The following is a 72,089-nucleotide window of genomic DNA, read 5'->3' on the forward strand; positions in this document are numbered from 1 at the left end:
CATTCTACACTGTCCGAAATGGTACTTGAAGCATACATTGCATTGTGGTGGTCTGGGTCGGAAGTCACCCCTCTGGTTAGAGAAATTTTATCTGCCCCGTACTATGGTCGGTTTTGGGTGGGCTGGTACCTCTTGTTTTCATAGTGGGTCCTATTCTCATCCCACTTTCTCTTCTCTCGAGAATAATGTGGTGGAGGCAGTGCCAGTGTAGTATTCTCCGTCACCCTCTCCTTGGGCATAGCTGCCTCAACATCTAGCGCGAGAGCCAACGCCTCCGCATATGTAAGCCTCCCACGACTGGCTAATGCCATCTTTATCTCATGCCTTAGACCTTCACGGAACTTATCGGCCCTGTTCAGGTGCATACTGGGTCATATTCCGTCACCGACATGCGTCCTTGGGTTAAGTTGCAAAACTCAGCCGCCTTTCCCTTTCGGTAACTTTTTTGGGATATACTTCTTGTATAACTCCGCCTTAATGACCTCCCATGTCATTGTATCCACTTGCTCAGTGGTCATGGTCCTTTGCTTGTCTCACCAAAAGTCGGCCGAATCCGTGAGTTGGTAGGTTACACAAATCAAACGCTTTTCCTTGGTGCACCTGAAGAATTTGAAGATGCTCCCCAATGCGCGTATCTAAGTCTTGGCCTTTATTGGCTCTCCTATCCCATCGAAGATAGGAAGATTTTGGTTTAGCAAAACTATTCAATATGTCATGCTGGCTTAGGTGGAGGAGATGATGGTGATGGTGCTTGCACGCGTTTCTCATTTCGATTGTTTCCCATATTAGTTGATTCATTCGTATATCTTATTCTATCAGGGTCTCGTACTTTCATTCCAATACTATCGTATAGTGATGATCTTAAATACACTGACTCACAACTTTCTGTTGTTATCCATATATCCCTCGATCAACCACTTACATGAATTTCTGAGCCGCAAAACGTGATCATTTGATGTGCACGGCTTCTCTCAGCTTTTGTTTCTCAAGACCTAATGTCTGGTGTGGTATACCGTTCGATTCTTTGGCTGCTTGCTACAACTTTGGCATTCCATAGCATTTCATCCAACGTATATTAATATTTAAAAAAATAGTAACTCAGTCAATTCATCGTCCATGGAGTCACATTTCATAAATCATACAGTTCATGGACATTTGTATCACAATCACAAAATTCGCAGTTCAAACATGTAATAACAAGTCTCCGCCTCAAGCATGCGATTCATATTCACACTTCGATATTTATCACATTCAACACTTTCAATCACATACTCCCATAGTGTCTCACGTCTCCAATGACCACAACATTTTTTAAAAGCCATAGCATTTACTTTAAATTTCCAATAGGCCCAAAATTGCCTTTTTCCCAATGAACCAATTTTTTGTTCCATTGAATTTCTAAAATTTCAGTAATTCATTTCAAAAGTCGCCAAAATATTCTTACCTCTTCTTTCGTGGTTGGGCGTGACGAGTTGTGGTGTTGAGCCTTCGACGTTTAACACTTTAGCAAATTAGTACAAGGATAGATTTTGACTCAAAAAGACTCTTGGGTCCAGAGCGAAAAGAAACTGAGGCTCTGATACCAAACTGTCACGACCGCCCTTTAGGGTTAATAAATACGGGCGATCGTGATATAAAGGATTTAATAAACGGACGAAGAGAACTAGGGTTTCAATAAAGAGTTTGACCAATAATTAATATTTCATAACAAAGGGCCAAGAGGTTGACGTTATCCAAATAATTAGGTTCAAAGCTAAATGAATGATGAGTAAAAACAATGTCTCACCGGAAGCGTTCAAGAGAAAGAGTGACGTCATGTGTGGAGATACAACGACACTCGTAGTTCACAACTAACCAAACAATGCTTCAAGGTTTAAATTGCTCAACACCACCAATTGCTCGTCGCCGCTCAACCTGCACATAGGGAAAACACATGCAGGGCTGAGTTCTATAAAATATACTCAGTGGGCTCATGCCGAAGCATTTTCAATAAAAATATTATTTATCATGCCATACATAAGTAACCATCGGGGTTTAGCTTTAGAAAGGTCCGAGGCACTCAAAATCATTTCCCATTGTAAAAGTCGACTGATCAGTCATTTTCCCATAGACGTTAGTCATATATGCCAATACATGACTTGGAATGTGGCCACAAACCAAGCCACTAGACCGGCCAGCCCGTACGCTAGCACACGATCTACCATAGGTGTACACTAATCCAAGTAGGGCTTGCGGCCCTACGAGGACCCGAATTCGATTTATATAATAATGGCATAAAGCCACATCAGATAGGCACGTTAAAAATCAAATCACGGCATGATAAATACAGTTTCATTCCCATCGATAAAATATTTAGGACGTTGTCCGTATTTAAAAGAAAGCCCACCTCGACTGCTTAATTCACAAGCACTTTCTTCCCCTTGGTATCACGGTTCACTTGCGATGATTCACCTTTAACATTTAGGTAATACATAAATCAACACACTTTTCCAATAAATAAATAAAAAAGCATGCATCCTAATTAAAGCTATTTATCTCGGTTTTCGATTATTCGGCGGCCGCTTGCGCCCATAATTCCCATGTTGACTCCTCGTACTTTCCACCACGATGTCAAATAAATTCCCAAAATTTATTTAAGCGCATAACTTGAATTATCGCGACTATTTTCCCTTTGTTAAGAAAATTATTTATATATTCCGGACTTGAGATAAATTATTCATACTTCAAACTTAATTCGGGATTTAATTAAATAATTTCATCACGATTAATTATCGGCCCAAAGATTTATTTAAAGGCCCCAAAGCTTAATTATTTATCCACCTTATATCTCTAATTTATTTAAGAAGCCCCAAATAAAATTAGAGAGAGCCTAACTAACAAAACATCAATTTTTTTTATTAATGAGGCCCAATTTCTTTTAAAATCAAAAGCCCAACCTATTCTCCTCCCTCCTTCACGCCTCACTCTTTCTCTCTCTCTCTAATTCTCTCTCTCGACAAAATTTAAGAAGTTTCCCCCAGATTCCCGTCAGCTTCTCCAATTCCGCCAGCCACCGCCGTCGTTCCTCCGTCGCACGCCGTCTCTAATATTTCTTCGACTCTATCTCAGATTACAACAATCCATTTGATTTTATTTTTCCAAACGCCCGATTCCCTTATTTGTCATGTCTCGCCGGCGGTCAGCCTGTTCGTCGCCTCCGATTTAGACAGCAGCGGACCCAGCCACGCGTCGCCATCGCTGCTGGTCGTCGTCCGTCGCTGCTGGTGTCGGCTTCTCTGCCGGTTCCGTCGCTCCGAAGCAACTGCACAGAGCCGTCGGCTCCTCCGCTGCGCGTTTCTGCTAGAAGGCCGCCATCTGTTTTCCGGCAGTCCCGACTACACTCGCACAATCCCAAAACAACTCCGATTCAACCCGACACAGCCCCGCAGGTAAGTTCTTAAATTTGATTTCGGTTCTTTAAAAGGTCGATCATTTATTCAGTTTTCTTCGATTAAGAGATGATTTACAGATTAATAGACGGTAGTGTGGGATGTAGGGATGCAGCAGTATGAAATCGGATTTGGGTGGAAAGAGGTGTATACCTTTGAACATATTTTGAATTATTGACTTGGTGACCAAGTCAACAGGTAGAGGATTTAATTTGATTTGTTTAATTCGCAGTCATTTGTATCTTATTAAATTATACATCCCACAATTTATTTATCACGGACTGGATTTTTATATTATTTATTCAATTTATTCGATCCAACTTGCGGATTGAGTCCAATATATATTCCTCACGAAAAGGAATTATTTTAATTCACATTGTGATTTACTTCACAAATTTCTAGCTCTCATAACAAATTATCAATTACTCAAAAACATTTAATTTTACTCCACATCAATTATTCAAAGCAGCCACGTCACATATTCAACAAAGTTGACCTAGTCAAAAAAATATAACTCAAAATTAGGTCACGAAAAGTATCCAACAACAATTCTACTCGACAATTAATTCACGGACTTCTCAATATTAATAGCATTAAATGCAAGTACTTTAGGGTTCGAAAATTAGGGTTCAAAAAGTGGGGCATTACATCCTACCAACCTTAAAAGAAATTTCGTCCCGAAATTTGTTACCCTAAAGTAAAGAGTTCTGGGTACAATTCCATTATCTTATCCTCATTCTCCCACGTGGCTTCTTTATGCCCATGATTTCTCAAAGTACTTTCACACAAGCAACATGTTTATTTCTCACATTCTGGATCTTTCGGTCCAAAATTGATTGTGGCCTCTCCTCGTAGCTCAAGTCTGGATTCAAGGCGACTTCTTCGTAATGGATCACGTGCTTAGGGTTGAACATGTATTTTCGTAACTGCGATACATAGAAAACGTTGTGCACATTTCCAAGGTTTGGTGGTAGCGCCAATCGATATACAACGGGGCCCACTCCTTCAAGAATTTCGTAAGGTCCAATAAATCGCGGCTTCAATTTGCCCTTGACGCCAAATCGTGTTATCCCTTTTGACGGGGATACTTTCAGGAAAACTTTGTCGCCAGTTTGGAATTGTAAGTCGGTTCGTCGGACATCCGCGTATGATTTTTGTCTGTCTTGAGCTTCTTTTATCCTTTCATGAATTTGCCGCACGATCCCCACCATTTCTTCAACTGCATCAGGTCCAAGTATTATTCTCTCGCCAACTTCGTCCTAATAGAGCGGCGATCTACACTTTCTTCCGTATAATGCCTCATACGGCGCCATATTTATCGCTGCCTGAAAACTGTTGTTGTAGGCAAACTCAATCAGTGGTAGTCCTGCCTCCCAACTTCCTCCTCGGTCGAGTACCACGACTCCCAACATATCCTCGAGAGTTTGGATCGTTCTTGTGAACTGTCCATCGGTTTGCGGGTGAAACGCGGTGCTGAAGTTCAATGTGGTTCCAAGCTCTTTCTGTAGACTCATCCAAAATCTTGAGGTGAAATTTTAGGTCACGATCGGACGTGATAGTCACTGGGACTCCATGCAATCAGACTATCTCCCTTATGTAAATTTGAACTAGCTTGTTGGATCCATAGCTTATAAGAATCGATATGAAAATGCGCACTCTTGGTGAGTCGATATGTAGTTACCCAAACGGCGGTGTTCCCTCTTAGTGTCCTTGGCAAACCTGTCACGAAATTCATGGCGATGTGCTCCCATTTCCACTCAGGAATCTCTAGTGGTTGTGACTTCCCATACGGTCGTTGATGTAGGGTCTTCACTTGCTGGCAGACTAAACATCTCTCGACGAATGACGCTATGTTCCTCTTCATACCATTCCACCAAAAGGACTTCTTTAGATCTTGGTACATTTTCGTACTTCCTGGGTGAGCGGTGTAAGGAGTCTCATGCGCTTCACTCATAACCTCATTTTTTTAGCCCCGCATTATCCGGCATGCATAGTCTTCCTTCGAAAGTAAGGACATTGTCACCTTCTTCACTAAAATTCCTAGGTTCGCCAGTTCGCACTTCTACACGAATTTCCTCCAATTTTGCATCCATCTGTTGTGCTTCAATAATCCTCGACCTTAGATCAGGTTCAACAGCTAGGGTGTCGATTCGTGCATCCACTGTTTCAGGTGCCCTCACCACTTACAAACGCATCTTGCTGAACTCGCGAATCAGGCTTTCCTCTTTGGTTAGAAAAATGGCCAGTTGGGAATGGTCCTTCCGGCTCAGTGCATCTGCCACTACATTTGCATTGCCGGGGTGATAATTGATGCCACAATCGTAGTCCTTCACCAACTCAATCCATCTTCGTTGCTGCATGTTCAAATCTTTCTACTCGAAGAAATACTTCAGGCTTTTGTGATCCGTAGAGATCTCACATCGGACTCCGTAGAGATGATGTCTCTAAATATTTAAGGCGTGTACTACCGCTGCTAGCTCCAAGTCGTGGGTTGGATAGTTCAACTCGTGTGGCTTCAATTGTCGTGACGCGTAAGCAATCACCTTGTTGTTTTGCATCAATACGCATCCAAGTCCCACCTTCGAAGCATCAGTGTATACCACGTAGTTCACTCCAGGCTCTGGCACGGCTAGAATCGTTGCACTAGTTAACTTCTCCTTCAAGAGTTGAGAACTTGCTTCACACTCAGGGGTCCAATTGACTTTTACCCCATTCTTGAGTTGTTGGGTCATAGGTCTCGCTATCTTGGAGAATCCCTCTATAACCTTCGGTAGTATCCTGCCAAGCCTAGGAAACTTCGAATCTCGTTTGGTGTTGAAGGTGCTTTCCATTGCTGTACCGCCTCGACCTTGGCGGGGTCCACTCGAATTCCTTCTGCCGATACAATGTGACCAAGGAAGTTCACTTCCTTAAGTCAACACTCACACTTGCTGAATTTGGCATATAGTTTCTCACTCCTCAACGGTTCCAAAGTGATTCGCAGGTGTTCCTCGTGTTCCTTCTCATCCTTCGAGTAGACGAGTACATCATCTATGAAGACCAAAACGAATTTATCCAAAAAATGGATGAAATACTCGATTCATCAAATCCATGAATACAGCAGGTGCATTCGTCAATCCAAACGGCATTACCACCTCATAGTGACCATACCTTGTGCGAAAAGCAGTCTTCGGTATGTCCTCTCTTCGGATTCTCAATTGATGGTATCCGGACCTTAAGTCCATCTTTGAGAACACACCGGCTCCTCGAAGTTGATCGAATAGGTCATCTACCCTCGGCAGTGGATACTCGTTTTTTAGAGTCATCTTGTTCAACTCTCTATAATCGATACACATCCTCATCGTCCCATCCTTCTTCTTCACAAAAAGCATAGGCGCGCCCCACGGTGAAACACTGGGTCTAATGAAACCTAAGTCCATTAGCTCTTGAAGTTGTATCTTGAGTTCCTCTAACTCTTTAGGCGTCATTCGATATGGAGCCTTAGACACCCCCTGGCTCTAGGTCGATCGTGAACTCCAATTGTCGATCTGGCGGTGGACCAGACAAAGCTTCAGGAAAGACGTCTGGAAATTCTCGTACCACAGCGACATCCTCCACTTTCCTTTCTTCCTTCTCATCTCCTTATAGATAGACCAGATAGGCAGGACGCCCTTTCCTCAACATCGTAGCGGCTTGAAGTGCGAAGATGATAGATGTTTTTGTTCATCGTGATCCCATGGTACACGATTGGTTCCTTTCCAGGGGCTTGTAATGTTATTTGCCTCTCCTTACATCGGATCGCAGCAAAATTCGCAGCCAACCAATCCATTCCCAAGATTACATCGACATCCTTCATGGCCATAACTCGTAAGTTGTGCGCGACTAGCCTAAGTTCTCCCATGGAAATTTCTACGTTCGAGCATGTCCGTGAAATCTCTATTAACCCTCTCACTGGTGAGGTCACCATCATCTTATGTTCAGATTTATAAGCAGGCAAATTTAATGTGTCCACACATAGTTCTGATATGAATGAATGCGACGCGCCCGTATCAAATAACACAACGATTGATGTATCTAGTAGTTCGCCCATACCTGCCAAGTTTCCGCTCTCGTGACTCCCTTGTTCAGTCTTGGGTTGTCTATAACTCAGCGCATATGCTCTAGCCTGGGAGGGAAGTCTCGGACGGTGAGGTTGTTGTTGTCGCGGAGGTTGATCATGATTCATCCTTGGTTTCGCCGGTGGTGCTCTCGACTACTAACGGAATCCTTGATTGTTCTGCCTTGACCCCATCCCCACATTCTTGATCGGACACTATCTAGGGAAGTGGCCATTTCCCCCACAGTTAAAGCACTTGGTAGTGTTCTGCATTCTACACTGTCCGAAATGGTACTTGAAGCATACATTGCATTGTGGTGGTCTGGGTCGGAAGTCACCCCTCTGGTTAGAGAAATTTTATCTGCCCCGTACTATGGTCGGTTTTGGGTGGGCTGGTACCTCTTGTTTTCATAGTGGGTCCTATTCTCATCCCACTTTCTCTTCTCTCGAGAATAATGTGGTGGAGGCAGTGCCAGTGTAGTATTCTCCGTCACCCTCTCCTTGGGCATAGCTGCCTCAACATCTAGCGCGAGAGCCAACGCCTCCGCATATGTAAGCCTCCCACGACTGGCTAATGCCATCTTTATCTCATGCCTTAGACCTTCACGGAACTTATCGGCCCTGTTCAGGTGCATACTGGGTCATATTCCGTCACCGACATGCGTCCTTGGGTTAAGTTGCAAAACTCAGCCGCCTTTCCCTTTCGGTAACTTTTTTGGGATATACTTCTTGTATAACTCCGCCTTAATGACCTCCCATGTCATTGTATCCACTTGCTCAGTGGTCATGGTCCTTTGCTTGTCTCACCAAAAGTCGGCCGAATCCGTGAGTTGGTAGGTTACACAAATCAAACGCTTTTCCTTGGTGCACCTGAAGAATTTGAAGATGCTCCCCAATGCGCGTATCTAAGTCTTGGCCTTTATTGGCTCTCCTATCCCATCGAAGATAGGAAGATTTTGGTTTAGCAAAACTATTCAATATGTCATGCTGGCTTAGGTGGAGGAGATGATGGTGATGGTGCTTGCACGCGTTTCTCATTTCGATTGTTTCCCATATTAGTTGATTCATTCGTATATCTTATTCTATCAGGGTCTCGTACTTTCATTCCAATACTATCGTATAGTGATGATCTTAAATACACTGACTCACAACTTTCTGTTGTTATCCATATATCCCTCGATCAACCACTTACATGAATTTCTGAGCCGCAAAACGTGATCATTTGATGTGCACGGCTTCTCTCAGCTTTTGTTTCTCAAGACCTAATGTCTGGTGTGGTATACCGTTCGATTCTTTGGCTGCTTGCTACAACTTTGGCATTCCATAGCATTTCATCCAACGTATATTAATATTTAAAAAAATAGTAACTCAGTCAATTCATCGTCCATGGAGTCACATTTCATAAATCATACAGTTCATGGACATTTGTATCACAATCACAAAATTCGCAGTTCAAACATGTAATAACAAGTCTCCGCCTCAAGCATGCGATTCATATTCACACTTCGATATTTATCACATTCAACACTTTCAATCACATACTCCCATAGTGTCTCACGTCTCCAATGACCACAACATTTTTAAAAGCCATAGCATTTACTTTAAATTTCCAATAGGCCCAAAATTGCCTTTTTCCCAATGAACCAATTTTTTGTTCCATTGAATTTCTAAAATTTCAGTAATTCATTTCAAAAGTCGCCAAAATATTCTTACCTCTTCTTTCGTGGTTGGGCGTGACGAGTTGTGGTGTTGAGCCTTCGACGTTTAACACTTTAGCAAATTAGTACAAGGATAGATTTTGACTCAAAAAGACTCTTGGGTCCAGAGCGAAAAGAAACTGAGGCTCTGATACCAAACTGTCACGACCGCCCTTTAGGGTTAATAAATACGGGCGATCGTGATATAAAGGATTTAATAAACGGACGAAGAGAACTAGGGTTTCAATAAAGAGTTTGACCAATAATTAATATTTCATAACAAAGGGCCAAGAGGTTGACGTTATCCAAATAATTAGGTTCAAAGCTAAATGAATGATGAGTAAAAACAATGTCTCACCGGAAGCGTTCAAGAGAAAGAGTGACGTCATGTGTGGAGATACAACGACACTCGTAGTTCACAACTAACCAAACAATGCTTCAAGGTTTAAATTGCTCAACACCACCAATTGCTCGTCGCCGCTCAACCTGCACATAGGGAAAACACATGCAGGGCTGAGTTCTATAAAATATACTCAGTGGGCTCATGCCGAAGCATTTTCAATAAAAATATTATTTATCATGCCATACATAAGTAACCATCGGGGTTTAGCTTTAGAAAGGTCCGAGGCACTCAAAATCATTTCCCATTGTAAAAGTCGACTGATCAGTCATTTTCCCATAGACGTTAGTCATATATGCCAATACATGACTTGGAATGTGGCCACAAACCAAGCCACTAGACCGGCCAGCCCGTACGCTAGCACACGATCTACCATAGGTGTACACTAATCCAAGTAGGGCTTGCGGCCCTACGAGGACCCGAATTCGATTTATATAATAATGGCATAAAGCCACATCAGATAGGCACGTTAAAAATCAAATCACGGCATGATAAATACAGTTTCATTCCCATCGATAAAATATTTAGGACGTTGTCCGTATTTAAAAGAAAGCCCACCTCGACTGCTTAATTCACAAGCACTTTCTTCCCCTTGGTATCACGGTTCACTTGCGATGATTCACCTTTAACATTTAGGTAATACATAAATCAACACACTTTTCCAATAAATAAATAAAAAAGCATGCATCCTAATTAAAGCTATTTATCTCGGTTTTCGATTATTCGGCGGCCGCTTGCGCCCATAATTCCCATGTTGACTCCTCGTACTTTCCACCACGATGTCAAATAAATTCCCAAAATTTATTTAAGCGCATAACTTGAATTATCGCGACTATTTTCCCTTTGTTAAGAAAATTATGTATATATTCCGGACTTGAGATAAATTATTCATACTTCAAACTTAATTCGGGATTTAATTAAATAATTTCATCACGATTAATTATCGGCCCAAAGATTTATTTAAAGGCCCCAAAGCTTAATTATTTATCCACCTTATATCTCTAATTTATTTAAGAAGCCCCAAATAAAATTAGAGAGAGCCCAACTAACAAAACATCAATTTTTTTTTATTAATGAGGCCCAATTTCTTTTAAAATCAAAAGCCCAACCTATTCTCCTCCCTCCTTCACGCCTCACTCTTTCTCTCTCTCTCTAATTCTCTCTCTCGACAAAATTTAAGAAGTTTCCCCCAGATTCCCGTCTGCTTCTCCAATTCCGCCAGCCACCGCCGCCGTTCCTCCTTCGCACGCCGTCTCTAATATTTCTTCGACTCTATCTCAGATTACAACAATCCATTCGATTTTATTTTTCCAAACGCCCGATTCCCTTATTTGTCATGTCTCGCCGGCGGTCAGCCTGTTCGTCGCCTCCGATTTAGACAGCAGCGGACCCAGCCACGCGTCGCCGTCGCTGCTGGTCGTCGTCCGTCGCTGCTGGTGTCGGCTTCTCCGCTGGTTCCGTCGCTCCGACGCAACTGCACAGAGCCGTCGGCTCCTCCGCTGCGCGTTTCTGCTAGAAGGCCGCCATCTGTTTTCCGGCAGTCCCGACTACACTCGCACAATCCCAAAACAACTCCGATTTAACCCGACACAGCCCCGCAGGTAAGTTCTTAAATTTGATTTCGGTTCTTTAAAAGGTCGATCTTTTATTCAGTTTTCTTCGATTAAATCGATTAAGAGATGATTTACAGATTAATAGACGGTAGTGTGGGATGTAGGGATGCAGCAGTATGAAATCGGATTTGGGTGGAAGGAGGTGTATACCTTTTAACAGATTTTGAATGAGCAAACGATAACTCCCTCTCTCGAGTTTGGTTCTCGATTTCTGCCGGAAAGAGTTAAATGAGTTGGTTTTAAAACATGTAGAATAGAGGGGAAATTCTGCAAGATTACCTTGAGTTCGATTGAGTAGAAGTTGAGAAGAATTGGTCTTGTTCTTGTGAGTTCTTGCAGATTTGCAGAGAAGCGAAAAATGGGTTGGGTGAAACTTGATTTGTGAAATGTGTATTATAGAGAGGAGTCGGCTGATTGATGGTTTAGAATTGGGAGAGATTCATGGAGAGATTTGGGGAACGGTTAAGGAGAGTGGATTTCAAGTTCTCCCATTTTTTTTTCTTGGATTTATTTGAATTTGTTTGGTATTTATTTGCAGATCACGGAGGAGGAAAAAATCTCATCACGGAGGAGGAAAACCTCTACAGAAAATTTAATTAAATTTTGAATTATTGACTTGGTGATCAAGTCAACAGGTAGAGGATTTAATTTGATTTGTTTAATTCGTAGTCATTTGTATCTTATTAAATTATACATCCCAGAATTTATTTATCACGGACTGGATTTTTATATTATTTATTCAATTTATTCGATCCAACTCGCGAATTGAGTCCAATATATATTCCTCACGAAAAGGAATTATTTTAATTCACATTGTGATTTACTTCACAAATTTCTAGCTCTCATAACAAATTATCAATTACTGAAAAACATTTAATTTCACTTCACATCAATTATTCAAAGCAGCCACGTCACATATTCAACAAAGTTGACCCAGTCAAAAAAATATAACTCAAAATTAGGTCACGAAAAGTATCCAACAACAATTCTACTCGACAATTAATTCACGGACTTCTCAATATTAATAGCATTAAATGCAAGTACTTTAGGGTTCGAAAATTAGGGTTCAAAAAGTGGGGCATTAGGAGTATTTATTTTTTATGCGTTGGAAAAGTTTGCGTAGACTATACAGAGAAGCGCGAACCATTATTTATGCCAGATTGTCACTACACAACATGTCATTTAGCACTTATCACCACTAGATGCTTATGGAAAACACTTTTTTCTATATTGCTCATGTAATTCGGACCACAATTTAGTAGTGGATGAGTCTATTTAATGAGACCATAAATTGATGGGCTAGGCACAATTATTATAGAGTCAATTTACGTGGATTAGACATAGATAGATTGTGACACAAACGGAAATTTCAAGTTAAAAAATGATAGATGTAACGTACAATACCCCTAAATTTTAAGTAAAATTGAATTATGTCACGAATTAATTTTGTTATTTGTTGTATATCATTATACATCAATACAAAAGATGTGATACGGAAAATTTATGGCAAATTTTCATATGATTTCGAGCCTGAACCATTACATGGCATTATCTCCGGAAAATTTGCCACCACTTTATCATTTGTAACACTACTACTATAAATTTGTCTCCATCTTATCATTTCTATTCAATATTTGATGAGTGGTAATGAACCAAGCCTATTTTGTGAGCAGGGAAAAAATATCAGAAAAATCAAATAATTGAATATAACAAATAATAATATCCAAAACATGGATAATGATAACCAGCAAACTTTCATGACTGCATAGAGTTGAATTTGCAAGATAATGTTAGTTTTCACATTGCAATTGTATACAATTACGAGTCCCAAAAATAATCTTTGCTTGATCAAAATTTCCATATCTATGAGCAGCTTGAATCACAATTCCAAAAAAAGAGAGGAAAAAAGAAACAATTCTTGACATTCTTTTCTTACAAAGGCATCAACTAATGCTATATACAATCCATATGAATGAAAACAGAATTGACATAAAAATTGGCAAGAAACCAGCAATATGAATAACCAAAAAAAAACATATATTATCAAGATTGCTATGATCATCAATGGAACCCCCTCGAGCCTCTCGACTGATACAGCTCAAGCTTCCCTTTCGCCTCCGGCAAGAGCCTCTCGACCTCCTCGAGCTGGCACAACGCGGCCTGCTTGGACGCCCACTCGAGCACGGTCAGCACCTCCGCCCGCGCCAGCTCCTCGCTGTCGGGCACGTGCATCGCAATGTTGCACAGCAGCACAAGCGCGGAGCTCTGCACGACCTGCTCGAAGTACACGAGCTGCACGAGGTGCTTGGCACCCCCGGCCTCGATGATGGCCTTCGCGTGGTCGAGGTGGAGGTAATTCTCCGCGCAGGCGAACTTCGTGAGCGCGACGCACGCCTCCCAAGACACCTCGACCTCCCTCTCGTCGAGCAGTCTCACCAACGGGCTAATCATCCGCGTCTCGGTGGCCTTAAAAGTCCTAGCTAAGTTCCCTATCGCCTTGATGCAGGGAATCAGCAGCTCCGAATCCCCCTTCTCGAGGATCCGGAAGAGCTGATCCACGGCCGCCTTGCAGGCGGGGGAGTTTGGCTTGAAGGCCGACCTCCTTAATTCCGCGTCCCCCTCTGCAACCGCGGTGATCTCCATCAACGCCATGGCCGAGTTGTACTGCACCTCGGCCGGGCCTTTCTCTAGCAGAACCGCGAAGCAGAGTAGTGCTCGCGATTCTGTGATGCTCCGGCATATGGCAGAGTTCCCCTTTGCCAGATGCCAGAGCGCCTGCGCCGCCATCGCCTTCATCTGGGCTTTGGTGGCAGGGTCCTCCGCCTCTCGGGCGCGAGCAACGCTCGCGCCCGAGAGCGACATGCTCGGGTGGTGGAGGTGGTTGTTGTGAAGCGAATTCACCTTCCCACCTCCACCTCCGTTGCCGGAATTGGGTTTCGCGGCGGACATGACGACATTGTACATCTGATTAGGCCGTGGCATCTGAGTTTTATCATCGTCTAAGTGGTGGTGGTGATCGGCGGAAACGCCGTTGCTGGCGAGAACGATGGCGGCGGCGTGGATCGAGGTGGCTTTGCTGACGACGGTGTATTTGCTGTGCTCTTGAACGGTTTCGAAGGCGAGATGGCTGACGAGGAGGCGGATGATGTTATGCTGAGCGAAGAGGTCTTGGCATTTGGGGTAATGGGCCGCGAGCTCGGCCACGGCCCATGCGGCGACGGCCTGGGCCTTCATGGGCCCCTCTTTGAGGAGCTTGGCGAAGACAGAGCAGACGCCCGCGTGGGTCATGTGCTCGACGCTCTCAGGGTCGCGCCCGAGGAGGCCGAGCGCGCGCGCCGCGCTCTCTTGGCCTTCTTGTTTCCCCTCCTTGATCAGTTTGAGGAGGGGGCCCACGCCGCCTTCCTCGATGATGAGCTTGCCGTAGCGGTCGTTGTCGCCGGCGAGGGAGACGAGGGAGGCGGCGGCGTCGGCGCGGGCGTCGACGGAGCCGGCGCAGAGCGTGGCGATCTGCTCCCAGATGAGGCCGAGGATGGGCTCGTTGGCGGCGATGGGGGGGAGGCCGAGGTACTCGTCGGCGCGGTCGTCGGTGGAGGCGGAGACGCGGAGGAGCCAGGAGACGTCGCCGATGGAGTTTTCCAATTGAGAGGACATCTTGCGGAAGGCGGCGGCGGGGATGATGGTGAAGACGCGCTTGACGAGGCCGTTGCCGCGGCATTTTTGGACGAGGGAGAGGGCTTTGTCGAGGACTTGGACGGTCTCGTCGAGGATGCGGCGCGTGGGGCGCTCGTAGAGGTCGCTGCTGGCGCGGGCGGCCTGGCGGAGGAGGGCGGCGAGCTTCTCGGTCTTGGATTTGATCTCGGCGCACTCCTGCTTGAAGGTGGCGGCCTCGTCGGCGGCCTTGGTGACCTGGTCGGTGAGCTGGATCGGCGTCGCCAGCGTCTGCTTCACTAAATCCCCCATCGGAAAAAGATTGGATTTTTAGATTTGGGAGTGCATCAAGATTGGGAATTCGGATTTATTCGTGCGAGAAATCGGAAAAGATTTCAGTTTTTTATGTTTGGGCAAGTAGAAATGGAGACGACGGGGTTTACAAGGTCAAACGCTGCCTTCCTTGGAAAATCTAAATCAGCCCTTTTTCCCAAATTTAAAAAAAAAACGCGAAATCGACCCTTAATTTTATTTTATTTTATTTTATTTTATTTTATTTATAAAAATGAAATATGGGCTGTATTAAAATGATTTAATCATTTAATGTAATAATCGGCTGGCATTAGGAAACCCTAATTCTGACAATGCGGCCATTTTCCAGCCCAACAACCCCAAGATGATCAACTAATGCAAATTTTGGGGTTGATGTAATCAAATTTTACCCACTAAATTAAATTAGTCGTGCCAGCACATCTTAATTGTAATCCCTTTTCTCTTACATCATTTTGCTGTTTATTCTCTAAACTGACACGTCATTATACTTTTAAAATTATTTACTCCTTCTATTCATAGTAAAAGAGTTATTTTACCATTTTAGTAAAAGTCAACACATTTCTTCTCCTTTATTATTCTCACTTTCTTACTTTATTCTTTCTATTTTTTCATCTTCTTTACTTTATTATCTTTTTATTTAATATATTGTAGAAGTACATTATTTTATTAATCTTCGTGCCAAAAAGAATTGTTTTCACTACTATGAAGAAGGGAGTACTTATTAAATACCGATTTGAGGAATGTGTCAAATAATGTGATTTATTTTGGGTGATCGAGTACTGATTTGATGTATGGAAAGATGGAAAATTCAACAGATTAACAAGTTGTTCTACTTTTTATAGTTCTACAAGTTTGGGAATATTATTGTTTGTATAGTTGACTAGAATCCTAAATTTGTATAGTTGACTAGAATCCTAAATTTGATGTACTTCATCCGTCCCTTTGTAGTAGAGATGTTTCTTTTTTATACGAGATTTAAGAAAAATTATATTAAGTGAGTTAATTAAATGAATAATAAAGTAGAAAAGGAAAAGGATAGAAAGATGAAGAGAATATAAAGTAAGAGAGAGTAAAATAAGAGAGAAGAAAAGTTGTTGCTTTTTGCAGAAAAAGGAAACGACTCAGCTACAATGGGACAATCCCCAAAAAGAATACGACTCAGCTATAGAGGGACGGAGGAAGTATTTTACATTGGGTAACATTGGCACATCCCCCTTTAATTTGATATAAAACTTAAAATATTAAAGAAAATTGGATAAAAAGTTAATAAACAGTTAAAATATAATACTCTATATAATCACGTTACTTGAGGCGTTTCTTTTCAGCACGAGATTTAAAAAAGTTGTATTTTGTGAGTTAAATAAAGTAGAAGTGAGAGTAAAGTAAGAGAGGGGATAGGGGGTAAAGTAAAATAAATAATAAAGTAAGTTAGATATTTTATTTTTAGCTAAAAACATAAATGACTACCCAAAATAGAATACGACTCAAGTAACTTGGGACGGAGGGAGTAGAAGTGAAATACGTTAATAAAATGTAAAGTTAATTTATTAAAAAAATAAATAATAAAATGAAATATAATAAAGGACGTTCAAAATAAAAATTGTGACATGTAACCATGACCAATGGAGTAATTGATAGCAATTTTTAAGTGTGAAACATTTAATTTAAAAATAATACTAATAATATTTACAATGTTATCAAAGCACTCATATTTCTTTTTAAGACGTCCCATTTAAAATGTTTTTTTTAGAGTATAACATATTTATTCTTTATTATTTATTTATGATTCCTTTTACTTTATTATGTATTCATTTAACTCTTTAAACATCGTTTTCTTAAATCTCATGTTCAAAAGAAATATTTCACTTATGGCGGAACAGAGGGAATAATAAAAAAATTTGAGACCGACATAAATTTTGAGGCGAATTTAATCAAGTAAGAGAAATAAAAATAAAAAATAAAAATAATTGAAATTTCAAAAATGAAGAATGAGATTCCCTCGTTTTTATTAGAAAGATTAACTTACTAAAATTGAAGTAGATTACTTTTAAGGAACAAACCAGACTACAAAAATAAATTATTTTTTATAAATGAAAGAAGTATGATATTAGAGCATCCACAATGGGGCACCGTATAGCTCGCCTTATAGGGCGCCCTATCATCCGCCACATCAGCATTTTATCCTCCAACTCATCTCCCTGCAGTGGGATGCTCTATAGCCCGCCCTATAATTTTAACTTTTATTTTGTATTTGTTTTTTATTTTTTATGTTTGCAAATATATCAATTAGCAAGAATAAATATAAAAACACCACAAATTAAAGGCAAATCTTTTGTCAATATTTATTTTTTATATTTTATGCTTGCAAATATGGAAAATTGTCGGAATTCATTATTGAATTTAGAAAGAATTTGAGATGAGGAAGAGAGTGGAGTGAAAGGTATGAAATGAAGTATAAAAATTGGTGATATATATAGAAGAAAATATAAAAAAAAATTAAAAAAAAATGAAATTGTGTGCATCGTCCGGACCTATCCTCCTTACCCCTGCAATGGGACGGAGGATAGGCCGGAGGTGCAAAAAATGGTCATCATCCGCAGAGGATATATAGGGCGCGGAGGATGGAGATCGCATAGGACGCAGAGCTGCAGTGGAGGACGATGGTCCGCTTGGATGCTCTTAGAGGACTTGAGTCAACTGATTTAAGCAAAAGAAAATAACTATGACGTGATATTATATTTGTGAACGTTTGAATCATAATCTCCTTGTCCCATAAAATAAGTGTAAACTATTTTTTTTTATCATTTTAGCTCTTTTAATAAATATAGATTTTTTTTTATTTTTAGTAAAATTTTTCCTTTCTAATGAACGTGAGCAATCATTCTACATTAACAATATTACAATTATTCTTTTTTTACTATCTCTTTTCTATATTATAATTATGTATTAAAATTCATGTCATTTGATATTATTATTTTGATATAACAAAAGTAGTATTCCTTCTGTCCCGGTTAAAATAACACATTTCTTAGCCGTCACAGAATTTTAGAAGTTATTGAGTAATGTGTTTAATTAGAGAGAAAATGTGGATGTAGGTATTAAAATAGAAAGAGAAAGTAAGATAAATATTTCAATAAGAGTGAGAAAAAGTTGTTTATTGTATTAATAGAAGAAAGAAAGTTTCAAAAAGGTAAATGTGTTATTTTATTTGTAACAAATTAAGAAGAAAACGGGTCAATCTTAAATTAAATGGACTGGGTAGTACATAGAAATGTAAGAACCCAATTTTGAAACAGTACACGAATTTGTTGACGTGGTAATGCCATTGCCATGGGGCAAAATAGCTTGATTGGTTAGGATTTGGGACTAGAGACAAATTAGAAAAGTCTTTAGTTGGTCACCAATTCAACTCCACACTTAAATAGAGAGTGTACAGGAAAAGTTTTCATTTCCATTTCCAAGAATTGATGTTTCGCGTCATTGTTCCATATCGTATAAAAAAAATTTGAAGTTAGATACATAAGAGCATCCACGCTAAGAATCGGCCGGCCCTAGTTCAGCCATAGTCCAGCCCACAAACTCCTTCTGTCATATCATCAGCACTAAAAACTCTTCCTGCCACACTATCAGGACAAGTAACTGGATAAGTAATAGCTCAGGCATAGCCTAGCCACAATGAATAAAATTATAAAAAACAAATAATTAACAATCACACAAAATACGGAATTAAATTTACGACACAGATACGGGAAAATTCAATAATAATATTAAAATTTTAAAAAGCACATTAATTAATAAAATACACTTCATTAAAATTAAAATAACATTACAACATCCTCATTAATGAGTTTGTCCCACATCGAAAGTGGAACATAAAACATTCAAGCAGGTCTCTATAAAAGAGAAACAACCAAGAATGAGTTTGTCCCACATCGAAAGTGGAACATAAAACATTCAAGGATGTCTCTATAAAAGAGAAACAACCAAGAATGAGTTTGTCCCACATCGAAAGTGGAACATAAAACATTCAAGGATGTCTCTATAAAAGAGAAACAACCAAGAATGAGTTTGTCCCACATCGAAAGTGGAACATAAAACATTCACGGATGTCTCTATAAAAGAGAAACAACCAAGAATGAGTTTCATAAAAAAAATATTAAATAAAAAAAATTAAAATTTCCGCTCGCCGATCGGGAGCCTGCAATAGTGGCCAGCCGATCGGCGAGCGCTCGGGAATCGGCGTGCGCTCGCCGTTTTTCTCACCGATTTGGCGCTCGCCGGCTGCAATAGTTCGGCGAGCCGGTGCGCTCGACGCTATTGGAGATACTCTAAATAGTTTTTTTTTAGATAAATAGGGTGATATATGCAATTTGGTTTATGTAGGTAAGATATCGAAGAGTTGCACGCCTCTATTCACATCTTCATAAAAAGTCACTATGATGCGGCTTTGTTGTGTTTGAGTCGGATGATTTGGATATTGGCAAAATGATTTTGGACTCGGAACACAATAAAGCCGTCTCTTGATGACCTTTTATGTGTTAAATGGCTAAGAAAGAGGTTTCTGGTGTAATGCGTTGATGATTTCGTTATTTTCATTGGAGTCCTTTAAATGGGGTGAATAAATCATGTACTCACTCCGTCTCATAGTATATGTCACACTTTCCTTTATATCACATTTCTTCTTTTGGAAAAAGTTCTCTCTCACATCAATTATAAAATTATATTTTATCTACCACTTAACACACAGAATAACATTTCTTAAAATTTCATGTCATCTTCTAAGTGTGACATCTACTATGGGACGGAGGGAGTACATCGTAAGAGAATAAATCTTTCTTTTTTTTTAAAGGTTTGCTTTTTTAAAAAAATTAACTCCTATATAAGGGAGGAAATTGCAAATAACTCCTATACTATAGATAGGAGGAAATTACAACTGATCTCAAGAGGGCTCGAACTCGGCACCTCATGCAATATTGTCTAAGCTCCTTGCCGCTAGGACAAAGGCTCTGGACTAAGAGAATAAATCTTTCTATATAAAATATTATGTCAATCCCCTAATTTAGGGAATTGGTGATTTCCTCTCCTAATTGATAGTACTTTCCTTCTTTAACATTCCCCTCAAATTGAGTAGTGGGATCATCGATACTCAATTTGCTGAGAACTCCTTTGAAACTTTTTGAAGTAACTGCTTTTGCTAATTGATAAGGCCGATTTCATGCATCGGTTTAAAAGGTAAAAATTATGCTACTTGATCAGTTTCACGCAGAAAGCGAGTGTTAATTGTGCAGGAATGCCGCTTGACCAAGGGCAGCAAGGCCAAACTGATCAAGCTGCCCCAGAAGCCAGAAAAGGTCAAAAAGAGTATGGGTTGATCAAGTTGATGGTCAAGCAGTTAGCCGGGGGACCACTGCGAAACAGAAAGAGGGCACGTATATCCGATGCGCTGTAAAGCGATCCTCAATCGGTTATCAAGGACCACTACATTCTAGAAGGAGGACACGTATCGACGGATGAGACGCGCAATCCCAGCAAGGACGAATATTCGCTGCCAAAGTTGTTATCACAGCTGGAGGTTGTTGTGGAGAGCCTATAAATAGAGGGCGTAGCGCCATAGTGAGAAATTCTTTTTTTTTGTGGGTGTTCAAGCTTCTCTTTTTTCTCCGCCTGTTCCTAGTTCGAAGTTTTTCTCCAGTTCCAAAATAGCTTAGATTAGACAGTGGTAATGGTTAGCTAGAAGGAGAGCGACCGAAAGGAGCGCGACAGAGAAACCCAGATCTGTTCGGCGCCGTCTCAAGTTTCCGACCGAGGATCTCTCGGCTTTATTCGCTTTCTTATACTCTAGATCTAGTTGCCTAGTTTAATTTCGTGTTTGTTGCGTAGTTAAAGAATCGTCCTTGTTTTGTATTCCGCATCTTCACAGTTCGGTTTTGAGTTCTGAGTTAAAAATCAAAGTTACTTTGTTTCGGAATTTTCGTCTACTGTTCTAGTCTCATCTTTATCTTTAAAAATCCCAGATCCAGGGTTGAACTTTCATTATGTTGAATGGCAATGTGTTTCGTAGATTCGTAGCATCTTAGGTAGTTAAATCTTTTATTCCAGTTTGTCGCTTACTTGATCGATTCGCTATTTTCCAGCATGATGAGTCACTTGATCCAGTAGTTAGTTTACTTTCCACCTAGTTTAATCCAGTAGTTTAAAACTCTCAACTTAAAGCGTGGCAGCAGTCGAACCCTGTTCACTAAACACACACTCAACGCACCAGTTTCTCTGTGGGATCGACCCCATACTTGCCGCTTGCTGTTACAAGTAGGATGCATGCATGTTAGGGAGTTATAAATATTTTTGTGAGAGAGAGAAGCGTCTTGATCAAGTCGCAACGACATTTGCAAACTGATCCACCTGGTCGGTTATTTTTCCATATAACTTGATCTGCGAGACTGCGAAACCAATCGTATCTATCTTCTCTCTTACTCACCAAATGGCGCCGTTGTCGGGGAAGCATGGTGTTATTACAAAGATGTGTTTAATGCATAGGTGTAAATAGTTTTGTTTCTTGCTTTTAATTTGTTTTTCTTTCTTTTCATGAGAAGGTACCACCGCGGAGGACATTGGAATCATCCTCTCATTTACAGAAATACAAACGCTCAGTGGCGAGTCTAGGAAGCCGGTGTGGTAACCACTCGTTACAGAGCCGCGTTAGCAGCAGCCGCTTCATCATCAACTGCTGAGCAACTGACCAGTGAGGAGGAAGGAGAGTTATCCACGCCAGTTAAACAGGAAATACCATTACTCGAAGAAGCAGAGGCAAAGATGGCCGTCGTAGACAACGATTGGGGAATTGGCTCCCTACACGCTCATGACGAGAAGGAGCCCACTCATGCCATTACAGTTACCCCAGGAATACGGAAAATCACAGTCAAATCGGGGGTGCTCTCGGTATTGTCAAATTTCTATGGACTCTCGAAGGAATGCCCTTATGCCTTTTTAGAAGAATTTTGCAAATATTGTGACATTCAACCCCTTACCGGCCGGGCACACATCAGAAGATTATAGGCTCAAGGCGATACCCTTCGTTTTGAAGGGTGATGCAGGAATCTGGTTGAGAAGGCTGCCAGAAGGCTCAATTAGAACTTGGGCCGAGTTTCGCATGATCTTTTTAGACCGTTTCTTCCCAGCATCGAAGACAAGTGCCCTGAATAGAGAAATTACAGAGGCGAGGCAGGAATATGATGAGCCTCTGGGCCAATATTGGGACATATTTCAGGGACTACTTTAAGCGTGTCCTAATCACAAGATGGAAGAGCGGGAGGTTTATTGAACCTTCTATGGTGGATTGACGGTGGACAGCAAAAATGATCTGAACTCAGCTGCCTAAGGGGATTTCTCAAAACCCCCGTTCAGTCAAGCGAAGAGCATTCTGGAGAGGTTGATCGAAGCAAAAAGATCCTATGAGACCTCCCAAGGCCAGTACAGAAGAGGAGAGGCGCACGCAGCAGAAGCGCGAAGCAACGAGAAGTTGGAGGCTCGATTTGAGTAGATGGAGAAGAAGCTGCTAGAAGCAGTAGAGAAGTCCAAAGCGCCTCCACCGCCTGCTCCCAAGGAGAAGACGTATGTGCCACCACCACCGGAGGAGCACCATTATTATTACTGCGAGTTTCCTCCTGAAGCGGAACCGCAGACTCAATTGAACGCTGTCGGCCATTAGAACCCAAATGGCAACTGGATCCAGGGAAAGCAGAGGGATGCGCCATGGAGAGATCATCCAAATGTAAGGTGGAGTGATCAGAGCCCAAGCCAACCGCCTCAACCATCTACACAACAGATACAACCCTCCGAAGGGCAGCCCAATTGGCCCGCACAAAATCAAGAAAGACCAAACAATGGAGGAAACAGAATGAAGGGTGGTCAAGGGAACTGGTCAAGCGGTCCCCAAGGTATCTGGTCAGACGGAAGCCAACAGGAGGGGAACTGAGGATACAGACATCAATGCCCCAGTCAAGCAATTCTGGAAGACAACCGAACAATCAGGTGGTGAGCTACATTCTGCCGCATCAAAGAGGGAACCAACCATACAATCAGCCCCAGTATCAATCTGATCATTATGGGCCGTCAGACTACCCTCAGCCCAGCCACGGTAGAGGACCTTCGAATCAAAGATATAACAGGCACCCCAACGAAGGTCCAGGAGAGATTATGGCTCCGCACCATCCTAACGATGCGATGCGCGAGATCCAGGAAGCACAGAAGGAGCAGAGGGCAGCGCTGGACATGCTTACAAAGCAACTATCTCAAGCTGCCATGTCACTGGGAGAACTAAGAGAAAATGAAGGGAAGATCCCTGCCACGGTGCAGCCGACTGGGCGAGAGAACATCAGTGAAGTCTCGCTAAGGTCAGGGAAAGTATGTCAAAGCCCACCTGCGAGTTCTCCAGTGTCTACATCTGGACCGCGCTACGAAGAAGAAGGAGAGTCCAGTTCCCTCGATCAAGCCGCTAGAGGAAGAGACAAAGGAAAGGCGAAAGTAGGCGGCGAGACCTCAGGAGAAGATAAAGGCAAAGAGATTGAGAAGGTGAAGCCTTACCCCTACCGCGGAATGGTGACCAGAAAGAGAGACGCCACGATCCATGTGGCCAGTCTATTCAAGGACGTGGAAGTCAAGGTGTCACTCCTGACGGCGTTAAAGATGTCCCCTATCAGCAAATTTATCAATGACTACCTGGCGGGCAAGGTCAATGAAGAAGGAAGAGTGATTACAGAGGAGAATGTCTCTGTAGTGATCCAGCGGAGCGACCTCCCATCAAAAAAGACCGACCCAGGGATTTCCACGCTCCCGATTTCGATTGGAGATATTCAAATGGAGCACGCAATGTGCGATTTAAGGGCGTCTATCAATGTTTTGTCGTATTCCATTTATAAGAAGCTGGGAGAGGCTAAGCTTGTCGACACCGACATCATGATACAGCTAGCCGACAGATCTTGCATTCACCCCGAGGGAATTCTTGAAGACGTGATAGTGAAGGTGAACAATTTCCTATACCCAGCCGACTTCTTCGTCATAAAAATGTCAGAGCCAGCAGCGAAGAAGTCTAGTGGAGTCTTGTTGGGAAGGCCGTTCCTGTCCACAGCCAGCACTATAATCGACGTCCGCAATGGGACGATCAGTCTGGATTTCAATGGAGAGCAATTCACTTTCAACATCGATGAAGCGATGAAAAGGCCAAGGGACAGTGAGAACGTGCACTCGGTGGACATAGTCGAGCCTCTGGTGCAAGAATATTTAGAGGAAGAGTTTCTACAGAGGCAATTCACAGACTCGGCAGCAGACGAAAAGATCGGGAAGGAAGTCGCCGACTAGTACGACGCTAGTTTAATCCAGTAGTTTTAAACTCCCAACTTAAAGCGTGGCAGCAGTCGAACCCTGTTCACTAAACACACACTCAACGCACCAGTTTCTCTGTGTGATCGACCACATACTTGTCGCTTGCTGTTAAAAGTAGGATGCATGTTAGGGAGTTATAAATATTTTTGTGAGAGAGAGAAGCGTCTTGATCAAGTCGCAACGACATTTGCAAACTGATCCACCCGGTCGGTTATTTTTCCATATAACTTGATCCGCGAGACTGCGAAACCAATCGTATCTATCTTCTCTCTTACTCACCATTAATATATCCGCCAATTGATCTTCAGAGCGCACAAATGGAAACTCAACAATACCAGTCTCGATTTTTTCCTTGATAAAGTGTCGATCTACCTCCACATGCTATGTTCTGTCATGTTGACTGGGCTTTCTAAGATACTTATTGACGCTTTGTTATCAAAATATAGCTGGCATCTTCCTAGAGGAAAATCGATCTTAGTCAACAATTTTCTCAACCATAAAATCTCGGTCAGTCCACTTTTGATTCCTCTAAACTCTACTTCCGCACTTGACAATGCGACCACTTTCTCCTTCTTGCTTTTCCACGTCACCCGATTCCTGCCAACAAAAGTAAAGTAGCCCGAGGTGGGACCTTCTATCCACTGGGTTGCCTGCCCAGTTGAAATCAGTATACCCATAGATTTCTAGATTTTCATTTTTCTTGAACATTACTCCATGTCCAACCGTTCCCTTTAGACATCGGACTATTCGCATCGCAGCTTAGCATGAGGCTGGTGCATAAACTGACTTACAACTCCTACAACATAAGCAATATCAGGTCTAGTATGGGAGAGATAGATGAGTTTCTCAACTAGGCGTTGATATCGCCCACGGTCTGCCAATTCAGCTCCTTCTTTTATCTGCAACCCATGATTCAACATGATTGGTGTATCAGCCAGTTTACACTCAAGCAGTCTCGTTTCTGCTAGAATGTCCAAGATGTATTTCTTTTGTCTCAAAAATATTCGTCGTGGTGATCGAAGAACTTCAATTCCTCGAAAATACTTAAGGTCGCCCAAGGCCTTCATCTCGAACTCCTTGAAGAGATTCTCCTTCAAGCTTTTGATCTCATGCACATCATCGTTGGTAATGATCACGTCATCGACGTACACTATCAGACAAGTAATCTTTCTCCCATGCTTCTTCAAGAACAAAGTATGATCTGAGTTGCCCTGTCTATATCCATAGCTCTTCATTGCATCAGAAAATCTCCAAAACTAGACTCTTGGGGACTGCTCAAGTCCATACAGAGTCTTCTTCAATCTACATCCTTCGCTTGTCTTGAAATCACTTGAGAAACTGGGCGGTGCTTCCATATATATCTCCTTTTTTAATTCACCATGAAGAAATGCATTTGTGACGTCGAGCTGATATGATGGTCAGTCTCAGTTGGCTGATATAATGGTCAGTGGGAATCGTATTCCACTAACTCATTCTCAGTCACATTTTATTATAAAATTAATATATAAAAGTAGGATTCACATGCCACTAACTTTTTCAACTCAAAATCTGTGGCGGATCAAATGGTGACAAATTATGAGGGGCTAGGGAGTATAAAACTGATATATAAAAATATCACCCACATGCCACTAACTTTTTCAACTTACTATCTATTACATTTCTTAAAACTCGTGCCGGATTAAATGGTGGCAAACTATTAGGGACGGAGGGAGTCCCAGTTCACTTTTACCATAAATGGTAATAGGGTCCCACCTTCCACTAAGAGCATCCACAATAGTGGACGAGCCGGCGAATGAGCGACCAGCGAGCCGCTCGTCCGTCGCGCTCGTCCACTATTGCGACCGGTGAGCGGCTCGCGGATGAGCCAGACGGACGACGTCTCATCCGTCGGATTTCTCGGTCGTCCGTCGTCTCGTCCGTCCGCTAGCCCGCTATTGTGGGTCCTCGACGGACGAGAGCATTTATTTATTTATTTATTTACTTTTTTTAATTTCAACTCTATATATCCGGCTCGTTGCACTTCATATCATGCACAACGATCGTCGAAAATGAAGGCCTAAAACATAAACATATCATACCGTTCGGCTAGCGCAAACTATAAAGATTCAAGGCATACTAAACTTTGTTTAAATTGTTTTTTTTGTTGCATTGTATTATTTTAAATTTTTTATTTAATTAAATTATTATTGCACTTTCTCCGCCCGTATTCGTGTCAAAATTTTAATTCTGTAATTGCGTATTTGTGAATTTATGAATTTTTATTATTGTGCTTGTCCGTCGGGATATCCTAGTGCTTGTCCACTATTGTGTAGTGGAATGTCCTAGTAATGTGGCAGTGGGATAGGAAGTTCTAGTGACGTGGCAGAAGGTATTTTTGGGAAGTCCTAGTGCTAGTTCGTGGGAAAGTCCTTCCTATTGTGGATGCTCTAACTCATTTCACTCACATTTCATTTAAAACTAATATATACAAGTGAGATGGACCCATATTCCACTAACTATTTTTCACCCACTTTTCTTAACATATCATAAAACTCGTGCCGCCAAGAAATGAGACTTCTAATGTCAGACGGAGGGAGCACTATATAAAGTACATACAAGGATGAAATGGTAATTTTGCCATTAAATCAAACTATTATTCTAAATTTGAAAGTGTTGAAAATATTGCTTGCCTTTCAACTTTTCTAGTGTCACCGTAATCACAGCAGGTTTATGCGACAGCAATCCCGGCGCATATTCTTCTTCCAATAATATTATCTACTTGGACAAAAAACATCCAACAAAATTAAACATGTGTAAATACTCTTCTACCCTTTGAGTTAAATTGTTTGACCTCACTTTTTCCGGAGACCCCAAATTGTGTGATGAGCCATGACACTTGCCAAACTGTGATGCAAAATTTGAGAATGCAGCAATGATTAATGTCACATTACAATTTACCAATAATTCCAGAAAGATAGATTCAAATGGTTGATAAAATCAAAACTGTTGTCTATTTAATGTAAGCATAAATATATGGAAAAATTCTCAGCATAAGGGTGATTAGAAACGAGTATCTTCAAATGTGACACTTTTTTTTAGTTCTAAACACGGGTGTTGCGCATTCTCAAAATGTGCAACTTCTCAATAATGTACTAGAGAAATCACACCACATTAGTTGTTAATCAACAAACTTGTAAATATAAACAGGCATTCATGTCTCTTAAATAAGGGCAGCTGTCCTAAATGGCAGATATAATGAATATTGTCCTCATTCAATTATAGCAGCAGCTTTCAGCTTGTCCACATCTCCATTGTGTCATATAAATGTGGCATATATAGCAAGAATACATTTTAAAAATAGCAGTAGCAATGCATCCAAATTTAATAGATAAACATCACGAGCATCGGGTAGGGACGAAACCTAGAGGGGCTTGCCGGGCCTACCTGGTGTGCAACGTGGATGGATTCTCCAGTCCCAATTTCCTAAATTATGCTGTTTTCTCCAATTGGTCAAACTAGAGCACGCCTGCATTGTGTTACTGTAAGATTCGGCGTGATACGTGTCGAGTTCAAGCAGCCATATTTACACAAGTTCACAATGGAGTTGTGATACAGTTCAATCATTCTGGACGACAATTATGCGATCATACCAAAGACGAGCCATGCCCTTCTGCACTCTATTAGCCCGACAGACTTCTTTTAAATCTCCACAACCATACAAAAACACAGATCACATCTATTGCTATCTTGGGTATTATGCTGAGGATAAACCAGAGGGCTAAAACTGACTATGAAATGTTTGTGGGCACCATATAAAAGGCCATGTGAACTATCACACAGCCATACATACAAATTCAGCATAAGACAGTTATCAAAATAAATGGGCAACTAGAACACAACAAACCCCGGCCTCCACAAAAACATTCTTTGCCAACTGTGTACATCATGATAACTACGACCCACTTCAGATATGAACTGCCCTTATAGCCAGCCCTATCCATGTCAAGAAGAATTAGGGTCATGTGAAGGAAGAGCCTTTAATGATTCAAAGGGACAAGTTTGGTCTGAGTGCACAAAGATTTAAATTTTTAACGCAAGAGGGATAGACCAAAATACAGTGAACTAACTAAGCCAATAGTTTCTCGTGATGCCTGATGGTGCCAAAGCGCTTCAAGAATTGAAGAACCTCTAGAGTCTAGACTGATGAACCGAACTCAAAAGAAAATCACAATTTCCTGGTTTGCAAGCTGATGGGTTGATCTTGGGTTCCCAAAAGAAAATTGAAAAGTAAGGACAGAGATAGTTTAAGTAAGTTTACGGACACACATAAATTCCAGCTTGTTTATATTTTTATAATTTGTGTTAAAACTATTTTCCATCATACAAGAAGCACATGTACAAAAAGCCAAAAACAGAAGCAAAATGTGATTGCACCTTAAACAAGAGTGCAGAATTAAATTACTTTTAAATTGAAATACCTTCTTGGACAACAGAGGGAGTTTAAGAAGTCGCACATAGCGGAATCTTAATATTGATCAAAACCTTCAAGGCTCGTTACATCAAAATCATCTTTTCTTCTTCGACTTTGCAGTAGCCCATTTAAAGAATCCACAGTTTGCTTCTGGATTAGATGCAGGTCCCTGAAATGTATAAATTTGTATCAAGAACAAACATATTTTTGTACATAAACTTTTTATTAGTTGATCATAGTTTTATTAGTCTGAATCTGTCAATGTCTAAATACTATATAAATCTTAAAGCTTAGGAGAGCATAAGCCTGCATGCAATCAATGTAAAATGAGCATGTACCTTTTCAGCAAATGAGCATGCACCATGAAGCACAGTACCCAGAACAAAAGAAACAGACCCAAGTAAACAAGTCAGGTGCTACGAAATACAGTTATATGCAATTTAGTTTCTAGCTAAAGAAGTCGAGCATAAAGTGTGTTGCATCAACTTTTGGTTGCAATTCTCTATATAATTTATTAGCTCAAAGTTTAGGGATCGCAGCAGGTTCTAGTTTGCACATAATGAAGAATAACTGAATCATATTTACATAGTTTTATGCCTACAATAAACAAAAAAATTTAATTGAAGTGGATCAATAACTGTCATTTCTAGCTCCAATGGCAATTTAGACTTTTATTACAACTCATCCAACCTCTACTACCTAACCCCATTTGTTGAAGTACTTTTTTCTTTCTAAAACATAGCTCATTTTTTTAAAAGAAGCTCCTAACATGAATGCATGAAACAATCAAAATTATACCAAAAATGAGTTATCAATAATGAGGCTGCATAACTAGCTTTACTGTAAGATGCAATAAAAACTCATAGCTGTACCAGTCCTGACTATTTGATGGAACTATATCACTATACAGTATGTAACCAAATATGAAAAAAAAACTTTTTGCAGAAGGCATCAAAGATAAATGTCTTAATCCATCAATTCAACAAACTTTAAAGCCGGAAATATAGCAATTATTAGCACGCGAATTAATACCTCTGCACGTGCGCAGGCATAAAATCGTTGCCCTAAAGTAGGCCCTGGTTTCTTCACTACACGGGAGACACAAGGTTCCTTGTGGCCCTTGCAAAGAGGTATGCTAGTTTGCATTAGTTGTTGAATCCTTTGCCATTCAACTAGAGCATTATTATTCTTCTTTTCAGCAGATTGAGACATATCCTCTTGCACTGATCCACATTGTTTTGTGGCTTTTTCCTGCAATTCCTTCACTTCATTATGTTCACAACCTTCAATAAAAGTTTCACTTGGTTCACCAATGGAGAAATCTTCTTGAGTAAGCTCCTTATTAGAACAAAAACTGGTTGACTCACTACGGCCACCTACTGTTTTCTGGAAAAATGATTTTAGTGAAAGTTGAGATGATTGACTCTTCCTTGCTTTTTTCTTGCAAACCACTGAGGATTTAGTATGACCAGATGCAGAGAAAGTTTGAGCACCAGAAGATGGTTCAGTAAATGAGTCACTACAACTGTCATCTGATGTGCAAAGTATGCCTTGATGGATGAAGTCTGATGAAGCTGAACTACATGAATGCAGAGTTCTTTTATTGAGTTGACTGCATTTTTCTAAGACATTACTATCATCTGAAATAGAATTGGATCCTCCAGATAAGTTACTATCTTCTGCAGATTGCCTTCTTGCAAACATCGACACTGTAAATTGTCAGATGAGACTAGCAGTTGTGAGAACATATCTACTAGTTTCGGCAAGTATAAATTGTGTAGATATCCAGGTGTACAATACAAAATGTCTAGGAGGCATGAGCAGAGGCACACAAAACTAAATCCTAAACAGCCTTCACCCCAGACAATCTGTGGACAGTCAAGTGCCTACCACCTTTCCAAAACACAGTGATTAATTGTAAATAGTGTTGTACAGTGTCTAAATCAGGCATCATGGTTCAGAAACATCTTGATTATAGTAGAAAATGTTGACTGTGAGGAACAACCGAGCCAAGATTTTCATTTGGAAGGGCCAACTACTAAGAGTAGTATAAAATTTAAAATGAACTATGCATATTTTTTCAAATAAAATTATTAACATTGATAACAATTTTGGTAAAGTTGTTAGATTAGTTTATATTTAAGCATTCAGAAATCAATAGTTCAGTACAATAACCTTGCTCCAAAATCCCTTATGTTCTTCATTTATTGAAAACCATTATATAGTACCTCCCTCTGTCCCCAAAAACTATAGCACATTTAGGCACAGGTTTTAAGAAAATAGTTGGTAATGTAGTTTGAGTGGATAAAGGGTGTTATTACTAAGGGCCCCACTGTATAAAAAAACTGTTTTTTTTGCCAGAAATACGATGTGTTTACTGTTTAGAAGGTTGAAATATAATGTAGAGCCATGTTCTAAAAAAGAAAGTGCCATACTTTTAGGGGACACCAAATATAGCAAGTAAGCTATAGTTGTTTTTGGGGACAAAGGGAGTAATGTAGTACCAAATCAAATAACACTCAAATTGAACATGGTCACATTTTCTTGAGATATATGGTATGTAATTATGAGATATCAGCACCTAGTGTCTGCTGACATCCATAGACCTGGGGACAATATCTAGTAGACAGTGAAGGAGTATTGTGTGGTTGAGCATTGGGGATATCTATCAAGCTCACGTACACAGGAGCATGATCCGAGCCCTCCATTTTACCGTTTCTAGTCTTTTGTTCTTTATGCCTGGAATTTTCCAAATAGAAATGAAGAACAGAAGAAAATTATTATACAGAAAATACAGGCATGTTTTTATGTCTACAACTTTGCAAAAGAATAGGGAACTTCAACAGAAAATTCTTTAGCCAGAACTGCATCATCTTGCCACCAAAAGACCCAAAATGACAATTTCTACTATAGTCTCACCACTTACCTGGGTGTACTACCAGGTTTCCAACGTTTAAACTGATCTAATATGTCGCACTCTTTAACATGGCAAGCTATGAGGCTATGTCCTTGAGTTTCTTCCTTATGTAAGCATGGCCCAGCACCAAGAATGTGATCAATACGTGTCCCAAAGTTGAACTCCTCTGCACCACTATTTGTCGGCCAGCAGGTGTAGGCTTCTCTTCTGTTATTTAATTAGAAAGCAAAAGGTGTTGATAAGATAGTAAGAAACTAACACTCAGTAAAAGGTAGTTGATCACATACATGTATCATTCCCAATTGGAGATCATTCACCAGTAATAATAACTACTAAAGTCAAGAATCTTTTGAACCTCTGAGGATGTTTTTCCCGGAAAACATAAAAAAAGGCACCTCCATTATTTACGAGCAAAGATCTAAACCAAGATTTAAATCTGCGAAGTTGAACATTTAATAAAAAATAATATATTTCCAACAAACCTTAACATACATCAAAATCTGTACTCATCAGGAAGAGTGAAAAATTCAGAAAGAAACTCACTTATTTTTCTCAAAATCGGGCCCAGCATCACAACAATCTATCGCAAAGGGGGAAATGTTGAGGTCCCCAACAACAAATATTCTCCGACCCTGATGTAGAAGGGATTCCCACCTTTTCTAAAACAAAATCACCAATATTAAAACATCAGCTCGGAGAATATTTGTTGTTGGGGACCAACAAACTAGATATCAGAGAACCAAAAAACTATATTGAAAGCCTGTTATACCCATTAGTAGCATCAGCTGATCCAAACAAAACACTAATTTACAATAATACTACACCATAGATGACACTGATGAGAAAGTTGAAATAACAACAATAAAGGGTGACGCTGTAATAATTTCTACACTTTGAATTCTTAAACTGAATGTACCAACAGATAAGTTGATAACTCTAAATCATTCTAGTGATGTTAATCAAATTAACTTGAACTTACTGAAAGGTAAATAAGAAATGAATGCCCACTGAACTTTCATGGCCAGAAAAAATAATTAATGATTGATAAAATTAGGTAACTGAATATATTACACTTCCTTGTCCACTTGCTGCTCTGACCAGGGCAGAATAAGTGATACATTCCAGTATTCACAATTTCACACAGGGATTCTAGACTAGCATTCAATTCATCATATAAACATGCATAATGTTCATGCAAAAGGTACAAATCCATACCTGCAGTATGTTGAAAAAGTTATGCTTGAATTGGATTCTTTCTGTATCATCGGCTACAGCTCTAGGTCCATAAATATTAAAAAGAACTGAAGAAGAAAACATTCATCTGTTACTTAAGTGGGCCAGTGGCTACTGTCCATGCTGAAAGTCAATTGTGCAAAGAATAAGGCTTCATAAGATCTCTCCCTCTGCAGTATACTAGAATTATGTCACTCACCAAAATGTTCATGGTCAGTAATTATACAACGTCCTTCACCATCAATTTTCAGAAGCTCCTCAGCAGAAAAATCTTCTAGCCCTTCGATTAGTGGTGAATATTCAATTTTTCTGTACCCCGAAACTGAGAAATCCTTAAGAACACCAGTAAAGCCCTCCTCGGCAGAGACTGGCAAAGATACCTCATCACTCGAAAACACAGAGTTGACATGGCAAAATGTCGCCACACCTAGTTAAAAAATTATAATATGTAAACCAGATGCACCTATCAACCATCACTCATACAATCTGGACCCTGCTAACACAGTTTTAAATACCTGAAACACAACATCCTTATTTCACCCATGGAATCAATTTTAGACCTTGAGAAGAGATGTGAAAGCAGCTATAATTGATTATGATGTCCTTCATCATTTCAATAATAAATCTAGTCTATATATAAGAGCTTCAATCCGTTTAGATATTTTCCAGAAGAAAACAAAAATCCAGTTTTTCATGAATTTGTTTGCTGGAAAAAATATACAGAAAATACACGAAGAGAATATGATGATGATGATGACCAGAATATCCAGTTCGGCCTTTCTCAGTAGTGCGAGTGCAAGAGAAAAAGGACTCGTAACCCTCAGCCTGCACCAAATCAGCTCTAAACTCTTGCCTCGACAGCTTCGTTTCCTGCTCAATAGAATTGATGAAGAAGCAATCAATGAAATCGGTATAAAATTAGGGGTTTGAAGCATAGACTTGATCGTATAGGAGGAGAGGGAAAAGGACGTTAGGAAACCTGAAAGCAGATGATGTCGGCATCAAAGGAATCGAGCAATTTGCGAAGAGAACCGAACTGTGAGATTCGAGGTCTCAATCCGTTCACGTTGTAGGTCACTATCTTCATTCTTCTCCTTCTTTTGGGTTCATTTTACGCTTGAATTAACCACTCAACCATAATCACGAGAAATACCTAAAATCCGATCCTTTTAGGAAAACCCTCGAAACAGCAACCAAAAAATTGAACACTCGGAAATTATCAATTTACAATGTTATCTTCGAATTGCGCCGTGGGACGGATGTTCCGGCGGATACCCCGACGAACTTCCTAAAAAAGGACATCCCACTGCACTGTCACGTCATAAGAATATCTCACTGCACAATGGCGGACATTCCCAAGGACATCCCGACGGACATCCACAATAATAAAAATTCACAAATTCACCAAAATTAAATAATTTAAAGAATTAAACAATTTACGGAATTAAAATTTCGACATGAATATGGAGAAAATGCAACCACTTTATTTAAAACAAAAAATATACATAATTATTAAAAAAATACATAGTTAATAAAACAACCTCAAGCTTCGACAAATGCGGCCCCCCGTCTCACTCCTCGTCGTCCCCACCGCCAGTCCCGTCGTGCCCGTGGCCGGTCTCGACGTCACTCACGGGCAGGGATGGCATCCCAAATCGCGCCGCATACTGTCGATGATATCCTCCAGCATCAACTTGTATAAGGGGTCAGTCGCTGCATACCACTTTTCCATGGTGTGTATCAGGGTCTCATGCGGGCGAGTGAGGGGAGCTCGGGATCGATCTGGGAAGGAGCTGCCGATTGGACCTCGGGGGACCCGCTGGTGCTTCCCCTAGCCATCCGCACGCGGTTTTTTGCCCAACCGGGCGATGACGGCGGGAAGACGATCGAGGGGTCGGGAACTCTGCCTCGGCATCAGCGAGTTCGTGGGAACCGACACTGCTGTTGTACTCCTCGGAGGCGTTGATCTTCGGCCAGCCAGCTTCAACACCCGAACTAAACTTGGCGGAAGTCTGCACCACAAGATAAACCTCCCAATATTTGAATTCCCCGAAACTCAATTCACTGTCGGGGAACTGTTGGTGAGACAGAAGCTTCACATCATCGGCAGACATGCCGCTGGTTGACGTGCGGAGGTTGTTTTGGTAGATGCCGGCAAATCGGCTGAGCTGCCTCCTCAGCCGCTCCCACTGTTTCCGGCATTGCTCTCCATCGTCAGGCTTTCCACCTGGCGGTTTGAATTGGAGGTAGCTTTGGCTAATGCGCCACCACATTCTGTCGATATGCTAGTTAGCCCCGACGTAGGGATCCTCGACTACACTGATCCAGGCTTTCGCCAGCGCGACGCACTCCCCTCTGCTCCAGATGGTCCTCTTTCTCCCGCCGGCTTCCTCCCTCTCCACCTCAGCCCCCCACCCCACCCTCGTTCCCCGCACGCGAGGACGAAGTGGTGCCCTTGCCCTTCCCTCTCCATTGCTTCCCCGTCCTCCCTGTCGCCGGTGGCATCTCAGTGGGAGACTCCCTGACCGGAGATAGCCCCAACTCCTCAAAAGAGAAAGTCTCAATGCCGATGAACTGAGTCTCTAGATAAGTACTCTGGGGGGATCACTAGACAATAAATTCATGTAGGGGCGATAGACATTGTCCCCAGGTGATTGGGGGATCCCCTGCCCGCTCCTCCCACAGCGGCAGGCATGCCCTGCATCATTCCGGGCATCATCATCCCGGGCATCATCATCCCACACCAGGGGGTACATATTGTAGTACTCGGGCATCATCCCCTCCATTTGGGATTGGGCATCATCCCGGACATAGGTGCACTTCCACTGGCATTTCCCCCAACTCTAACGAGAAAAGTCGGCGTTTGTGACTCGCTCGTGGCGGGGGAATCACTATCATGGTGCTCCATTTATCTTCAAATGAAATAAAAGTAGAGAGAGAAACTTGTTAAAACAAGTGGTGCGAATGAAATGAAGTTCAACGAGTCGTGGTACCGCAATGGCGGACGTCCCCGGAAAGCCGCGGAACTCCGGTGTCCGCAACGCACGTCTGCGTCCGCCTCCCTGCTGCCTAATGGCAAACGTCGCGCGCGACTTCCGGCACACCGATCGGACGTCCGCCTAGACGGTCGCCGTTGCGGATGCTCTAATCCACGCCCAAGATACACATTAGAGTTGCAGCTACTGATTATAAAATGTGGCATGGATTGAAAATGGCGGGAAGAACGGTGCTAGGGAAGGAAGGCGGGTCTCTTAACCATGGTAACTTAAAAACTTGCTGCAAAATTTCATTTCTTGGGAAGAAAATCGCACAATCCTTGTCATACTTACAAAGTTGGGATTTTTACCCTCAAAATTATTAGAAAGTCAACGGATCTGTTGAGCTTAGAGCATCAGCAGTGGCGCGGAATTCCCGACGGGACGGGCGACATTGCTGATGCTCTTAGCTTCACGTTGATGTGTAGGTATCTAGTAGTAGATGTCATGTTCTTATGTATTTGAGTAAATTGTCAAAAAATTATCATGTCTAGTCGTCTACTTCTGATCGATCTCGTGATTTTGGAAATCAGTCAGAAAAATTATAAAGTTTAGAGGTTCAAAATCAATTGTTTCGTGGTAGAAAAAATTAGCCACCTAGATTCATATCTTTCAACCAATCAATGTTGATTGTTTAAATCAAAGGCGGGGTGATAAGAGCATCCACAACCGTGCTCTTGCCAGCGGCACGGTTGTGGACCCGGCCCCACTTTTTCTACCTGCTCTCTGGCAAGAGCACAACACCCACATCTGTGCTCTTCCGCAAGGACGAGCACAATTAATTTAAAATTCAATTAAACAAACACATTTCAATAATACTAAAATTCATTAAAAAAACCTAAATAATATTACAAATGACAAATAAAATAAAAACGACATAATTAAAATCCTATAAAATTAAAAATTACATAATTAAAATACTAAAAATTAAAAAAACCACTACGCGTTGAACGAACGCCCTCGCAAAAATTCTTTAGACAAAGGATTCCAGTGGACTCACCGATATGCAAATACTCGTCGAAGATGTTGGCCGTTTGCCCAGTAGCGAGTTGTCAGATGGCACACGTACACTTCTGCAACGGCGTGATACTTTGTCGGCCGACTGCATCTGGACCTGTTTGGAAGAATTCAACACGTGCGGACAATGTGTTGACAATTCGCATGAACAAGCACTTTGACATGCGAAAACGGCGCCTGAAGTAATCTGCCGGAAACCGCGGCTGGTCGGCAAAGTAGTCGGCAACGAGTCTTTCGTGGGCTCCCTCCCGGTCACGATGAATGTAGCGCCGATTTGATCTGGTTCGTTGAGGAGGAGGAGCGGGGGTATTCGCCGCGACATATGCTTCGTAAGCGGCACGATGTTGTTCGTAGTATTCTTGTTCTTCGCGTTCCGCTTCCGCCATAATATGGGTGAAATCCATTTGAGGTTTTGAATGAGGGATGAATGTGTTGATAGTTTGTATGGGAATTAAGAATGAGAGATGAATGGGAGATGAATTGATGTGATAAATGGATGATGAATGTGTGTATTTATAGATGATTTTGGGGAAAAAAATAAAAAAAAATCAAAAAAATTCAGAAAAAACGGGAAAAAACGGCCATATTTTTGGGATTTGGAATTTTTTTAATCATTTTATATAATTTAAAAACGATTTTTAAAATAAAAAATAATAATTCAAAGGCAACGGCATAGCCGTTGCCCAATCATAAGCCGCCACGTCGCCTGCTCGCTGGCACGGCGCTGCTCGATGCATCGAGCGGCGCGAGCGCAGCGGCGGCGGTCCTCGTCCTCGCCGCTGGCACGGACGGCAGCCTTCACTCCCACCACCGTTGTGGATGCTCTAAGCACCACATATAGTATAATTTTTTGGCTGTCATATCAAATAATTTCACAAAAAATTACCATGGGATAATTGAGAACAAAATTCAAACTTCATGATTTTCTTAAACATTTTCAAAATTGCACGACAGACCAAAATTTAAGCAAACTTCGTGATTTTTCGACAATTTGAACGATTTTTCATTGACAGCCCCAGCATCACATACATGATACATCAATATAGTACAACAACACAGTTGAAAGTAGCAACAGCGCATATTTACAGACTCCTCATTGTTGCCAAAATAATGTGAAGGCTTGCTTGCTCTTACTACCAAAAACCCAATGAAAATTGCTGAGCCTTTACTTCTTGAGCGCAGCAGCTCGAGCCGCAGATGGGCTTGCCACGCCCCGAGAGCTCAGGCTAGCAGTTCTTAGAAGCCTGCGGAACTCGGATAAGCTGATCTTCCCGTCTTTGTCTATGTCCGCTTCTTCCAGCAGCGGGTCCAGCGAACCCCTTAGACACGTGTGCTGCGGTTCCATCAAAAAAAGAATATACCCCATAAGTCCGGTTTCCATACTTTGAAAGATGCAAACGAGGTGCTAACTAACTAACCATTTTGAGTTCGTCTGGAGTTATGTATCCATCTCTATCAACGTCGAATTTCTCAAAAGCCGCCTGCGACCTGTGGTGCCATTTCTCCGTGTCGTGCTCCTCCAGCTGGTGGACGTGTAGGGTGGCTGCAACAAACTCCGAGAAATCTACAAGTCCATCGGTGTTGCTATCAATCTATTTGACGCGCGCAAATATACAATACAAGAGCGATCAGAAATGCACGAATAACTTATACTGCACGAGGAGGAAAAAGAAGGTGATATACCGCTTGAAGGATTTCAAGAACTCGCGAATCCTTCATTCTCCACGGAAGATCCTTCTCCATGGCCTGTACGATGCATACGATAAGGTACCGTATAAACAAACAGCAGATGGAGTGTAGCAAATTCGACAAAAAGCAACTAACCTGTCTCATTTCCTCAAGGCTGATGACACCATTTTTATCCACATCAATCGCGTCAAACTGATCTCGAAGAGCAGAAATTTCCTCTTCGTCGAGTGTGCTAGCCAATGCCTGGCACATTAAAATACACAACTACTGAACTGCCGCCTACGCGCAATATCATTTACTACCTACTATTTGACTAGCGTGAAAGAATGACTAACCTGAAGAGCAAACTGCTTAAATCGACTGTATTTCACAAATTTCCTCATGTTAGATAGAACGGAGATGTCTAAAGGAATCTCCGAAGCTTCGCCTCCTTCTCGAACCCATGGATGTGCTGCACAAGCTAAAAGCATCACTACACGAACCCAAGCGCAGCTAGGTGTACACGTTATAACATATGGGAAAATGGACGAAGCAATTAGTTATTCCTAGCTATAAAGATAAACGGGAGGCGTAGGACATACACAAGGCCTGGGCCGCAGTAAGCCGTGCTTGAGGATTTTTTACTAGCAATTTCTTGACAAAATCTTTTGCAGCATTGCTAATCCCAGGCCATGGTTTACGGCGAAAGTCAGGCTTGTTCCTCAGAACCTATAAACATGAAAGATACAGTCATAAACAGACTAGCATACATATAACAAAATGGACTAACGAAAGTCGAAAAAGGAATTAATGAGATAGAACAGAAAAATGCATTTAGTTGACGAGCCCTTAAATTCTAGTTTTACGTTCATATCCACCAAAAAATGGGATCATTTAATGGAATAAGTGAAAAAGGCGCAAGTATTCCACCTCCTTAAATATGCCATCCTCGGTTTTGTCCCAGAATGGCCGCCTTCCACACAGCAAGATGTAAGTAATTACACCAATGCTCCATACATCTGATTCAGGACCGGATTTACGTTTTAACACCTCTGGAGCTACATAATATGCACTGCCAACAATGTCTTGGAATTTCTTTCCTGATAGAAATTTGAAGGATTTTGACGAGTGAGAAAATAATGCAAAGAATCTCCATAGATTTGCATTTCACATGGAATATAAAATGTCGTGTATGGTCGTATGGAATAGTAGGTTCTTCATGATATCCGAGTTGGGATCTAATACCTGGTCTAATGAAGTCTGACAAACCAAAATCTGTGGCCTTCAGATGTGAATCCTTTTTTGGAGACTTAAATAAAAAATTCTGCCGGAAAATAAATTAAAGAGTTTAGGGCATCAATCGAAAACTCTCTCAACATAACCAGTGAAACACACTAGCCCATACCTCCGGCTTCATATCACGGTGTACAAGACCGTGTAAATGGCACTCAGCTGCAACTTTTAGCATCTGCCTTACAACAAATGCTGCATCTTTCTCAGTGTATCGGCTATCCTTTCTGTTAGAATAATAAGCTTTTAAGAGCTAGAAAATGCTTCAAGCAAAGCAAAATCCCATAAAACAAATGCAATCAACAGCAAAAGATAGTGCAGAACTTGGGGAGTACTTACTTCGATAGGATACGGTCTAGCAGTTGTCCGCCCTCACACAACCTAAACCACAAAAGTCGATAGTAAGTCATTAACACCACTTCAATCACAAACGGCTCAATGCGGATTAATAATTTGTCTGGGAGACTTTTAGTTTTGAATACGAACTTACTCCATCACTATGTAGACATAAGAATCATCTTCAAAAGCATTATAGAAGTGGACCACGTTCTCATGGCCAGTTAAAGCCCTCAATATCTTGACCTCCCGCTTGACATCTTCGACAGCAATCGGAAGAACCATCTGATCATGTATTCAAGAAAATATTAGCTACACAGCTTATAGGTATCCATTATCCGAAACGCCTCATATCCCTTGTGCACTGTTAATCCTCATTTCACAAGAAATCCATCTATCCAAAATAGATGCTATATATACAGGGTTTTTTCTTCTTTTATACTAGACTACATATATCATTCCTCGTTTGTACTGCAGTTTTTTTTTGTTCCGGATTTGGGAGAGACGCATGACCCTCATGCGTCACCCGTTAATGAAACGCATGACCGTGATGCGTCTATGGGTAAGACGCCGTGATGCGTCTATGGGTAAGACGCATGAGGGTCATGTGTTTTTTAATTTTTTTTATTTTAATTGAAAGACGCATGAGGGTCATGCGTCTTAGGGTAAAACATGACACTCATGCGTCTCTCCTACAAATATAAATACCCTCCATAGCTTAGTGGTAAGAATTATGTGTTGTCATTGTGGAGACGCGGGTTCGAATCCCAGCGGCCACATTGCAAATTTTTTGACTACTAGTACAAAATACTATTTAAAAATTGTAATTAGTAACAATTCAAAACGGTTACTAAATAAATTATTGGAACTTTTAATTAACATAAATATCTTAAATAATTATGTGCTAGAAATTGACATAAAATACTCCTTTTAATTAACTTTTAAATAATCATGTACTTTTAATTAACATAAATATCTTAAATAATTATGTGCTAGAAATTGACATAAAATACTCCTTTTAATTAACTTTTAAATAATCATGTACTTGCAATTAATCAAAAAATGTAATTACTAGTACAAAATACTATTTAAAAATTGTAATTAGTAACAATTCAAAACGGTTACTAAATAAATTATTGGAACTTTTAATTAATATAAATATCTTAAATAATTATGTGCTAGAAATTGACATAAAATACTCCTTTTAATTAACTTTTAAATAATTATGTACTAGCAATTAATCAAAAAAATTATAATTACTAGCACAAAATACTATTTAAAAATTATAATTAGTAACAATTCAAAACGGTTATCAAATAAATTATTGGAACTTTTAATTAACATAAATATCTTAAATAATCATGTACTAGAAATTGACATAAAATACTCCTTTTAATTAACTTTTAAATAAATATGTACTAGAAATTTCCCAAAAAAATTGCAATGTGGCCACTAGGATTCGAACCTGGGTCTCCACAATGACAACACATAATTCTTACGACTAAGCTATGGAGCGTATTTATATTTGTAGGAGAGACGCATGAGTGTCATGCGTTTTACCCTAAGACGCATGACCCTCATGCGTCTTTCAATTAAAATAAAAAAAAATTAAAAAACGCATGACCCTCATGCGTCTTACCCATAGACGCATCATGGTCATGCGTTTCATTAACGGGTGACGCATGAGGGTCATGCGTCTCTCCCAAATCCGGAACAAAAAAAAACTGCAGTACAAACGAGGAATGATATATGTAGTCTAGTACAAAAGAAGAAAAAACCCTATATATACACATTCACAAATCACACCCAAACAGACTTAGACTTTCTAGAAAAGGAAACCATCAATTGACCTACACCATGCTTTTCCTAATTCAACTGAGAGCAGAGACAATCCACCACAGGAAATTTTGATCATTTGATTCCACTCACATCTAAAATAACACAGTAAATGAAAAGTTCAACCAAAAGATTCTTGTGGGATCACTCAAAACTCAAGCTTAACACAAGATTCCCACTCTCTCAACGATTCCAACAAATCACTTCAATAGTATAAAACAATTAAGCATGACCCAAAACAGCATATCAATACACAGAAACAGAGCTAACAAAAGTAGAAAAAAATGTAGCTAAAAACCTCACCTTGGCCTTGTCAATTTTCTTGACAGCAACACGATCTCCATTGGACTTATCAATCGCAACATATGTATAGCCAAATTGGCCGTGTCCCAGCAATTTCCCGATCGTATACCTCCTATCAAAATCCTTATCATATCCAAAATCCGTTCTTTTCCCACATGGAATAGCCCCAGTTGGCCTCTTGGAAGAGCTCTTGACATTCTGGTGAGATGGCTTCTGCTGCTGCTGACTCTTGTGGTTCCGATTACGATTATTGTTAGAGCTCTCTTGCTTAATAGGCACAGATTCCGGAGCCCCTGAGGCTGGTGGCTTGGCTGCGGCGGAAGAGCGGCGGTTGTTGACCGAAGTGGTGCTGCTGTTGGAGCCACTGACTTTTGAGGTTGAAAAACAGCTACCCATTTCTTGAAAGCACGAGAAAAGTCCCAAAGATTCCAACTTTATGGGAAAAAACTTCGAGGGATTTGAATATTCAAAAAGGAGAGGATCAGTGAGGATGATCAGCCATAGAGGTAAATTGAGCGAAAAGGGAGGAATATATATTGGGGGAATTGGAAATATAATATGTAATGGTTGAGACATACTCTCTCTCTCCAAGTTTGAGTTGTATTCTATTTTAGGTTAAGTTACCGAGTCATTTCTAAAAATAAAATATTTAATCACATTTATTTTATTCTTTCTTTTACTTAACCCTTTCTCCTTTCTTATTTTATTCTTTCTTCTACTTTATTAAATTGTAACTTTCTTAAATCTCTTGTGTAAAAAAAATGCCTCAAATAATTTGGGACGGTGGGAGTATTATTTATTAGAGAGGAAATATTAGAGCAGATATGAGGAAGAAGGGAAGAAGGAGACGGAGATGGAGGTGGTGGGTGGCCTATGGTCAAACAAACAGACCCGATTTTCTAACTATTTTCATATACTTTTTGTTAATGCGTCATAGTAAATAGATGTCTCATTTTTCACCATATTATTAGATTTTGTAAAAGAAATTCGTAGAAAATACTAATGGAAGGTGAATTTTATTTTTATATATATTTTTTATAATAAATGTGATTAATTGAGTTAATAGAAGGTGGGAATAAGTGAAATGAAATATTATAGATGGACGGATAAAAAAGTAAAATGAGAAGTTAATAGTAGAATGTATTTTGGCTAAAATACCATAAAAACTGAGAAATTGTTTGTAACGAATTTCGAAATCTAAAATGAAGAGTCTGCTATCCCAGTCAACTGTTAATTGTGCTCGTGTTGAATCATTAGATCTATTGTGCGAATTTGTTGAAGAAGATCTGTGACTTAATTTATTGAAAAATAATGTTGCTAATTCTACTAGTTGAATTGAATAATTCATATCTATATCTATCGACTATGGAGCTTAAAAGCTCAATTTTTTTATTATCTATATTTTTTTTACATTGCAAAGTATTGTGGTGGATCCATAAAATTTAAATCTAGGGTTGTTTATTTATGTGTGCGCTTGTTTGTTTTGTTTTTAGATCGATTTATTGCGTATCAAATAAATTAAACATGTTTTGTGTTGAAATGTTAGAAGCACAACTTGGAGGGGAATATTTCCGACATGGGAAAAGCGTGTGTTCTTTTCCATCGCAAACCATTTATTAATTTTATGTTTATTTTAAATTAGTATTAACACACCAAGTTCACGCTATACATAACTTTATATTAAACATACATTAAACATATAGACATTATTAGTTTAGTGTAATGACCGGCTCCCTGGCTATATGACATTACACATGCACTCGTTGTATGACTATATAATCAGCCTTCTCTGAACTTAAACCAGATTTTTAATTGTGTCTAAATTATCAGATTTTAATAGTATATTTATATTCTATCCATCAAACTCAATATTAGGGATGATAAATCGTGCGAATTGGATCGTTATCGAGTCAATCTAATAAGCGATCTAATCCAATAAGGTCTAATAGAGTACTGTATCTATTAAGAAAATTCTCAACCCTAATACGAACTCAATCTGCTACTATTTTCAAACCTAAACATGAATTGCACACAACATGATCTTGTTAACAGCACCATATAATATAGGTTGCATGACACAACATGATAACGACTTGAACGTGATATTACACGTAAAATCTGATATTACGCGATTAAACTTGATTTACATGATAAGAACCTGATTTACACGATAAAAACCTAGTTTTTAAGCATGATTCACGATATAAAAAAACCCGATTTACATAATTTTAACCTAATTTAAGTGAATCTATAGAATAAAGTTAATGTATACTTTTTTAGAAAAAAGAATAAAATGATTTTGCTGAGTTAATGATTTTTGAATTGCATTGTGCAATTAAAAATTCAAGATGCTTTTGAAATTCTTGGAATTTTATTTTATTCTAGTTTTATTACTTGTTATTTATGTGATCAAATATTTTCCTTATGGTTTCCCACTAGTGAGAGGGAGAGGGAGGTTTTACTAGTTCCAATTTAATGGGAAGAAGGCAAATCGTATGATTGGCAGCCTTCAATCGTGGTAGGTGCCGACGAGGGATGCAATATAATAATTGAAATTTCAGTTCACATACTATACAATTTACACCACTTCTTTCCTGATGCTTTTTCTCTAACTCCTTTGAAAAACCATTGATATCCTATCACAATCCTACTTTTTCTATAACACTTTTGAAAAACCATTGATATCATACCATGGTCCTGATATTATCTGTCCAACTAATTATAAATATAGAAAAAAATGAAAAATAAGTGATTTATTCCCTTCGTCCTATAAAAACAAGCTGAACTTTCTTTTAAGTCTATTTCATATCATAGAATTGTATTAAAATGACAATCATATTTAAAATGACAACGTACTACCAATGAGGACCCTTGGATTTAGAAGCAAATTCAATCTTAGTCTGTCACGTGGCAGACTTGCCTGCTTATGTATCGCAGATTGCTTGATTATCTCTAATTTCATATCGCAGATTGTTTGGAACCATATGTCAAGTTATTTGTCTATGTATCACAGATTGTTTGTGTTGGAAGGAAAGATTCTTCACCATCAAGGGAAGATCCTACACAATCAAGATTGCAAAATTAGTGATTGATTAGTATCTTTTCCATACCTTGTATAAATTTAGGTATAGGATTTAATAGCTTACCATATTGAGGAATATTGAATGGCCTATATGAGGTGTGTAAATCCTTGTAATTCTTCAACCAATAATGAAATCAATTCCCTCAAAACCTATGTTTAATATGACTTCAGAGCAGGTTATGAATTAGGGCTCAGAAAAATCTCATTATCGCCCCATACCAATCCCGACCAAAAAAACAAGAAACAAGTGAGAAAACCAAATCCCAATCAATTCCGAAATGGCCGACGACAAACCAACCACAGAATCATCAAGCAGCAAGATACGATCAAGCAAGAATGTAATTGTTGCATTCAAACTCAACGGAGGAAATTACCCGTTGTGGTCACGACTGATGAAAGTCGCAATCGGGAGTAGGGGAGGCTACTCCCACATAACTGGAAAACCAGCCCCGCCAACGCCGGACAGCAAGGAGTACGGAGATTGGGAGGAGACCGATCTCATCGTCTTCTCCTTGATCGTGGACAACATCGAAACCAATATCATAGCGGATTTTGCCCATCACCAATCAGCCCAAGCACTCTGGGAGAGTCTAGCCATCACCTATGAAAGTGAGGCGGACCTCTACCCCGAGAACAACCATGGAGGAACCGATCTAACATCTGGAGGAATCGGCCACGACCTTGCAGCACAAGGACAAAGACAACCTCATCGGGGCGGGAACTCACGGCCAACGGCCACCACCCACCGCCCGGGAAGCAAACTGGCGGACAAGTCCAAACTATGGTGCTCCCACTGCGGAATGCAGAATCACACACGAGAGAATTGCTTCCAACTGGTGGGATACCCCGATTGGTGGGAGGAGAAGCAGACGGCAAGGGCCAAGATGGCTGCCGGCTTAACCGTCGGGAATGAGACGGAAAAGCCGAATCCCGAGAAATGAGAGGCACCACCGAATGGACGAGGGAAGCAGAAGGAAGGGGGACCAGAAGCCTCCGGCGGAGGCGGAGGCGTCGTCAGAGCTGGCAATTTCAGCGGAAGAAGGAACTGGAACGAAAGAAGAAGCGGCGCCAATTCGAATGGAGGTAAAGGGTTGGGGGTTCATAACCCTAACCCTAGGTATTTGAATTTATCACAAAAGCCCCCCACCACTTTCCGAAAATTATACAAAGAACCCCACACTTTGCAAACCTCCCCCATTTATGATGACTTACATGATGACCCACGACTTATGGAATTTTGTGAAAAGCCCCCTGACATTTCTGAAAAAATCGAAATATGCCCTATTTACCTTAAAAATCAGTTTGAGCCCCTAAACCAAATTTCCGCTGCATATATCGTGAACCATGGGATTGAGGGGGAGAAAAAGGGATGGATTTTTTACTGTGGGGCCACCGATACCATGACCCCAAATAAGAATGATTTTATTAGTTTTAGTGATATTACTAAGACATATATACAGACTGCTAGTGAAGAATTAATCACTGTAGCCGGGGCGGGCACTATTGAGATATCTCCGACATTGAGAATTTAAAATTGTCTTTATGTTCCTACCTTGCCCCAGAGATTGATGTCTATAAGTCATGTGACGAAGGAATTAAATTGCACATTGCTGATGCATCCCGACTTTTGTATCTTGCAGGATATTCGGACGAGGAGGATACTTGGGCGTGGCACTGAGAGCCAAGGACTCTACTACGTGGACGAGATAGCTCAACAAGGAAGTGCGATGCTGGCTCACTGGTCCACGAAAAGGGAGATTTGGCTTTGGCACCAACGACTGGGACACCCCTCCCTTGGGTATTTTAGTTTACTTTTTCCTAAGCTTTCAATTCCAAAAGATTTTATTTGTGAGACTTGTGTTTTGGCCAAGAGCCACAGACAATCGTTCAAACCTACAAACACTCGTACGAATTCCATTTTTACTCTTGTGCATGCTGATGTTTGGGGTCCTGCACCCGTTGTTGGGGGGAATGGTTTTAGATACTTTGTCATATTTGTAGATGATTGCACTAGGATGACATGGATATATTTTTTAAAACACAAATCCGAGGTGCCAGACAAATTCATTCTTTTCTTTAAACTTGTTCAAACCTAATTCCAAACCACTATAAAAACTCTTCGGTCCGACAATGGGAGAGAATTTGTTAACCAAAAAATGCTTGATTTCTTTACCGAAAAAGGCCACATCCACCAAACTTCTTGCCCCTACACACCCGAGCAGAATGGGGTAGCCGAGAGAAAAAACCGAATCATCCTTGAAATCACTCGAGCCTTGATGCTTAAGTCCAAAGTCCCTAAATCTTTTTGACCAGAAGCAGTTGCCACCTCGATCTTTCTTATAAATCGGCTTCCCACAAAAATTCTGAACAAAAAAACACCCCTTGATACCTTGACCAAACTCACCAAAATTCCCGAACATCTGAACCTTCAACCTAGAGTCTTTGGATGTACACTGTATGTCCATATCCCGAAACACGAAAGAACCAAATTGTCACCTTGTGCCACCAAATGAGTCTTTGTGGGTTATGGGATTAATCAACGAGGGTATAGATGCTATGATCCAACCACACAAAAAGTCGTAACCACAATGAACTGCAATTTTTTGGAAACCGAATTCTTCTACCACACCAACTTTAGTAGTCAGGGAGAGAGTGAGTCGGAACATACTTTTGACTACCTAAGTTGGTTTGTGCCTCGGTCAAACCTCTCCAACGAGGACTCAACAGAAAAGGTTAGCACGGCCACCGAGCACGTCTCCACCACAGAGTCCTCTCAGCCACTACCTGATGATCCTCCTCAACAGGTATCCGAGGTAACTTTTGATTCTCCTCAAGAAACTTCACTTCCTAATCAAATTGATACAGAGATCGCTCTAGATGAGAGTACTGAGTGGTACATCCTTCCTCCCCGGAGCACTCGGGGAGTTCCACCAAAAAGATACTCCCCGGAGAAGATAGAAAGGCGGAGTCAGTATGCTGTTGCAAACTTCGCACAGGCAAACCTAACCAAGATGGCGAGAGCCTTTGAGGCTGCACTCTATGAGGAGGAGAAAATCCCTTATACAGCAGGGGAAGCTTGGCAGAAAAAACAGTGGAGAGATGCAATGCTAGTAGAGATGGATGCACTACTGAAGAATAAAACTTGGGAAGTTAGCAAACTACCCAAAGGAGCAGCAACTGTGGGGTGTAGATGGGTGTTTACCATAAAAAGAAGACCAGATGGGTCTATTGATCGATACAAGGCGAGGCTAGTAGCAAAAGAGTACACTCAAACTTATGGCGTGGATTATGCGGAAACATTCTCACCAGTAGCCAAAATCAACACAGTAAGAGTACTGTTTTCGATTGCAGCCAATAGAGACTGGCCCCTTCACCAATTTGATGTGACGAATGCCTTCCTACACGGCGAATTGACCAAGCCAGTCTACATGGAACCTCCTCCAGGCTTCGAAGGAGATTTTTTGAATGGGGATGTTTGCAAACTTAAGAAAACCTAGTATGGTTTGAAGCAATCTCTGAGAGCTTGGTTTGGAAGGTTTACTGAAGTAATGAAAAGTATGAATACCAACAAAGTAACTCGGACCACACACTGTTCCTCAAGAAGATAAATGGTAAGATCACTTGTCTTATTATTTATGTTGATGACATGATTATCACCGGGGATGACGAAGAGGAGATAAGTCAGCTGAAGAAGAATTTATTCAAAGAATTCGAAATGAAAGATCTTGGTACCTTGAAATACTTCTTGGGCATCGAGGTAAAAAGGTCGAAATAGGGTATCTTCATCAATCAAAGAAAGTATGTGCTCAACATCCTTGCAGAAACAGGAATGATCGACTGTAAGCCAGCAGACACTCCTATGGTTCAGAATCATGGATTACAAATCCAAGAAGGAGCTAAACGGGCTGATCGAGGGAAATATCAGCGACTAGTGGGAAAGCTCATTTATCTATCCCATACTAGGCCGGATTTGGCCTATGTTGTCGGAGTAGTAAGCCAATTCATGCATGCACCTCAGAAAGAACATTGGGAGGCCGTTCTAAGAATAGTACGGTACTTGAAGGGCACACCAGGACATGGAGTATTATTCAAGAAGCACAATCACTTAGAGATACATGGATATACAAATGCAGATTGGGCAGGAAACCCAAATGATCGAAAATCAACAGCTGGGTATTTCACCTTTGTAGGAGGTAATCTCGTGACATGGAGAAGCAAGAAACAGAAAGTGGTAGCTCTGTCTAGTGCAGAGGCAGAATTCCGAGGAATCAAGAGTGGACTAACCGAAGTACTATGGCTTAGGAGACTTATGACTGAGTTGGGACTCAAATCGGCCCAACCATGTCGATTACTGTGTGATAACAAGGCTGCCATTAGTATCTCCGAGAATCCGGTTCAACATGATCGAACTAAGCATGTGGAGGTGGACAGACACTTTATAAAAGATACAATTGATACAAAGATCGTGGAACTACCATATGTCAGATCATAAGATCAACTGGCTGATATCTTGACAAAGGCTGTGAACTCTCAATCTTTTCATGGAGTATTGGACAAGTTAAGCATCGGTAATCCCGTCACTTAACTTGAGGGGGAGTGTTGGAAGGAAAGATTCTTCACCATCAAGGGAAGATCCTACACAATCAAGATTGCAAAATTAGTGATTGATTAGTATTTTTTCCATACCTTGTATAAATTTAGGTATATGATTTAATAGCTTACCATATTGAGGAATATTGAAGGGCCTATATGAGGCGTGTAAATCCTTGTAATTCTTCAACCAATAATGAAATCAATTCCCTCAAAACCTATGTTTAACAGTTTGCCTATGTATAATAGATTGCTTGCCTAGATTGTCATTTTAATTATGATGTCACCATAGTGCTCTGATTTCGTATCGCAGATTATTTGGAATCATATGCCGAGTTGCTTATCTATATATCGCAGATTGCTTGTTACGTTGTTGTCACTTTAAGACTGATGTCACTCTAACGCACCCCATAGTTCATATCCATTTATAGAAATTTTTTCTTATTCTCTTTTATTTTATTATTTATGAGTCTTACCATTCATCACATTATTTCAACTACTAGTATTTTTAATACTTTCTTTTTATATTTTACCAACACATTAAAATTCATGGACTTCACAATTAATCTATATTTTTATAAGAAGGTATAATATAATTATAATTGATGATTACGTGGCCATATATGTCTAGATTATTGAATTAATTTTTATACCGCGTCAGCTAGAAATGAAGGCCACATGCTAGAACGACACGCTGTTATGATTAGAATCACGCAGATTAATTAAGAATCAAAATTAAAATGTTGCACTTAATAAAAAATATTGAATATTCCCTCATGTTTATAAAATTTTGTACATCTTATACAAGTTAATCTGTCCAGTAGTGACCGCTGACACGTGTGCCGGTGGTTGCTCATTGATTCTACTATCAAAACATACCATTAAATTTTTGGAAGTATTATTGCAAAATAAACGTTTGCTGTCTTATCAAATTTAATTAATAATGATGTATATTTGATGGTGTTAATACACCCCAGCCCAATACTTATGAACCGACCCCATAATTTAGAAAGTTATGGAGTAGTTGAAACGCGATTGTGTGAGTTAAAAATTGAAACAGATTCAAATATATTAGTAATATTTAAATGATGATTTTAATAAAATGAATAATTAAGACAATATTTATACTCCAATTTATATAGTACTATTATTTATATATCCATTTGTTTTTATTAATATAAAATAATATAATAAAAATAAATGAATCGGAAAATTGAAGCTCGTTTTAAGAAATATTTTGAATAATAAAATATACTAAAAAATTTTCCTAATGTGTTTAGATTTCATTTTAATCAAATTGTTTTGAAATTATTACATATTTTAACATGTTAATATCAATACAATTTATTTAATATGTTAAATCATTTAATAATTCATAATTTATCAAATGCTATTTTTATCCAATGTGATATTTAAAAAATATTAGAGGGAATATATTTTTTAGTACATCAATTATCCGAAATTAGCAAATTTGGTCCGTAACATTTCATAATAACTTTTGAGGTCCATCAACTATAAGTTAATATCAATTCAACTACTTTTTGGCTATTTTCATGACAAAAGTACCCTTAAGGCCGTGAGAGCAATTAATCTATATACCCTCTCATTTTCATTAAAAAGATGTATTAATTTATAGTTAAAGATATTATGTTAACTAATAGTATTACTTAATCATGTTTGAATTTACGTTAGTCATATACTTAATATCTTTAATGTAGGCTCGCAAAATGGATAGCGGGTAATGGGTCATTCCCATTTCGACCCGCTACCCGCTACCCGACGATAATGGGAAACAGGATGGGATCGGATAGTATGTTTTAGAGTTTTGCGGGTACGGATATACCCGCTACCAGCGCGAATTTTCCCGTTAGTCCCTATAATACCCGATATTATTAGTATTAGCAATATACAATCTTTAATTACTTTATAGAATCTAGAAAAGTTCTAAGAGTTTTTTAAAAATATTTTCATATTTCAATGAACATACATTTGAAAATTCACCCGAACTAGCTATAAAGTGTCCACTTACTTTTATTCTCAATCTATTCAAAGCTTACAATTAAAACTAATACAACAAATTTTAATTTGCATTGTAATTTTGAATTTGGAATTTGGAAATGTGCAATTATATATTTAAATATACAAATATGATGCACATACATACTCTAATCAAATTTTGATTATTTTTAAAGTGAGACTAGAAATCCCCACATTTGTGCATAGTTGATAGTTGGAATTTTTGTATGAAGATTGAAGAGCAAATTAAAAAACAAAAATCTGAAATCATTACGCGACAACAATCTCAAAATTCATTTTGGTTTCATGAACTCGACCTTTGTTTTGAAGCATTTTCTGCACGATTGAAGGGTCATATTCAGCATCCGGGTTTCGGACCGAGTACGGGTACCCGCAATGTCGGGTACGGGATACCCGACACGGGTATTGGGTAATCCCGATATGTTGCGGGGCTGGTATCAGAACAACAAATTTGGCTGAAATCGGGTACGGGTACCTGACTTATCGGATGCGGGTACCCGCAGATAACCCGTTTCGCCACCCCTAATTTAATGTTTGTGTATGTTTAAACTAGAACAAAAAAAATCACACCTTTTTATTGACTCTTTGAAGAAAGGCGTCCAACCAAGAGAGGTAGCATGCATAGTTCAGACTCAAAATATGCAAAACAAAATCATAAATTTTTAAAATAATGAATATGGTATCTAACAAAATTATCGACCTCCAAAAGAAAATTCAATCATTTAGTCAAAACTAATATGGACATAAGAAATTTTTTGACCTTCCAACTCATCTTTACCCGTACAAATTTGTTTCGTTTCATATTTACAATTTCTAATTATATGATTTTGTTGCCATAGTATTGTCAGCATAACCTTAATTTTGTAAGAAAGACGTGTGAAATGCCAAAAGGCTAGGCCTTTGGCCTTTCTCCTCCAAATGCATTATGAGGTGTCTTAAAACCAAGACTCTTCATGTAGGCTTTCATATCCTATAAATAGGTAGAATTTGGAAGAAGAGAACACACAACCAACAAGCATTCTGTCTTCATCACTCAAGCATTCTAGTGGGCATTCTAGGAGCATTGTCTAGCTCGGTTCTCGCCTCCAATTCAAGTTCGCCGGAGCCTACGAGTTTGAGGTGCTTCAACTCGATAGGAGGAAAGTCGTTTCATCTTTGGGGACATTACGCCAATCCATGAGCACTAGCCGGGGCGTATTTCGTCTTGCGGAGAGAGGGTCACCTCGACTCGACTTGAAGAATACTATAGTTTGCATCTCTTTACTTTCGTTGTAATTTATTTGTTACATTTACCTTCCAGTTTTGTGTTCTTTGTAATAGCAAGGGTTGTCAGTGTAAAGGCTACAATATTTTCCAACAATCGCAAGACGAGATACTATACTCTTGCTGAAATCATGTCGACCGAAGCTGGAGGGAACGGAAACAACACCATTGGATCGTCTTCTGCTGCCGCTAACACCTCAATGTTGGCACATGTTTCGACCTCAAGGGTCATGGCTCAAGCTGAGAAGCCTGAAAAATTTAAGGGCTTAGAATTCAAACGTTGGCAACAAAAGATGTTGTTCTACCTAACTACGTTGGGTATTGCCAACTTCCTCAAGGAGGATGCTCCAACTGTACCTGAGGAAGAGACGGACTTTAATGTTCGAGCTGCCTATGATGTTTGGCATCAAGGAGATTTCTTGTGCAAGAATTATATCTTGAACGGCTTAGAGGATAGTCTCTATTCTATCTTTGCCGAGGCTAAGACCTCCAAAGTGTTGTGGGAGGCTCTTGACAAGAAGTATCGCGTCGAGGATGCTGGTACAAAGAAATATGTAGTCGCAAAGTTTTTAGACTACAAGATGGTGGACTCTCGTTCAGTGGTGGCGCAAGCTGAAGAGTTGCAAATCATAGTCCACGATGTCCACGCTGAAGGGATGGCCTTACCAGACCAGTTCATTGTTTCTGCAATGATCGAGAAGCTTCCTCCGTGCTGGATGGATTTCAAGAACTATCTAAAGCACAAGAGAAATGAGATGACGACGGAAGACCTAATAGTCCGTCTTCGTATTGAAGAGGACAATAGGCGGTACCATCAGAAGTCGGGAGGGACAGAAGTCGCCAAGGCAAATCTGATGGAGAAGAGACGATCCTCCAAACGTCCCCGCCCTAGCGCAAAAGATAAGGGCAAATGGAAGGAAACTGTTGGCCGAAAGTTTGAAGGCAATTGCTTCAATTGTGATAAGCCGGGCCACATGGCGAAGGACTGCCGAAAGCCTAAGAAGATGAAATTCAAGAAGAGTGCTCAAATCGTCGAGAGAGACTTCAACGATGATGATCTGGCTGCTGTGGTTTCTGAAGTGAACCACATTGACAATCCGAAGGCTTGGTTTGTTGACACCGGAGCTACTGTGCATGTGTGCTCCGATCGTAGCCAATTTTCGACCTACAAGCAAGTCGAAGGGAAGAAGCTCCACATGGGCAACCAAGACTCGTCTGAAGTCATTGGCATGGGTGAAGTGAAGCTTTTAATGACATCTGGTCATGAGCTAAAGCTGAGGGATGTGCTGCATGTCCCAGACATCCGTAAAAATCTTGTTTCTGGTAGTTTGCTTATTAGTCATGGCTTTAAGCTAGTGTTTGATTCTGACAAGTTTGTTTTATCTAAGTTTGGTACTTTCCTTGGAAAAGGTTTTCTTTCCAATGGTTTGTTCAAACTCAATGTAATGGCCAAGGGCCGTGTACCGAATCAAGTGAATGATAATAAGAATGCTTCTTCTTCTTACTTGCTTGAGTGCTCCGATTTATGGCATTGTAGATTAGGACATGTAAATCTAAATGCTATAAAAAGATTAGTAAATCTTAATTTACTAAAAGTAGATAAGTTTAACTCACAAGAAAAATGTGAAGTCTGTGTTGAAGCAAAAATGACCAAGCTACCGTTTCGCTCGGTAGAACGGAGCACAAAACCTCTAGAGTTAATCCATACAGACGTATGTGATTTAAAATTTGTGCAAACTAGAGGTGGTAAAAAGTACTTCATCACATTTATAGATGATTGCACAAGGTATTGTTACCTTTACTTATTAAGAAGTAAAGATGAGGCAATTGAAGCGTTTAAAGACTTCAAAAATGAAGCCGAAAATCAACTTAATTGTCGAATTAAGTGTTTTCGAAGTGATAGAGGAGGTGAGTATGTAGCCCCGTTTGCAGAATTATGTCATGCAAGTGGTATAATTCACCAAACAACGGCTCCATATTCTCCCCAGTCAAATGGAGTTGTTGAACGAAAAAATTGAACACTTAAAGAGATGATGAATGCTCTGTTGATTAATTCTGGTTTATCCCAGAACATGTGGGGGGAGGCTGTGTTAACAGCGAATCATATCCTGAATAAAATTCCACTAAAAAATAGGGATGTGACTCCTTATGAGTTGTGGAAAGGGAAGAAACCTTCATATTCATACCTCAAAGTGTGGGGGTGTTTAGCGAAGGTAGAAGTGCCACCTCCGAAACAAGTTGCAATAGGCCCTAAAATAGTCGATTGCATCTTTATTGGCCATGTACTTAATAGTAGTGCCTATCGTTTCCTAGTCCATAGGTCAGCTGTGCCTGGCGTGGCTGAAGGAACAAAGATTGAGTCAAGGAATGCTATATTCTTTGAGAATGTATACCCTTGCAAGAGGCAAGAGGATAGTTCTAGTGAAAGAATGATGAATGAATCCACTAGTTCTAATCCTCCAAAAAGGACGAGGTCAAATCCTGAGGATGTTGAACCAAGACGTGGTAAAAGAGTTAAAGTTGCTAAAACATTTGGTCCTGACTTCATAACTTTTATGTTGGATGACGAACCAAAGTCATTGGCGGAAGCTTTGTCTGGCCCAGACGCAGCGTGGTGGCAAGAAGCTATCAACAGTGAAATTGAATCCATCATGCGAAATAACACTTGAGTGTTAGTAGACTTGCCTGAAGGCTGTAAGACTTTAGGGTGCAAGTGGATTCTGAAAAGGAAATATAAGCCCGATGGTACTATAGATAAGTACAAACTCGCCTAGTTGTCCAAGGCTTTAAGCAGAAAGAAGGGCATGACTTTTTTGATACCTATTCACCTGTTACGAGAATCACTTCCATTCGGGTACTTCTTGCGATTGCTGCTTTGCACAATCTTGAGATTCACCAAATGGATGTGAAAACTGCATTTCTGAATGGTGATCTGGAAGAAGAAATATATATGGAACAACCCGAAGGGTTTGTTGTGCCTGGGCAAGAGCGTAAAGTATGCAAACTGGTAAAGTCATTATATGGGTTGAAGCAAGCACCATTACAATGGCATTTAAAATTTGACAACGTGATGTTGGCAAATGGATTCTCTATCAAAGAGTGCGATAAGTGTGTTTACATTAAGAACACAGATAACGGTTTTTTTATTGTGTGTCTGTATGTTGATGATATGTTGATAATGGGCAGCAATAGTGTCATTATTAACTAGACAAAAAACATGTTGAAAAGAAATTTCGATATGAAAGGTATGGGTCTAGCTGATGTGATTCTTGGAATCAAAATATTGAGGACTAATGAGGGAATTGCCTTAACGCAATCTCATTACGTTGAGAAAATGCTTAAGAAATTCAACTCGTTTGATTGTAAGCCAGCAAAGACTCCTTTGGAGCTCAATGTCCATCTAAGCAAGAATATGAGTGATTCCGTTGCTCAAGAAGAGTATGCAAAGATCATAGGAAGTTTGATGTTTATCACAAACTGTACTCGACCTGATCTTGCTTGTCCTGTAAATAAGTTGAGCCGATTTACGAGCAACCCAAGCAAGGAACATTGGAAAGCTCTGTGTAGAGTTTTGAGATACTTGAAGTATACTATTAACTTTGGGTTGCATTACACAAGATATCCCCAAATACTTGAAGGGTACTGTGACGCAAATTGGATCTCTGATTCAAAAGACTCAATTTCGACAAGTGGGTATGTGTTCACTGTGGGGGGTTGTGCTGTCTCGTGGAAATCAACAAAACAGACGTGTATTGCTCATTCCACCATGGAATCTGAGTTTATCACATTGGATAAAGCAGGAGAAGAAGCCGAGTGGCTCAGAAATTTCCTAGAATATATTTCATGTTGGAAGAAGCCAGTGCCCTCAGTATTGATACACTGTGATAGCAAAGCAGCTATAGGTAGAGCACAAAGTGGCTTTTATAATGGTAAGTCTCGACATATTCGTCGGAGACATAATACCGTAAGGCAGTTGATCACAAGTGGCACTATCTCAGTTGACTATGTAAAGTCAGTAGATAACTTAGCGGATCCGTTAACAAAAGGTTTAAACCGTGATCAAATGCATAAATTGCTAAAAGGAATGGGACTGAAAACCACATCTTAAAAGATGAATATAGTGGTAACCCAACCATACGATTAGAGATCCCATGGGATTGGTTCAATGGGAAAACGAAGCTATACAAATCTAGCTGTAACACTCAGAAGATTTTAATCTTCGCTCATTCTTTAGAAAGCATTGAGTGTTTGTAACCTGCACGTGGTAAGAGGTTAAGTCTTTTGACTTTTAATGATTCTTGAAATCTCAAGGAGATGCAGTATGGCATATACTCATGAAAGAATCACCTATGTAAGTGAGAAGTGAGGTCGCTTCGTGTGTGTGAGTCACTTATGAATTCCAAAGAGGTGTTCCACGGCCGAAACGGACACAAACGTGAGAACTGATGGAGTTGAGACTATATTGTGTTGATGCTATTGACTAGGCATACACTAAGGAGGAATAGTTCAAGGCATCGCGTCCACTAGCCCGCCGGTATGTCCGATAGTGTTGATTATGGAAGGTTCAAAACCACAAGTTACCTCTCCAAATACAGTATTGTTTCTCGAGAACTGAGCAAAGAGTCTGCATACATGCATTTGCATCTGGTGTTGGTTTGAGCTTGCAGCGCTCTAACCAATGTGGGGGATTGTAAGAAAAACGTGTGAAATGCCAAAAGGCTAGGCCTTTGGCCTTTCTCCTCCAAATGCATTATGAGGTGTCTTAAAACCAAGACTCTTCATGTAGGCTTTCATATCCTATAAATAGGTAGGATTTAGAAGAAGAGAACACACAACCAACAAGTATTCTCTCTTCATCACTCAAGCATTCTAGTGGGCATTCTAGGAGCATTGTCTAGCTCGGTTCTCGCCTCCAATTCAAGTTCGCCGGAGCCTACGAGTTTGAGGTGCTTCAACTCGATAGGAGGAAAGTCGTTTCATCTTTGGGGACATTACGCCAATCCGTGAGCACTAGCCGGGGCGTATTTCGTCTTGCGGAGAGAGGGTCACCTCGACTCGACTTGAAGAATACTATAGTTTGCGTCTCTTTACTTTCGTTGTAATTTATTTGTTACATTTACCTTCCAGTTTTGTGTTCTTTGTAATAGCAAGGGTTGCCAGTGTAAAGGCTATAATATTTTCCAACAAATTTGTGTTACTATAACTCAATAAGAAATGAAAATATGGCAATCACTTGTTTAGTGAATTTAATTATACTGTATTTTACGGCCGGAAAACAATAAAATGCAAAGAAAGTATTTTGTAAATGAATGTTGCAATTACAGTTTTCTCTTTTAACTAATTGCCGATTTTGTTACATCCACTGAAGCATGTCATTTTTGTAGTAAGTGTTGGATAAATTTCGCCCAAAATTGTGTAGTGATGTAAGTTTTAGATTGGAATTAACTAAAACATATCTGTCAATTTAAATACTAATTGGTGCTGGATATATAGAGTAGCAATGAATTAGAATAAGCTGACCTATGCTAAGTGATAAATGTAAGTGGACAAATTATAAAAATAAAAATTCATTATGCCCTGAGAGTGCTTAATAAGTGGTTACAAAAATGTTAAATAATGTACTCTATGGCCAGCTTACCAAAATTGAAACAAGAGTAATCACTTAGTAGAAGAATATATATGCCAAATATAAATAATTAATTATTAAAGTTATTCCTTTTGAGATCACGTACTAGTGTACTACCACAACCATAATGGCAAATTAAGTAGTACTCCTATAGTTTATGCTGCAAAATTTAGTCATTTAAAAGAAATCTTAAAACTTTGATTTTTTTTTTATTATTTCTGGTCTACGGTCGAGAAATCGATTTTAGAAAATTGATGTAAGCTGTTAATTTGATATTTAAAAAAATTCCACTTCGAATATGAATTTTTTTAATTTATCACATCGAATTCTTGATACAAAACCACATCATTTAAAAAATCAATCTAAATGAATATATCGAATAAAAATTACTACTACTCCATTTGTCCCTGAAATTTTGTCACATTTCATTTTCTGCACTCATTTTAGAAAAATGATAATAAATAGCTAAAGTGGAAAGATGATAAAGTAAGAGAGAGAATAGTATAGATGAGAGTCTTATCTACATTATTATCTCTCTTACTTTACAATCTCTCAACTTTAACAATTTATTATCATTTTTTTCAAAACAAGTATTGAAAATGAAATGTAACAAAATTTCAGGGACGGGTGGAGTATAATATTTTGATTTTTAATTTAAGGGATATTGTCACCTAATATCATGGAACTTTCAAAAAGTTGGATTTTTCCGAAGAACTTTGAAATTGACAAATAATATCACGACCTTTACCCCGAGTTTTTTATTTCCCACCAATGAAAAAATTCCGGCAAATAATATCATGATACAGACTTTTTTCGTAATTTCTCGACAACAACTTCGAAAGTTTCAACATTTTCAATCTTTGGGAATAATTTTTCTTGAAGTAAAACCTCCAAATTTGTTCTCCAATACATTAATATAGCCGAAAATTTTTCATTAATAGGAAATAACAAACCCAAAGTAAAGTTCGTGATATTATTTACTAATTTCAGTGGGAAAAACTAACTTTTTAATTTAACAGCACCGATTAGAGTAGAACATTTCATGTCTAATTTGCCGCGCTATCTATTTTCTACACACTAAATTAATGTAGTTTTCATGATACTCCCTCCGTCCCTGAAAATTTGTCACCTATTTCCTTTTTCGTTCGTTCCTAAAAATTTGTCACCTTTCACTTTTACCATTTTTGGTAGTGTACCCTACATTCCACTAACTCATTCACACTCACATTTTATTATAAAACTAATATATAAAAGTAGGACCCACATGTCACTAACTTTTTCAATCCACTTTCTATTATATTTCTTAAAACTCGTGCCGGGTCAAATGGTGACGAATTTTGGGGGACGGAGGGAGTATGATATTGAATCATTGATATTGACAAAGTATTCATGCTGACTTCGTCAACACCTTTTCATATATTTGCACGAAACCACATACTATATCTTTTTCACGAATTATGTATCAAAATGTGGACATAATGCTGACAAAGTCATCGCCTAGATTTTTTCTTTTTCTTTTTCTTTTTCTTTTTCTTTTTCTCATTCCTCTTTTTCTTTTTCTCTCTCTTTTTGTACTAACATTTTAAAACCTAGTGTATCAGTGGGAACAAGTGAAGTTGCTTTTATATGTCCCATTCTTGACGTATGCATGACTTGATAATGATATAAGTATTAGTTGGCCGACTCAATTAGTATTAATTTAACTAATTTCTTGAGTGATTACAGATAACGAAAATAATGCATGTGCAATTTCTTGGTAGATTAAATCTTAATTATTGTGAGGATAGATAATATTTTAGTTATTTCCTCTCCCTAAATAGCTGCGGTTATTATGAATTAAGATCACGTTTCCAATATCTCTTCTCTCCCAAAAATTTATGCATCTCCATTGACGTCGGTGCTTTATGAGAAAACCAATTCTTGGAAAAATTCACAACCAAGAAATCGGCGTCGTCACATTAAATTGGTTGTGGAGAATACCGTTTGTGTATTTGTGGCTAACGATATACATAATGTACATAGTGTACAATATAATGCATAGTTTAGTTTCTGTAATGCATTATTTGTGATATGTAATGAACATTTATCCTAACCCGTTTAATTTAAGTTGTGTCGTGTTTCGATGTTCGGTACACGTTTCTTGTTTTCCCTAAGGGTTTAGAAAGCCTAAGGGCTAGGGTGTAGTATGTTCTAAGTCTAAAAAAGGTTGTCCAAATACACGAGCTGCAGCAATTCGTCTGGGGTTGCACATGCATAGCGCGTAGGCATTTTTTAAAACAGATATACATAATGTATATATTGTGTAGTATAATGCGTAGTTTTAGTTTATGTAATGCATTATTTGTGATATGTAATGAACATTTATACTGCCCCGTTTAATTTATGTTGTGTCGTGTTTCGATGTTTGGCGCACGTTTCTTGTTTTCCCTAAGGGTTTAACAAGCCCAGGGGCTAGGGTGTAGTATGTTCTAAGTCTAAAAAACGTTGTCCAAATATACGAGCTGCAGTAATTCATCTTGGGTTGCACATGCATAGCGCGTAGGTATTTTTAAAAACAGATATACATAATGTACGTTTTTGTATAGTATAATGCATAGTTTAGTTTCTGTAATGAATTTTTTGTGATATGTAATAAACATTTATCCTGACCCGTTTAATTTAAGGTGTGTCGTGTTTCGATGTTTGGCGAACGATTCTTGTTTTCCCTAAGGGTTTAACAAGCCTAGGGGCTAGGGTGTAGTATGTTCTAAGTCTAAAAAACGTTGTCCAAATACACAGGCTGCAGTAATTCGTCTGGGGTTGCACATGTGACAAGCATAGCGCGTAGGAATTTTTTAAAACAGATATACATAATGTACATATTGTGTAGTATAATGCATAGTTTTAGTTTCTGTATGCATTATTTGTGATATGTAATGAACATTTATCATGCCCTGTTTAATTAAGTTGTGCCATGTTTTGATGTTTGGCGCACGTTTTTTGTTTTCCCTAAGGGTTTACAAGCCCAGGGGCTAGGGTGTAGTATGTTCTAAGTCTAAAAAACGTTGTCCAAATACACGAGCTGCAGTAATTCATCTCGGATTGCACATGCATAGCGCGTAGGCATTTTTTAAAACAGATATACATAATGTATATATTGTGTAGTATAATGCGTAGTTTTAGTTTCTGTAATGCATTATTTGTGATATGTAATGAACATTTATCCTGCCCCGTTTAATTTAAGTTGTGCCGTGTTTCGATGTTTGGCGCACGTTTCTTATTTTCCCTAAGGGTTTAACAAGCCCAGGGGCAAGGGTGTAGTATGTTCTAAGTCTAAAAAACGTTGTCCAAATACACGAGCTGCAGTAATTCATCTCGGGTTGCACATGCATAGCGCGTCGGTATTTTTTAAAATAGATATACATAATGTACATATTGTGTAGTATAATGCGTAGTTTTAGTTTCTGTAATGCATTATTTGTGATACGTAATCAACATTTATCCTGCCCCGTTTAATTTAAGTTGTGCCGTATTTTGATGTTTGGCGCGCGTTTCTTGTTTTCACTAAGGGTTTAACAAGCCCAGGGGCTAGGGTGTAGTATGTTCTAAGTCTAAAAAACGTTGTCCAAATACACGAGCTGCAGTAATTCATCTCGGGTTGCACATGCATAACGCGTCGGTATTTTTTAAAACAGATATACATAATGTACATATTGTGTAGTATAATGCGTAGTTTTAGTTTCTGGAAAGCATTATTTGTGATATGTAATGAACATTTATCCTGGCCCGTTTAATTTAAGATGTGTCGTGTTTCGATGTTTGGCGATCGATTCTTGTTTTCCCTAAGGGTTTAACAAGCCTATGGGCTAGGGTGTAGTATGTACACATTAATAACAACGTTAACAAAGACCATTAGTTTGAGTTATAAAACTAGTGTTTTGTTATAATCGCGGTTATGGACTAATTTTGACTAATGTACATAATGTACATATTATGTAAGAGACGATCACCCTTTCTCACCCTGATCTCCAGTCGTACTTGGGCCTACCTCGGCCAATCTATCCCTGAATTTTTTCGCAAGAGCTACCGGAATTACATCGTCGACCGCTTCGTCGATGTCGAGTCTTAGCTGCTTCTCTAATATGGAACAAACAACATAAAACATCAGAAAATTATCATTAAAACAGAATACAGCATGATATGCGCACTTTGAATCTTCACTGAGTGGATTAACCAATATAAACAATACCTCTCATAATGCCTATTATACTCCGAATAATGACAATTACCTGCTACATAATGCACTGCCTAAACTAAATAATGCACATATGTAATCTTCACTGAGTTGATTAACACATATACAAAATACCTCTCATAATGCATAATATACTCCAAATAATGAATAATACTAACGACAACAAGCACTTCGGATTTCAAATAATGTGTACTTTGAAATTCACTGAAATAATTCGCACATATACACAATAGCCTTCCTAATGAATACTATAATGTAAATAATGGCAAAAACTTAACCTATAATGCGCAAGACAAATAAAAAAATGCACATATTTATATTGCATTTAATAATGGATCATTTTACACTTTGAATCTTCACTGAGTCTATTAACCAATAAAAAAATACCTCTAATAATGCCTAATAAAAACCAAATAATGACAATAACCTACCACATAATGCATTGTACAAACCAAATAATGCACATATGTAATCTTCACTGAGTCTATTAACCAATATAAAAAACTCTAATAACGCATAATATACTCCAAATAATGACAATAACCTGCTACACAATGCACTGCCTAAACCAAACAATACACATATGTAATCTTCACAGAGATGATTAACCCATATGCAAAATACCTCTCATAATGCATAATAACCTCCAAATAATGACAATTACATACTGCATAATGCACTTCCTAAACCAAATACTGCACATATGTAATTTTCGCTAAGTTGATTACCCCATATACACAATACCTCTCATAATGCATAATATACTGCAGATAATGACTGTTAGGGTTTGTATACTAGAAATCACCTTTCGAGTGATTGAATACTGTAAAACTCTAATAATTATTTTCCAATGACTGCAATAGATTATTTTTGTCGTAATGTTGTTATGTTTTACATTTAATGGATGTTTAATGCATATTTAAATGTATAAGTCAACATAACAAAGTCTAAGTCTTTGTTTTAGTAGACCAGTTGTGGGTTGCGCTCAATTTAAGGTACGCGGTCAGTTCTGAACAAAGAAAAATAAGAATTTCACAATCTATATAGACCTAGACTACCTATTGTGAAATGTTGCAATGTCAGTCCGATTATTTCTAAGTCTTATTGAAATATGATGACATTGGTGTGGTATAACACTGAATGGATCTAACAGCAAGATGAGTCTTTATGCTATCTACTGAAAGACGAGGTCTTGATAATTAATTTCTTAATCAATGTACGTTAGCATTGAGCATACGATATTGAGTATCTACTACTTTGACTCATCAAAGGTGCGAGTTTTTCGTCATGCAACGATCCAGGTATATGGGGTAGTGGTGATCATTATCTGGCGGTGCTAGGATTGCTATTATATTGAATCGCGCGAGAGGAGAGTCTCGTTTGATAACATCCACAAGAGGAGCTCGAAACAAGGTTTTATTATTCGGAACCTAGCTAGTTGGAGTTTGATTACTCTATGAATAATAAATAAGAGTTTCTTGCTAAGTCCACTCTTGGAGATTAAAATATGTTAATTAATTAAGTCCATAGCAGACATTAATTAATTAAGGGATGTTTCTATCTTAAGCGCGGGAAATGAATTAAACAAATTAAAGGAAACCCGGAACACTTGTAATTTCGGATTTGGAAAGGCAGTGCAATATTACTTCTGTAGTGGCTGCTTGTAATATTCCAATATAATCTTGTATTAAATTGTGGGTTCAATTTAATTAGTAAAAAGCTAATTGGGTGAGGTCATATCCAAATTCTTCCTTAGATCCCTGACTGGGCCCAATATGTGACTTAATATAAATAGGAGAATAAAGGAGACAGAAAATAGACTTATTCTCATTAAAATTTTTGTCCCCTCCCTTTGAGAGAGAGAGTTCGAAAATTGCTTCTTCCGTGAGTAGAGTTTTGTCTTCGTTATTCGAGTCCTAGTATTCTGGTGAGATTTACCCACACAAATATCAGTATACAGTCCGGGACACCAGACAGAAGATCTGAGGTTGAGTTATGAAGATCTTCACGTGGAGAAGACGCAAGCCATCTTCGATTCTTTGGAGAATCAACAAGGTAAATTGGCTGACTCCGTAGTAGTATGCATGTTTTAGGATTTATTTGTTCTAAAGCATGATTTAAATTCAAGTTACGAGCATGATACATGTGATAATTGCGCTAATAGAATTTGTCTAAATAATCTGCTAAATAGATCAAATACATGTGATCGGATTTTATGCACGCTTTTGCTGCCAACCCCTTACATAGATCAAATACAATTGATCGAATATTTTATGCCACCGTGCGCGCCGCTGGCCGACAGCTCGCCCCACCCCGACGGCTCGGATGGCCGAGACGGGCGTCGAGACGCTGGCCAAGAGGCGCGCGCCGCCGCGTGCGCGCCTGGCCGAGAAACGTCGACACCCGACGAGCCAGGCGGCCGAGACACTGGCGCGCCACCTACGTGCCACGGCCGAGACGCTTCATGCGTCGAGTTCCGACGACGAATTCATCAGATTTTCGTCGTTCATCGTTCGTGCGAAACTCGTGCGATGAGATAACGATGAAGGATTATTTTAATGATTATTTAATAATTTTATTAAAAGATATCATTAAAATATTATTATTTAATGGAAATAAACTCTTTCTGGAAGATTTACCTAGATTTTAGGAATATTTTTATTATTATCTATATCTATGGAAATAAATAATATTATTTTATTCCTAGATGATATTGATGAGAATAATTTAATAATTTCCTAATATTAATCTAGATTTTAGGAATATTTTTATTATTTTCTATATCTATGGAAATAAATAATATTATTTTGATTCCTAGATGATATGGATGAGAATAATTTAATAGTTTCCTTATATTTATATATCTAAGATCCTAATAAGGATAGATATATATGAATACATTAAATAATAAATCTTCTCTTCCTAATCAATGAACATGGAAATAATTTGAATTTAATTTTTCATGTCTTATTAAGAATTAAATAATTTAATTATTTTAGATATATCTTATAGTAGACATGAATAAGAATTAAATACTAGAACATTATTTTCTTAATGGAAGACGCCAACTATGTATAAAAGATTTAATTATCCAACATATTAAATACCAACAGAATTTAATTAAGCCTTAATCTGCCTCAAGGCTAAGGATAATTGAATAAAAACCATAACCCAAAATATCTAAGCTGTAATTACAAACTCAACGTTTGTATATGGTCTCCACCAATTGGTCTGTAATTTATGAAGTTGTTTCCAATATTATCGCCACCTGCACTGTGGGGACAATAATCCAAAGAAATAGCGAGTTCATAAGGCGGACTTCTCAAATATAAATAGTATGAACTAGAATGTGGTTTCCAATATTATCGCCACCTGCACTGTGGGGACAATAATCCTAAGAAACTACGAGATTCAGAAGTTCACACAGAATTGATGGGATAGCTTGATCTTGTTAGCAGCGCATGAGCATTGTTATGGGAGTGTGTTGTAGAAATGAGATTCTGTAATGCTAAATTCGGTGGTCTTGATTAGGCAATATTAGGCGGCCATGCCACACTTGTGGTCTCTGGACTATTCGTCGATGATTGTGACCAGTAAAATTGTAAGATTTTAATGCGTATTGACCTCCTCTGGAGGATACAAAATTTTAATTTTACTGTTGTAAGATTTTGAAAAGTTTTATGGTTAATCTAATCAAACTTCTTACATAAGTTTATGACAAATGGTAAATATTCTGTTTTACAAGTGCAAATCAAATCGCCAATATGTCGTTCAATCCTCTTTCTGCAATACTTAAAGAAAACAAACTCGAGGGCCAAAATTACATAGAATGGAAGCAAAATTTGCACATCGTTCTTACAGCAGAAGAGTACAACTTTGTGCTCACAACCCCGCGACCTCCAGTGCCCACCAGCCAACGCAGCGGCAGGAGTCAGAGATGCACACAGACGGTGTTATAAGGCGAATGAGATGGCTAAGTGCTATATGTTGGCATCTATGTCATCAGTACTCAAGCATCAGCATTCAGCCATGGAAACTGCCGTCGAGATCATGCAGAATCTCAAGAATCTTTTTGGTACTCAGAATCGAACGGCTAAGTCTCAAGCATTTCAGAGTATCAAGTCGAAGACTATGAAGGAAGGCTCGTCTGTGAGGGACCATGTCCTCGAGATGATGGGTCACCTCAACCAGATTGAGGTCTTGGGAGGGACGATCGATCCCGAGTCCCAAGTGACCATTATCCTTCAGAGTTTTCCCCCTAGCTTCCAGCAGTTCAAACTCAACTTCGAGATGAACAAAAGGAACTACACCTTGGCGGAGCTGTTGACTGAACTTCAGTCGGCAGAGGATCTTATGATTCAGGCTAAGGCGGCCATGATGACTTTGGCGCCTCGTTCCTCTGGCTCCAAGCCTAGCGTAGGAAAAAGGCAGACACCGAACTCAGGACCGGCCAAGATAGCTAAGGGAAAGAAAAAGAAGAGGGCAAACAAGAAGTCCATGGGGAAGTGTTTCAAGTGTGGAGAAAAGGGGCATTGGAAGCCAGACTGTCCTAAAAAGGGCAAGGCTACAGGTATGCACCAAGCTTTAGTAGTCGAGTCATGTTTGGCCTCTAAGTCTACTTGCACTTGGGTTATTGACACATGAGCTACTGATCATATTTGTTTTGATCCTGACTTAATGCAGGTGACAAGACGGCTACGTGATCGTTAGATCGAAGTCCAGCGGGGCGACGCTACAAAAGTGGCGGCCGTTGCAGTGGGAGACGTTTATTTGCGTTTTAGTAGTGATAGATTTTTTTTTTTGAAGAATGTTTTGTTGATACCTTCTTTATAAGAAATTTAATTTCAGTTTCTAAATTAGTTTTTTATGGATATTCGATTTCTTTTAATGACAACTGCGTTATTAAGAAAGATGGCTCTTATATCTGTCGTGGTATCATGGAAAACAATCTGTACACAATCACATCTACACAGTTTAATAATCGCAAATCAGAACTCAATACAACATCGAAAATTTCAAAGAAACGAAAAGAACCTTCAAGTTCAATGAACGAAACGTACTTATGGCACCTTAGACTTAGTCATGCCAATGAATGGAGGATCCTTTCTCTTGTTCAACAAGATCTTATTAAAGGTCTAGAGGAGGAACCTTTTCATAAGTGTGAGTCATGCTTAGAAGGCAAGATGACCAAAAGGCCTTTTCAGGCTAAGAGCAATAGGGCCAAGGAAGTACTTGAGCTCGTTCATTCCAATGTGTGTGGACCAATGTCTACTAAAGAAAGAGGTGGTTTTCGATACTTCATCACATTCATTGATGACTTCTCGAAAATTGGATACGTCTATTTGATAACCCACAAGTCAGAATCCTTTAGCAAATTCAAAGAATTTAAGGCTCAAGTGGAAAGGCATCACGGTAAGAGTATCAAATGCCTGCGATCTGATCGTGGAGGCGAATACCTCAGTGCCGAGTTTTTAGACTACTTGTCGGAGTCGGGAATCCAATCCCAATTGACTGCGCCGGGCACGCCCCAGCAGAACGGCGTGGCTGAAAGAAGGAACAGAACCTTGTTAAACATGGTCCGATCGATGATGAGTTATGCACGGCTACCTATTTCATTTTGGGGATATGCCTTGCTTTCTGCAAGCCATATATTAGACAATTTACCATCAAAATCCGTACCTACTACTCCTTTTGAGTTGTGGACTGGGCGCAAGCCCAATCTAGCACATCTCAAGATTTGGGGTTGCCCGCCTCATGTATTGGAAAATGATCCAACTAAGCTAGGATCTAGGACGGAGGTATGTATGTTTATAGGATACCCCAAAGGGACGAAAGGTTATGAATTCTTTAGTCTCCGAGATAAGAAAGTTATTGTGAGCACTCAAACCACATTCTTAGAGGAAGACTATGTAATGAATCATAAACCCAGCAGTGAAGTGGCTCTTGAAGAGCTAACTTCTGTCACAAGTTCCGTTAACCAAGAACAAGTACCAAGTGTACAAACAATTCCCGAAACTTCAACTTCTACACCAAGAATTATAGAGCCGCGCCGCAGTGGGAGGGTCTCGCATGAGCCCGACAGATACATTGGTTTGGGGGAATCCATGGATCACTCCTCGGACAACAATGTATTAGATCCCTGGAACTTTGCGGAGGCGCTGGCAGATGTCGATCATTGCGAATGGGTGAAAGCAATGGATTCGGAACTACAATCTATGATAGATAAAGACGTCTACGATTTGTCCGTCCACCCGAAGGCTGTACTGCCATTGGGAGCAAGTGGATATATAAACGTAAACGTGGACCCGATGGACGAGTTAGAGTCTTCAAGGCAAGACTAGTGGCTAAGGGGTATACCCAAAAGGAAGGTGTCGATTACGATGAGACTTTCTCCCCAGTGGCCATGCTCAAATCGATCCGGATATTGTTGTCTATAGCAGCTTACATGGATTGAGATGTATGGCAGATGGACGTTAAGACTGCGTTTCTAAATGGCAGTCTTGAGGAGACCATCTACATGGAACAACCCGAAGGATATGCCATAGAGGGCAAAGAACACATGGTTTGGAAAGCATCTAGATCGTGGAACCAGTGTTTCGATCAAACTGTTCGCACGTTTGGATTCGAAAAGTGCCCAAATGAAAGCTGCTTTTATAAGAAGGTTGAAAAGGGGAATGTAGTGTTCTTAGTATTATATGTAGATGACATTCTTCTAATTGGAAACAATAAAAAGATGTTGTCATCAGTCCGAACATGGTTATCAAACCAGTTCGAGATGAAGGATATGGGAGACGCGGGACACATCCTCCGGATCAAGGTTCTTCGGAATCGAGAAAAGAAGATGTTGTGTTTATCTCAAGAATATTACATCGACACAGTACTCAGTCGTTTTAGCATGCATGACGCCAAGAAAGGTTTATTACCTTTTAGACATCGCATCCATCTATCTCAAGAGATGTGCCCTAAAACGCCGTCTGAGATACAAGCAATGAGAAGGATTCCATACGCTTCGGCAGTTGGAAGTCTCATGTATGCTATGCTTTGTACAAGGACTGATATTTACTTTGTTGTTGGCATGGTGGCAAGATATCGGTCAAATCCGGGCCAAGGACACTGGACTGCCGTAAAGAACATACTCAAGTACCTTAAACGAACTAAGGACTATGCTCTAGTTTACAATGCAGTCGAGCTCTGTCCTTTGGGATATACTAATTCAGACTTTCAAGCTGATCAGGACTCGAGAAAATCTACTTCAGGATATGTGTTCACCTTAGGAGGTGGAGCCGTAATTTGGAAGAGTGTGAAGCAGAAATGCATCGCGAACTCGACCATGGAAGCCGAGTATGTGGCCGCTTCGGAGGCTGCAAAAGAGGCAGTATGGTTCAAGAACTTCCTTATGGATTTAGGTGTGGTTACGAATCTGCCCAAGAGCATCACGGTTTATTGTGACATTTCTGGTGCTGTGGCAAATTCGAAGGAACCGAGAGCTCATAAAGCGAGCAAACACACAGAGCGGAAGTATCATATCATAAGAGATATAGTGCAGAGAGGAGACATACAAGTGGTCAAGATTGCGTCAGAGAACAACCTGGCAGATCCTTTTACAAAGGCATTGGCGATAAAACCGTTCGAGAGCCAAGTTGAAGGGATGGGAGTTCGACTCATCCAAGACCTCAACTCGCTTTCAGTATAAGTGGGAGAAATTTGGCATGTGCACTACTGTTTTGTATACTCGAAAGCTGTTTTGAGTATAAGTGGGAGATTGTTAGGGTTTGTATACTAGAAATCACCTTTCGAGTGATTGAATACTGTAAAACTCTAATAATTATTTTCCAATGAATGCAACAGATTATTTTTGTCGTAATGTTGTTAAGTTTTACATTTAATAGATGTTTAATGCATATTTAAATGTATAAGTCAACATAACAAAGTCTAAGTTTTTGTTTTAGTAGACCGGTTGTGCGCTGCGCTCTATTTAAGGTACGCGGTCAGTTCTGAACAAAGAAAAATAAAAATTTCACAACCTAGATAGGCCTAGACTACCTATTGTGAAAGGTTGCAATGTCAGTCCGATTATTTCTAAGCCTTATTGAAATATGATGACATTGGTGTGGTATAGCACTGAATGGATCTAACAGCAAGATGAGTCTTTATGCTATCTACTGAAAGACGAGGTCTTGATAATTAATTTCTTAATCAATGTACGTTAGCATTGAGCATACGATATTGAGTATCTACTACTTTGACTTACCAAAGGTGCGGGTTTTTCGTCACCCAACGATCCAGGTATATGGGGTAGTGGTGATCATTATCTGGCGGTGCTAGGATTGCTATTATATTGAATCGCGCGCGAGGAGAGTCTCGTTTGATAACATCCACAAGAGGAGCTCGAAACAAGGTTTTATTATTCGGAACCTACCTAGTTGGAGTTTGATTACTGTATGAATAATAAATAAGAGTTTCTTACTAAGTCAACTCTTGGAGATTAAAATATGTTAATTAATTAAGTCTGTAGCAGACATTAATTAATTAATGGATGTTTCTATCTTAAGCGCAGGAAATGAATTAAACAAATTAAAGGAAACCCGGAACACTTGTAA

At 39.6% G+C, this 72,089-nt stretch overlaps 4 protein-coding genes across 9 annotated transcripts; 1 reads left to right on the plus strand and 3 right to left on the minus strand.

Annotated features, from left to right (window-relative positions):
• Positions 1-13,038: 13,038 nt before the first annotated feature.
• LOC121772161 lies at positions 13,039-15,322 on the minus strand. The gene has a single exon (XM_042169158.1). It carries the CDS (start codon positions 15,171-15,173, stop codon positions 13,275-13,277), a length of 1,899 nt encoding a protein of 632 aa, XP_042025092.1. The 5' UTR covers positions 15,174-15,322; the 3' UTR covers positions 13,039-13,274.
• A 7,858-nt stretch (positions 15,323-23,180) lies between these two features.
• Positions 23,181-24,548, plus strand: LOC121770386. Its single transcript, XM_042167123.1, has one exon. The coding sequence runs from the start codon at positions 23,181-23,183 to the stop codon at positions 24,546-24,548; it is 1,368 nt and encodes a 455-aa protein (XP_042023057.1).
• Positions 24,549-27,164: 2,616 nt separating this feature from the next.
• On the minus strand, positions 27,165-34,412 carry LOC121770792 (DNA-(apurinic or apyrimidinic site) endonuclease 2-like). 5 transcript variants are annotated; one of them, XR_006043857.1, is made up of 12 exons: positions 34,152-34,412; positions 33,931-34,042; positions 33,372-33,599; positions 33,155-33,240; positions 32,483-32,598; positions 32,295-32,375; positions 31,949-32,146; positions 31,604-31,761; positions 30,055-30,731; positions 29,030-29,191; positions 27,996-28,077; positions 27,165-27,455 (listed from the first exon to the last, which is right to left on the minus strand). XR_006043857.1 is itself a non-coding variant. In XM_042167569.1 (10 exons), the coding sequence occupies exons 1-10, from the start codon at positions 34,257-34,259 to the stop codon at positions 29,117-29,119; spliced, it is 1,839 nt and encodes a 612-aa protein (XP_042023503.1). In that variant the 5' UTR covers positions 34,260-34,412; the 3' UTR covers positions 28,883-29,116. The 5 variants fall into 5 exon arrangements, 1 of the variants encoding a protein (XP_042023503.1); XR_006043856.1 differs by lacking the exon at positions 27,165-27,455 and having other exon boundaries at positions 27,772-28,077; XR_006043858.1 differs by lacking the exons at positions 27,165-27,455; positions 27,996-28,077 and adding an exon at positions 28,097-28,544.
• Positions 34,413-38,203: 3,791 nt separating this feature from the next.
• LOC121772412 (calcium-dependent protein kinase 28-like) lies at positions 38,204-43,223 on the minus strand. 2 transcript variants are annotated; one of them, XM_042169511.1, is made up of 12 exons: positions 42,658-43,221; positions 40,673-40,803; positions 40,522-40,563; positions 40,298-40,409; positions 40,138-40,216; positions 39,823-39,992; positions 39,495-39,621; positions 39,249-39,364; positions 39,049-39,156; positions 38,908-38,970; positions 38,643-38,816; positions 38,204-38,557 (listed from the first exon to the last, which is right to left on the minus strand). In XM_042169511.1, the coding sequence occupies exons 1-12, from the start codon at positions 43,051-43,053 to the stop codon at positions 38,390-38,392; spliced, it is 1,686 nt and encodes a 561-aa protein (XP_042025445.1). In that variant the 5' UTR covers positions 43,054-43,221; the 3' UTR covers positions 38,204-38,389. The 2 variants fall into 2 exon arrangements, with proteins under 2 accessions (XP_042025445.1, XP_042025446.1); XM_042169512.1 differs by having other exon boundaries at positions 38,416-38,557; positions 38,643-38,788; positions 42,658-43,223.
• Positions 43,224-72,089: the final 28,866 nt, after the last annotated feature.

This window comes from Salvia splendens, chromosome 16 (assembly GCF_004379255.2).
Source record: "Salvia splendens isolate huo1 chromosome 16, SspV2, whole genome shotgun sequence".
Taxonomy (NCBI): domain Eukaryota; kingdom Viridiplantae; phylum Streptophyta; class Magnoliopsida; order Lamiales; family Lamiaceae; genus Salvia; species Salvia splendens.

Excerpts from the sequence above, each read along its gene's own strand:
- LOC121772161 (XM_042169158.1), bottom strand. The coding sequence starts at position 15,173 with ATGGGGGATTTAGTGAAGCAGACGCTGGCGACGCCGATCCAGCTCACC.
- LOC121770386 (XM_042167123.1), top strand. The coding sequence starts at position 23,181 with ATGCCCCAGTCAAGCAATTCTGGAAGACAACCGAACAATCAGGTGGTG.
- LOC121770792 (XM_042167569.1), bottom strand. The coding sequence starts at position 34,259 with ATGAAGATAGTGACCTACAACGTGAACGGATTGAGACCTCGAATCTCA. Across the intron at positions 32,599-33,154 it reads ACTTTTTCAACATACTGCAG|AAAAGGTGGGAATCCCTTCT; the intron begins GTATGGATTTGT and ends ATTTTGTTTTAG. Across the intron at positions 32,376-32,482 it reads CCCGATTTTGAGAAAAATAA|ATTTAAATCTTGGTTTAGAT; the intron begins GTGAGTTTCTTT and ends TCAACTTCGCAG.
- LOC121772412 (XM_042169511.1), bottom strand. The coding sequence starts at position 43,053 with ATGGGTAGCTGTTTTTCAACCTCAAAAGTCAGTGGCTCCAACAGCAGC. Across the intron at positions 40,564-40,672 it reads TATGTCTACATAGTGATGGA|GTTGTGTGAGGGCGGACAAC; the intron begins GTAAGTTCGTAT and ends TTTGTGGTTTAG. Across the intron at positions 38,971-39,048 it reads GCCTTGAGGAAATGAGACAG|GCCATGGAGAAGGATCTTCC; the intron begins GTTAGTTGCTTT and ends TGCATCGTACAG.